Source organism: Botryllus schlosseri, chromosome 10 (genome assembly GCF_051294905.1).
Source record: "Botryllus schlosseri isolate E-star chromosome 10, Bs_hap1, whole genome shotgun sequence".
Lineage (NCBI taxonomy): Eukaryota > Metazoa > Chordata > Ascidiacea > Stolidobranchia > Styelidae > Botryllus > Botryllus schlosseri.
This window is the reverse complement of record NC_137245.1, coordinates 28,355,125-28,426,154: the sequence shown is the minus strand read 5'-3', so window position 1 is coordinate 28,426,154 and position 71,030 is coordinate 28,355,125. Positions and strand designations below refer to the sequence as shown.

The 71,030-nt window shown below is 40.4% G+C and overlaps 6 protein-coding genes and 3 long non-coding RNA genes across 11 annotated transcripts in view; 5 read left to right on the top strand and 4 right to left on the bottom strand.

Moving 5' to 3' along the window:
• Positions 1-3,286: 3,286 nt before the first annotated feature.
• LOC145447721 (uncharacterized) lies at positions 3,287-4,012 on the bottom strand. Its single transcript, XM_080325973.1, has one exon. The coding sequence runs from the start codon at positions 4,010-4,012 to the stop codon at positions 3,404-3,406; it is 609 nt and encodes a 202-aa protein (XP_080182099.1). The 3' UTR covers positions 3,287-3,403.
• Positions 4,013-12,121: 8,109 nt separating this feature from the next.
• Positions 12,122-24,085, top strand: LOC145448310 (folylpolyglutamate synthase, mitochondrial-like). Its single transcript, XM_080326688.1, has 6 exons — positions 12,122-12,313; positions 13,029-13,158; positions 17,495-18,153; positions 19,908-20,030; positions 21,155-21,346; positions 21,910-24,085. Exons 1-6 carry the CDS (start codon positions 12,188-12,190, stop codon positions 22,306-22,308), a joined length of 1,629 nt encoding a protein of 542 aa, XP_080182814.1. The 5' UTR covers positions 12,122-12,187; the 3' UTR covers positions 22,309-24,085.
• A 6,693-nt stretch (positions 24,086-30,778) lies between these two features.
• LOC145448099 (uncharacterized) lies at positions 30,779-34,305 on the bottom strand. The gene is made up of 5 exons (XR_013917810.1): positions 34,023-34,305; positions 32,612-32,825; positions 31,295-31,617; positions 31,001-31,124; positions 30,779-30,855 (listed from the first exon to the last, which is right to left on the bottom strand). It is a non-coding gene; the product is annotated as an uncharacterized LOC145448099 (long non-coding RNA).
• On the top strand, positions 31,694-33,734 carry LOC145448098 (uncharacterized). 2 transcript variants are annotated; one of them, XR_013917809.1, is made up of 3 exons: positions 31,859-32,211; positions 32,278-32,425; positions 32,480-33,734. It is a non-coding gene; the product is annotated as an uncharacterized LOC145448098 (long non-coding RNA). The 2 variants fall into 2 exon arrangements; XR_013917808.1 differs by having other exon boundaries at positions 31,694-32,211; positions 32,278-33,734.
• Positions 34,306-34,925: 620 nt separating the features above from the next.
• On the top strand, positions 34,926-40,810 carry LOC145448097 (uncharacterized). Its single transcript, XM_080326415.1, has 6 exons — positions 34,926-35,084; positions 35,759-35,891; positions 36,442-36,661; positions 39,983-40,023; positions 40,405-40,504; positions 40,587-40,810. Exons 1-6 carry the CDS (start codon positions 34,963-34,965, stop codon positions 40,694-40,696), a joined length of 726 nt encoding a protein of 241 aa, XP_080182541.1. The 5' UTR covers positions 34,926-34,962; the 3' UTR covers positions 40,697-40,810.
• On the bottom strand, positions 40,320-49,206 carry LOC145448096 (COP9 signalosome complex subunit 5-like). Its single transcript, XM_080326414.1, has 10 exons — positions 49,049-49,206; positions 47,055-47,130; positions 46,404-46,571; positions 44,846-44,995; positions 44,264-44,342; positions 44,085-44,200; positions 42,666-42,748; positions 42,109-42,223; positions 41,558-41,709; positions 40,320-40,938 (listed from the first exon to the last, which is right to left on the bottom strand). The coding sequence occupies exons 1-10, from the start codon at positions 49,084-49,086 to the stop codon at positions 40,845-40,847; spliced, it is 1,071 nt and encodes a 356-aa protein (XP_080182540.1). The 5' UTR covers positions 49,087-49,206; the 3' UTR covers positions 40,320-40,844.
• Positions 49,207-53,899: 4,693 nt separating this feature from the next.
• LOC145447680 (ras-related protein Rab-2A) lies at positions 53,900-55,464 on the top strand. The gene has a single exon (XM_080325939.1). The coding sequence runs from the start codon at positions 53,968-53,970 to the stop codon at positions 54,607-54,609; it is 642 nt and encodes a 213-aa protein (XP_080182065.1). The 5' UTR covers positions 53,900-53,967; the 3' UTR covers positions 54,610-55,464.
• A 1,097-nt stretch (positions 55,465-56,561) lies between these two features.
• The window catches only part of LOC145447666 (protein lev-9-like), a 21,449-nt gene continuing 6,980 nt past the window's right edge, over positions 56,562-71,030 (bottom strand). The window contains exons 3-13 of one of the 2 annotated variants that reach the window (XM_080325922.1): positions 69,990-70,178; positions 68,071-68,175; positions 67,326-67,511; positions 66,604-66,684; positions 65,780-65,965; positions 64,118-64,207; positions 63,419-63,548; positions 61,920-62,004; positions 59,901-59,973; positions 58,815-58,939; positions 56,562-58,760 (exon numbers count right to left, since the gene is read on the bottom strand). In XM_080325922.1, the coding sequence (XP_080182048.1) occupies positions 58,530-58,760; positions 58,815-58,939; positions 59,901-59,973; positions 61,920-62,004; positions 63,419-63,548; positions 64,118-64,207; positions 65,780-65,965; positions 66,604-66,684; positions 67,326-67,511; positions 68,071-68,175; positions 69,990-70,178 (1,481 nt within the window). In that variant the 3' untranslated portion in view covers positions 56,562-58,529. Of the gene's footprint in view, positions 58,940-59,900; positions 59,974-61,919; positions 62,005-63,418; positions 63,549-64,117; positions 64,208-65,779; positions 65,966-66,603; positions 66,685-67,325; positions 67,512-68,070; positions 68,176-69,989; positions 70,179-71,030 lie in introns of both variants that reach the window. The other variant, XM_080325921.1, reaches the window with a different exon arrangement.
• Positions 60,314-64,098, top strand: LOC145447690 (uncharacterized). The gene is made up of 2 exons (XR_013917684.1): positions 60,314-61,061; positions 61,746-64,098. It is a non-coding gene; the product is annotated as an uncharacterized LOC145447690 (long non-coding RNA).

Sequence of the window (71,030 nt, the reverse complement as noted above, 5' to 3'; positions counted from 1 at the left end):
TCACAGTGCAGAACCTACCAAGGTTCTGTTGTGAACGCGAACCTCTAAATTTCCGAGGTTCACACACAGAACGCGAACGTGATCCTCATGTTCACACCATCCCTATTAGATATGTCACATTATTATGATATCGATTGCCTTAGCCCGCTAGTTGCGTAGGGCTCCAGAGACGCGTGGCGCTGTTGATACTTTCTATAGGCGCTTCGCTAAAAGCGAGCACACATTACCAGCCTTTCCTTGATTTGTAAAGGTAGAACTGGGTCCACAGAATGTATTTGGTCCCTACCAATTTTCGCGCAATATCCCTCAGCTGATAGAGATATGTAGGCTACGTCTAAGTAGTCTACATTGGATATGTCAGATTATTATGATATGGATTACCGTATCCCGGTTGTTGCGTAGGGCTCCAGAGATGCGTGGCGCTGTTGATACTTTCTATAGGCGCTTCGCTAAAAGCGAGCACACATTACCAGCGTTTCCTTGATTTGTAAAGGTAGAACTGGGTCCACAGAATGTATTTGGTCCCTACCAATTTTCGCGCAATATCCTTCAGCTGATAGAGATATGTAGGCTATACGTCTAAGTAGTCTACATTGGATATGTCAGATTATTATGATATCAATTACCGTAGCCCGGTTGTTGCGTAGGGCTCCAGAGATGCGTGGCGCTGTTGATACTTTCTATAGGCGCTTCGCTAAAAGCGAGCACACATTACCAGCCTTTCCTTGATTTGTAAAGGTAGAACTGGGTCCACAGAATGTATTTGGGACCTACGAATTTTCCTGCAATATCCTTCAACTTTTGGAGATCCTTCCGTCTAAGTATAGCTAGGTTAGTTATCTATAATTGCACATAGCTATTGCCGCGACGTCAGCTGATCCCACTCTACGCCGCTCGGCCGCATCCTTGCTCTTGAGTTTCTCTCTCGTTTCGCCTGACAGCATTGTTGCGTCACACTGTCAATCTACTCAACAATGAATAATTTGGGGCTTATTGTGGGGGTTCCAGGGCCATGAGTGGAATAAAATTTATATTTTCGTAATCAGTGCAGAGTTGGCTTTCGATTGATACCCGATTCATCAAATTTATTGCTCGGCAAGCCGGTCAAAAATAACCATCAAATTGCCTGTAGCCAAATGGGAATTGTGACGTGATACAATTTCATTGAACCGTGAGATTTGCTTGTGTCGACACCATATAGGACACTATAGTGGCAGTTTCCAATCATTGTATATATATCAGACACATAAAGGACACTCGAAAAACATGGTCAGGACTTAACTCTCTCCTACATCGAAAAAAAGGCCATAAGTCTGTTTCGGAAATTGTGAATTCGGATACCGGAAACACTATGTCGAAACTATGCTGCCACGCTCCCTAACGCTGTAAGGTCTACTCCCGCCGAATTCAGCTTGTGCGCGGATAAGGTTGACTGGATACCCTTCATTAAGCTATGTTCCTTTGTGGAGTGCTACTATCACATTTGCTGAGAGATATATTTCGTGGATTTTTCGGTTGTTGGTTGATTGAAAATAAGGTTTACGAGCATGGTGAGACAGTACAGCATACTAAGGTCTTTTCAAACTTCCGTCAGTGCGCAATATTCAGGTACTGACTAGCTGCTTAGGTTGTTGCATCTGTGTACGAGCGGAAATAGCCTAGGAAATCAAGACAGCAATTAACGCCATCTGATATCTTGAAAGCGAAACTGATTAAGATCCTTGTGGGGGTTATCTTATTGCTAGTGGGTGGCCATCGTGAAAATTCGACGACACCCATTTAACTACTCGCCCAGACATTGCTTCATTGACCATTTGCTACAATCACTGCCGTTTGTTATGTATTTTGGTTGTATGAAAATGAAGACTCTCTCAGAAAGCAATTTTATTGACTATTCACAATTATAACTATTTTTCTTGAAGTTAATTGATAGATGAATAGTTGGTTGCGTCAGCATGGGCAGGCAGTGTTGCATACCAGGGTGTGCTAAAACCTCTGCCAATGCGCATTTGTTCAAAGTACCAGCAAAACGTTTTTGTACTGGCGCCAAATATGAATGGGCTGAAAACTTTGAGAAATTTATTAGAAGCATGCGTCATGGTCGGGTTCGTTGATCTTGGCGAGTCGAGACCTGTAGATGTTGGTGAACCAGCTACACATGCTCTTCAAGTTTATGCTAGAGGCCTGGTAACGTCTTTTTCCATGCCCTTGGCATACTATGCAACGAAGTCGGTGGCTTCATTCCAACTTTCAAGTATATTCTGGGAATGTGTCGGCATCTTGGAGGATTGTGGATTTCGGGTAGCTGCGTTTGTTGCTGATGGACTCAGTGCAAATCGCAAGATGTTCCAAGAGCTGAATAACTTGAACTTGAGGTTTCCTTACAAATGCCAAAATATATTCAACCCCCAGCATGAGATATTTTTGATTTTCGACCCTCCTCATTTGTTAAAAACCGTACGCAACAACCTCTACGCCAGCCGCACCGGTGGTACGAAACTTCTTAACAAGGATGGTAAATTTATTCGATGGCGGCATTTTACGGCTGTTCCCAAACTGTTTAAAACGACGGAATTGAGATGCTGCAAATTGACGGATGCACATTTTCGTATGCAAAGCTTTGCGAAGATGCGGGTGATTTTTGCTGCTCAGCTTCTCTCTAATAGTGTTGCGCGTATTATGCGAGCGAGGGGAGGTGAGGATATGGAAGCTTCTGCATGGTTTGCCGGTATCTTCAACAAGTGGTTCGACATTATGAATACGTCAACTAAGTTCACCTACAACGCTGACTTGAGGCCATATTGCAGTCCAGACGATTCACGCTTGGACTGGCTGGAAAATGATTTCTTGCCTCAAATGCGGAAATGGAAAGATTCTTGCGCTGGAGGAACAGCAACTGAGAAAGCCAAAAAATTCTTGAGCTGGCAAACGTATGAGGGTCTCGAGTTAACGACAATGGCAATCGTTAATTTGATTCGGACATTCCTGCCATTGCTTCCAACAGATTACTATATTATTACCAAGAGGTTGAATCAGGATCCGTTGGAAACGTTTTTTGGCCAGATCAGGAAGTCTGGCGGTACTTGTGAAAACCCGGACCTGGAGCGATATGGTCATTTGCAAAGAATTATTGGCGTCAGAAAAGACTTGAAAAATACCAGGGGTTCAAACGTCCTGTTTGATGCTTCAACACATTCTGATGCCAAGCGTCAAAAGCCTTCTGAGTAGAATCAAATGTCTACTCCCCACTGCCGTGTCATCAACTGAACAGAAATGCTCAAGTAAATTGCATTTGTGCATATTTATTGTAGTCGTGTGATGCAATTGTTCAATGAGTTACTATAGCACTGTTTTTCAGAATTCGAGAAAGAAAATTCATCACATTGTATTCACTGCGTACAAATCACTTCTTGGTGCAAATAGACTTCAACACCTTCCGTTGACTAATATTTTGGTCCTTATTATTCTGAAGTTCTGAGTTGATGACTCTTGCTTTTTGGTAGCAGCGAATTCTGATATAATAACGAAAGATTTTTTCAAGCAACTGATTTGTTATGGAGTTTTGAAGTGCTAGCGTGAACGTCGTCAAATCTATATCATGCATAACATTTTCAACAATATGATGGTGTTGGTATCCTGATCGAAATTTAGTCTCAATAACCATTAATGCATTCAATAACCCCTGGACAGGTACGGTCAATTGGCCAAAATCCTTATTCTGCAATACAGATATTAATGAATTTGGTGACACGTTGGCATCAGGCTCGTCTTCAATCAACTGGCATATCAAATCGAATTCGTATGTTTCTCGGCAACGTTTTTTCATCTTCTGAAGTATATAGCCGGCAATATACTGTATGATATACATTTCATCCTTGGTCAGGTCACAATTAACTTCCTTTTTACTAGGTTTCTTTCTGTGAAATTTGGATGACGCTATGTCAAATACTCTGCGCACACTTTGAAGTAGAAATACTCTTGGCTGACTTGGGAACTGTTCTGGAAGTGTCATACCATCACTATCACAGCTGAACATGTACATCAACTGGCTCCCACTACTGGCCTTCTCAATCGTGTTCTTCAAATACTTAAACAAGTTGTCTGGTAGTATTTGACCGTTGGTGCTCCTGGACCATGCACTTTTGATTTCTTCATCTTCATCTTCATCTTCATCTGTAACTGTTTAGGAAACTCAGGTTCATGAATGAACTAAAGCGACAAAATGCCTAAATCAGCCTGTATTGTGTATTTAGTTATGCTTAACTGAATATGCGGTCTTGTTTTAGCCTGCAATCTGTATACAAAGCATCTAAATAGTACTTCATATCTTGTAGTTGATTCTATCAAAGCATTAGTGACAAATACTACCTTAAGTGGCGCCTTACTTACATTGACACCCCTCTGATGAACTGCTGGTGACCATTTGATTTGACAAATAACTGCAAGGAAGCGGAATTGAATTGTTGAATTGGAAATTTATTACTTTTACGGTAGGATTACTTTCTTTCGTCCATAATAACTTCAACTGTTGGAATAGTTCCGTCACATAGATGGTGCTGGTCGAATCTGGGAGTGTGTTGAGGGTGAATAACTTGCGGCATGTGTCTTACATTGCATGCTAACCTGCTCTTTTCCGCTACTGCCTCAATTTCGTCTCCCATTGCATCTTCCATGTCAACTACGACAGTTAAAGTAGATGAGGAGGCCATCTTATAACGATGAAAAGTATAACCTATACAAAAAGTACATTGCACTTTGAATGGACAGTGGCAAGAGTATAAAAATTATCCTGAATGCCTTGACTCAATAAATTTTAAAATGAGTCTTCTGACCCATATTACATACTAGCCACCATTGTTAAATGCTTGATAACTTCGCAAAACAATATTGTACATCACGCAGGCTCATTGGGACATCGATTTTACCAACATATCAAGTCCATGTTAAATGTGGATATAATTAGCGTAATATGCACATGCAGAGATTTCGACTTGAATGATGGAGAAGAAACTGCTTCCACGGCTGCGGTCCGCTGGTCTAGTCAGGAATGAATACCAGACGCTAGAAAGAAATACGTCTCTAAAACTATATTCAGCACGTTAACGCTGGCTGCCAATGATGTAATAAAGCAAACTTTATCATATTATTGCTAGTACGTCAAAGGCGTATTGCCGAGGGAGGTTTTGTTTACAACGTAACTGTGTAAGCGATGAAGCGTGACTCGGAACACGCTGAAACGCAGAGCTCGCGGGAGTTTCCAATCATTGTATTTATATCATTGGTTGGATTAGAATCATAGCCTTTACAAACTAGCCTGGAAGCGGCAGACCGATTCAGTGCTTTTGTTGTTCCGTGCAGCGACACCGCGTGTAAGACTGCGACTTTCAATTTCTGCAGCCATTTGATACTTGGAGATGTGTGTATTCTGCATATCTACCCGATCGATCTGACTGAGGAAGAACTCAAAGAAATGTTTAAAGACGTAAGTAATAGCTATAAAACATCAAGGACAAAAATAAACTACGTCCTTTCTTGTGGTAACTGATGATAGACAAATTATTTCAATAGAGCAGTGAAATCAAACGGAATCAGGGAGTAGGCCTACTCTCCCCGTTGCTGTTCTGTTGATCCAAGCTTGTTGAAAAGATGGATGACGTGTTGCTCATATTATGTTTCAGAATGAAGAGGACGTAGTTGTAACGTCAAATGAAGAGGGATGTTTTGAGATTCAAACTGGAGATATTGATATCGGATGTTAACTGCCGTCACTTTCATCTTCACAACAAATATCTGTAAAGTACTGCTGGTGCTGGGGGTATAGATCCTCTCTACTGGGATCATAACTATTATTGGTGTGACATTGGATATGACTCTGCAACTCAACGGATACTCAACAATGTGAGTAATAATTATTTACCGCGTTTTTTTCGGACGATTTGTGCTTCTAAACTTGTCCCTGGAAACAGCAGAACCATACTATAAAATGACTGAAAAATTGCAAACTAACAGCATATCATTGCAAAGAACAGTATATTTAAAAAATATCGATCATACTGTTGCTATGTCCTACATAGTCATAACTTAACGTTGGAACTTGTTGGTGCTTCAATTGGTTGCTTGAACACAGCCAAGTTCAACATGTTGGTAGCAAACTGACATATTGTTGGATTATTTGTCCTTGCCCCACGTTCTCTTTGCATACCGAAGTATGCCTCCAAAGTGTCCTGATTTACTTTTCTTGTCATCACAAAGTCTGCTCCACTGCCCAGGGTATTTTTCACAATTTCGACCATTGATTTGGTGGCAATGCGCAAACCATTTCTGGTTGCATCACTCAAAATCATTTTTGATCGGTCAACCTCTCCTACCAATCTCAAATTTTGGGCATTAGTTTCCCAGCTGTCTAAGTATCCCAAAAATTCCGTCGACAGCCAGTTTAACCGTGGGTCGGTTACAGATTTGAATGGTTCTCTCGACTCCTTGAACTTTTTGCCTTGATAACCAGTATTCATATAATCAGACCATTTATCAATTGTCATCAAGAATTTTCCCAAAGCCTCATATCCTCTGCTTTGAACTACAGAGCCTATGAAAATGAGAAGGTGCTGGTTAGCAAATATCTGATTCGAGGTGCAAGCTTCATTAATTATAATGCTCACCCATAGTTGCAGACAGAGTTTGAGCGGCGATACGGACATTCATTTTTTGCCAGGCATTTGGTGATGCATGGGCCTCAGTCAGCTGGGGATAGATGCGAAGATCGCCTCTCGATATGTCTTCCTATTTTTCAAATATGGATATTGGATATATATGAAGTGTCAGTAATAAAAAATGGCTAGTCAATTATACCCGTATAATCTCAGTGATTGGCTCTTTGTAAATAGGACCCATGTTCCACAGACTCTTTTTACCGTTAAAGAGATTATTTCTGCAGGTTTTCAACAGATGTGGTGGATCGGGTATAAAATATATGTACCTGTGTTAGAAATACGGTAAGATTAGTCAATAGAATGTTGCCTGAAGTAGAAGATCATGTGCCTTTTTGTGTCAATGGGGTTTTTCATGCGATATGGAACTTGATCATCATTATAATCTCCAAGCAAAGCCATCACAGTTCGGTTCGCTGAAAGTCCATCAACTAAACAAAACTCACGTAGTCATCTTTATTAAAGAAGTGTACCATATTTCAAGAATTAACTATGATAATATACTTCTGATACCAAAGAGCAAATGAGGTAAGCCAATTAAGCATTGGCACATGATGTAATAGGACTTACAAACAATTCCTTCAATGATACAACTTGTCTGAAGTTGAACTTCGACCAGAAGATCCAGTAACAGAAAAAAGAGATCCGACGAATCTATCCCAGCTGTCGGGTAACATGCAATGACTCCATCTAGGTCTTTATTGGTTATTCCTGGATTTTAGTTTGTAAAGGCTATGTTAGAATGAACACGACTGCAGCAAAAATTGGGCTGTAATTCTTTTTTTTTTATAAAATGGTCCCCAAATAAAACTAGTTTTGGATAAGAAGGAGTTGTAATATCATAAAAATAAGGACATATTTGGAAAGAGCGTGAAATTTCCGTTCTAGATCGATGAAGAAAAAAAAAAACAAATAAATTATTTCTAAATAGAAGTGCCCCCTTAAGAGGGAATTTTCACTTTATAACCTGAAAAGATATATGTGGCACTTGGATATTGTTAAATTATTAAAAATCTAAAATGTCGTCGCTGGCCGCCCAAAATGCTCTGGCGGGCCGCATGCGGCCCGCGGGCCGCGTGTTTGAGACCTCTGATCTAGAGTCTGTTAGCCGTCAGTAACATCGGATGCAGCAACGAAGACATAGGTGCCACCGTTTCGGCTTGTGACGTCATAATGAATACTTGTGAATTGTCGATAACATCATAGTTGCACTAGAACGCACTTTACTCCGTGCCATTGCTGTGCACAGCATTTAAACTCCGGCCTGCTGTTAAATTATGTGAAATCAGCAGATATAGTTGTTGCATGTTGCATATGTAATAGCATCTTATGGAATACGTCGGAGCCGGAGCTACTCCTCAAATAACGGGCTCCAGCTCCCGCTCCGGCTTCGGCTGAATTTTATGTAGAGCTCCGGCTCCGGCTCCAGTTCCGGTGAAAATACACGGCTCCGGCTCCGGTTGTACTTGTGCGCTTTTGATTCCGACGTAAAAAAGTCATTGAAACATTAGGGGCAACGACCGCAGTGGAACTGATACATAAACTTGGCGATTTCTAGTTCCCGCATATCTTCTATGTTTAGGACACCGAATCTCTTCAGCAGCGACTTGTTGGATGGATGGACAGCCAGGCCCCTGCTGGGCTCTAGCTATGATATAAAGTACCTTATGTTGTACGATACTGTCCGAAGTTATCCAAAGCGGCATTCTTGTACTTTCAAAATTTGTTTCGGGTCGTTTGGGACGCGTCATACGGAGCTTATGAAGTTGGTTGCAGTTGCGCAGCAGTAGAGATGAGGGGTATGCTGATTGTTGACTGCATCTAGCTATTTATCATTTCAGGCGATATAGCGATCTGCGAATACAAGAAAATCGATAGTTTTCTGTCAACCTATCTCGGATCTCTGTTGCCAGCTACCGTCGATTTTTTTTCGACTATTGAAATTTCACGTCACTTGTCACAATGAGAATTAATTTATCAACGAGAATTATGGTTGCGAATGAACTCGAAATTAGTATCACTGACAATCTGGTGGTGCATCAATATTTGAGAACTTAATTCAACGTCGTGCACTAGTGTACAGTGTACAAGTCAGTAAGCAATTATACTACAAGCTCGCAAGTGACATTGTCGAGCGAGATAGTGTAATGGTTATGCGTCCGGCTTCTCGAGCGGTAGGTCGTGGGTTCGATCCCCGGCCGGGTCATACCAAAGACTCGAAAAATTGTATCCGCAGCTATCCTGCTAGGCGCTCAGCAGTCACGGATAGCATGGAGGAGAAAAAAAACGGGGGCGCAGACTAGATGACCTCATGGAGCCGTATCGCAACTCCGTCGCCAAAGCATCTCGATGGTGCAGGCGAGAAAGAATATCATATCTCTCTCTCTCTCTCTGTCCGGCAATTCAAGAATACGAGTGTATCAAGCAGAAAAGAATGAATACGCAAAAGTGAAGATCAGAAATTGGAAAGCGCTTATCCAATCACTAATTTCCCTATTATATTCAACACCGTATTGTCTAGCTTGCATCGCGTCAATCGTAGGCTAAAAATTTCGGTTAGTTAGAAAATGTGGTGCCAACGAGGAAAAATTCTCAATTTTTGAACGATTATCGTAAAATTATCCGAATTCGGCCATCAGTAAAAGCATATGAAATACATCAGAGCCGGAGATACTGTTCATAGAACCGGTTCCAGCTCCGGATCCTCTTGAATTCTATATTAAACTCCGGCTCTAGCTCCGGCTCCGCTGACAATTCACGGCTCCGGGGTTCCGGCTCCGGCTCCACAGCCCTGGCTTGGATCGCCAGGTCTTGAAATCTGTTCTGCACTCCTATCCAAAATACAGTTCGCGAGTGAAAAATACTTGCTGGCAGAAATCGTGCTGCGACACCTGATCCTATTGTGGTCGTATCGCAGAACCTAAAACATGCATGTAGCCTACGATTGTTGATATCCGATATTATTTCCAATTCTCTACTAGTTGCTGACGATTACCCCAGACGAGTGTCAGCCAAAAATAATTGTGTTTATTTCAATATGAAGACACTATTCAATTGAAGATCGATCCGTAGGCTAGTTATCTATAATTAGGCTCACCATACATACATGCACCACACGCAGATAAAAATATAATATATCCATTGATTGATTGATTGATTGATACGCCCTCCTTTAGGAGGCTTTGTCCTCCTTTTTCAGGAAATGGATAATGTCCTCTGGGGACGCCTACGTGTCCTCGATTTTGGCAATTCGTCCACCTTTACAGCTAGGGTTATGTACCGGGTCAACTGAAAATAGGCATAGATAACGTGAAATATGCAATATGGACGTTCGAGCAGGTCATTCGGCAGCTGAATGAAAGTGATGACATTTTTTCCAGTAAATTGATCAAAATCTGCTGCTTTCAATTTCGCTCTTCTAACTTTTATGTTTGGTAAAAGTGTCCTCCTTTCCCGATTCCAAAAAGACCCTTTCTATATTCTAATGTAAACATAAACTATCGAATAGGAATGTTTATTTAGCTCAGTGATGTGTACATGTGAACAAATGCGACTGATTATGGGGAAATGAAAAGTAGCGTATATCTCCTTTTGGACATTGACAACTACCATACACACGCATCACTCTATTAACTATGCAGGGCCTGCTGTGAGGAACAGCATCTCGCCGCTCATTCAGTGTGCAGTGCATATGCCTCCTTTTTTACATCGTTTAGGTCAGGTGGGTGTCCGATCTCAAAGACTAATCCACGTCGTTTCGGTTCCTTCCTATCTTTCATTGCATCGCAGTCTTGTGATTTTTGAAATGATGAAATTGTAGGAACAAACTTGAACTTGAGATCAGTCCAGTGGAGGTAAATTGTAATGCAGGAAGTATACGGTGGTGAAACTTTACTTACAAATGTAATTTTTGAAATTTATTTGATATAAAATATCTGGAAAGTTCCAAATATCGGTATCAATAATCGGCGAAGTCGATATAGTCGATCAAGTCACTACCTTCGAGTCACGAGTCATCTCGAGTCACGGCAGATTTTGACTCGAGTCAAGTCAATCGATTCTCAAAGGTGACTCGAGTCAAGTCAAGTCACTTGGAGGTGACTCGAGTCAAGTCAAGTCACGAGTCAATAAAGTCACAATTCAAGTCAAATTGAATTTTCGAAGTATGAGTGATGATTCAAAGTCATTACATTTTGTTAGCTGTGTGAAAAACAGATTGATTGATCATTTATCTTGAAACAAATAACGAATATCTAGTTATTAAATATACATGCAAAAAAGATGCTGTATCCATCACGCACTCGTAGAACTGCTAATGAAATACGCGAGTAACTATACAGCTACATGCTACAGTCAGTTATTATCAGCAGGCAAAATATAGGACCTAATACGAAGCTTGAGAAGTTGAAACAAATTGATATGGTACAGTAGCCTGCACTACTAGGGTTACCATACGTCCTCTTTTAAGCGGATTTGTCATCTTTTTTAACTTTTTTTAAAGTGTCCTCGGAGGACGCCCAAATGTCCTCTTTTTTGAGATTTTCTCCTCTTTTTTAAGAATTTTTGTTGAATATAAGGTAGAATTCGACTGAGATACATTAAATCAGCACTGTGGTAACGCTCTGGCGACTATTTTGATAGCTGAGACGGAGGGTTGAGTTTTATTTTACTCAACCGACCACGAAGTCTGGAAAAATTTACCACTTTTTCCTGATTTTACACCAGAATTGTAAGTCTGAAAATTTCGAAAAACTGTCCTCTTTTCACATTTCCAAAATATGGTAACCCTATACACTACCTATCAACACGTCCGGGAGAATATAAACTCACAAACTATATTTGTTCTATTTAAATCATACCAGAGAGTTGGTAAATGTGAGCACTGCGCGACGTAAGCCTTGAGCCATCTAAGAAACAGACACACATTGCTATTTAGATTAATCTACTATCTACTACTAATCTACTACTATACGACAACGTAAGCTGTGATCGTTTAGTTTGGGGTCAATTTATTTGTGTTCTAACAATAGATGGTCACTGGTCAGCGTAACGAGCAATCAGTGAATGACTGCTGGTTGCTCTCACAAGTGACTCCGGCGTAACTCGAACAATCCGAACATACAATGATTTATTCAACACCGTTTACTTGATGACTCGAAATTGACTCGTAAATTTTGCTCCGAGTCACGAGTCAATGCTCAGTTTTGAAGCTCCGAGTTAAGTAAAGTCGAGTTATTTTTCCACAGTGACTCGAGTCAAGTCAGGTCATACGAAAAAGTTGACTCGTGTCATCCCAACACTGATTTCTGTTAGATGTAAAATAAAGACTCCCTCCCTCTCTCTCTCTCTCTCTCTCTCCTCTCATACACCACCACGGTCACGCTCGGATTGGTGTCTCTGGTTTTTTTGCGGCGCAAACCACAGAGCCGCGATAACCGCTTTCTTATATAAAGTCATGCAGTTGTTTGCTTCGTCTGTTGATGGGTGCTCTGTGGCGTGCTGGTTTTCCGTACTGTTCAAGGCTCGCGACGCATGTTAGAGGCCTGCTGACCTCGGAAAAAGCTATGCAATATGAAGAAGCTGTTCGTACCCTGAATGTATTGCAAGTAAGTACTGGTTGAAGTGGCGGTGCGCCTTTATAGATGCCAGGCCAGAATTCGTAGCCCTGCTGGTATTTTGATCGTGTACGTGTACACTTTTTATTGGGAGACTTATTTCAAGTAATGCGGTTAGAAAATTTTCAGCTTTTCCAGATTAGAATTTAAATCAATCCTACACGTTTTTTTCGAAATTACACTAGAATTAGTATTTATAGCTACACATTTTTTCCAAATTAGACTAGAATTAGAACCAGAGCCAACACATTTAAGTGAAATAGACTAGAATTATCATTATAGCTTCACAGTACGTTTTCCAAATTAAACTAGAATTGAAAATATAACTACTGGTACACAGCTTTTTCCAGATTAAATTAGAATTAAAATTGACTGAAAATCTGAACAAGCTCAGCTCAGTTCTCTATCAGAGCTCATTCTCAGTTTCTCACGAGCATGAGAATGACAAACGTCCACAGTAAACTTGGCTCATTATGCACTTTATGTTACAGAGTTCTATAGCATTTTCAGTAAAACCAAACAGATTAGAATTGAAATCATTTCACATATTAGATTACTGGCGTTTCACTCTGATTCGACTAATTAGACACTAAATTTATCTACTTTTCCATGTCTGATTCTTAGAGGTACAGAACTTCACTCATGAATTTAATAATATAGCCTATTATTTTGTACATATAAATGATCGAATTCTTTTATTTACCAGACCAATGGTCAGAAGCCGTTATTTCGAGATGGCAGCTGCCTGGTGGCTATGCAAGAGTTGCTGAATCGTGTTGGAATCACCCAACAGAACTTGAAAGATCTCAGAATTGTGCATGTCAGCGGAACTAAAGGTAACAGTGACAATAAATGACTGTGGTGCAGATAGGGAATTTTTAGGGACAGAACTTGGTATACATTTTAATAATAAAATCATTCCATAAATAGGCCTATATTAAAAACCAAAGCTTCAGGTACGGTATTCATATATTTACGTAATCAATATATTGTTAACATGTAGGAATTTTGAGTCTATACTCAGCCTCTGGAACGCGTACCAATTGTTGGAATCCAAAGTAATTCCAATTAATTTAATCAATACAATGATTTGACCAGCTAATAAACTATACTGCAGGGAATTTATACCTGAAAATAATATTTATAAGTTAAACCTGGAAACTGTCTTATTAAAATTTTATTGTGCAAATGATGTACAGATAAATTTTATGTAAACACTCTACTCTACTCACCCTATGGCACATACCGATTTTTGAAATACACAATGTTTTTTTCATTTCAATAATAAAAGGATTTGACAAGCTGCTAACCTATACAATGAATGTAGACCTGAAAATAATATTTATAAGATAAACCTTTGCTAGAAAACAGTGTTATTAAAATTATATGCATATGCCTAAAAATTATACCGCACAAGTGAGTTTTCTGTCTATACTCAGCCTATCGCACATACCAATTGTTGTAATACAAAATAATTTTAATTCAATCAATTAATGCCATTATTGGACCAGATTTAATCCGGAAACAAATATTCATATGATAAACCTTTGCTTGAAACCTATGTTAATGAAATTATATTTAATATAAATTATGTACCATACTGTACAGATAAATTTTATGTCCATACTCAGTAGGGCTGTTCAAAAATAACCTTTTTTCCTGAATCTTGCTGGTTACTTGATTAAATCGTTAGGTTGCCTTAAAAACGACGCACACCAAATTTGAATTCATTCCAACCAATATTCGCGGATTTCGTAGAGTTTGAAAATTTTGAATTTGCCTAAAAACGCAAAAATTTTTTTTTTTCAAATTTTTCTGCCAACCCCATGAAATTTTTGCGCTGTTTTCAAAAACGATGCAAAACAAATTTGACTCAATTTGAAGCCGTAGAAGTGGAGTTATTTCAGTTTTTCTTTCATAAGTCTGGGATTATCCTTGATTGGTGGATCATCCCAGAATTATCATCTAAAAACTTGAATAACTCCGCTTCTGCAGCTTGGAATTGAGTCAAATTTGTTTTCCATCGTTTTTGAAGACAGCGCAACAATTTTATAAGGTTGGAAGGAAAATTTGAAGAAAAAAAAATTTTCGCATTTTTAGGCAAATTCAAAATTTTCAAACTCTGCGAAATCCGCGAATATTGGTTGGAATGAATTCAAATTTGGTGTGTGTCGTTTTTTAAGGCAACCTAACGATTTAATCAAGTAACCAGCAAGATTCCGGAAAAAAGGTTATTTTTGAACAGCCCTAATACTCAGCTTATATCACGTGGACCAATTGTTCGAATGCAAAATAGTTACAATTGAAGAGCTTCTTGGAGGTGAAGTGCAGTGAATTTAGTCCTGAAAAAAAATATTTATCAGATAAAACTTCGCTGGTAAGCATTAAGTTATTAGAATTATATGTAATAAAAAGATTTTGGAAAAATATCTTCCGCTGAATTTTGAATATCACCCGAGTTACAGTAGTTATTAAGTTTCTAGCGGGTGAGAAAAATTCATGTAGACCTCGAAACACTTGTCCTGCTTTACGTAATTTATTCATTTGTGAAATTTGTAAGAAATTTATAAATTGATGAAAGATGAAATGAGTTTGAACCGTATCTAGTCTGCGCTCGAGATTGCGGGACTTTGATCTGATAATATTTCTGATATTTCATGATATGTGATAAGTGGTAGAGATTTCAAAATGGCTCTGTATAAGAGTTTGGCAACTAGAAAATTTTCGTTTTTCCATGTTAGATTAGAATTTGAATTGCTGAAGTTGCAAAAACTTTGAAATTGCATCAAGTTCACTTCATATCAAATCAGAATTGATTCTCGTCAGCACGAGAATGGCAAATGTCTGTACAGCAAGCTTGGTTCGTTTCGCACGATACACTTCTGCTGTAGCATTTTCATGAAAAGTTGAAATTCGGGCAAAGAAGCGTCTCACAAATGAAATTAGTACTAGGCAAAAGCAGGGTTGTAATGTCTTGAGTCATGACTCGACTCGAGTCACGATTTTCTGATGACTCAACTTGACTCGAGTCATTTTCTCAAAATACGGAAATGACTCGACTCGAGTCAATCTGTGTATTGACTCGACTTGGACTCGAGTCATTGCGCATGACTCAAAACCAAGTCATATAACTCAAGACGGCTGAGACCTACATTTGATTGTGATTTCGAAGAATAGTAAAGTAACCACACTATTGGGACTTCGTCTGTTGGTACCGGTACTTGAAAAAGCGACCAGAAACTGCTAAAAGCATAGGCGCTGAACTTGGGTATGCTAGGTATGCCGCGGATACCTAGAAATTTTTTTGATATGCTGCATACTCGGAATTCGGTTAGGCCTGTAGGTGACTGGCTGGTGAATTGATCGATTTAGAAATAAGCAGTGTATTTCGTAGTGCTGCTGAGCACGTGAGCAAATCAGCAGCAATTTATTCAGGTGCGTAGCAAAACCCCTTCCTTTTGAAATCACCATTCTAACGCTAATATTCAGTTGCAATTCAGTTAGTCGTATTTTATCAGTGTTGCGCACGCCAATTAGCGAGAAGCGTGTTTCCAATTAGCGAGAAGCGTTTGTGCACAATATAACGCAACACGATCTCCCGCCGAGGTTATTGCAAAGTTGTCATTGATTACCGCGCGCTCGGCAATCGTCGCTGGTCTGATTAATCGCGTCTCCAACAAGCCTAGTTCCGATAGCTTGAAGAATCGCATCTGCAATAGGCCCGGTGCGCACCATGCCATTGCTGGTCAATACAATTGGGTATGCAATAGGCCTGGTACGAAATATATCATCGCTGGCCTAACTATCCCATTTCGGGCCTAGCACGCTTTAGCTTCAATATCTCGATTGCGATTAAAGATTGACATCGCAAAACTGAATGACATCGAATGTCCGCAAACATGCACGCGCAGGATTTCCGCATATACTTTAACATAACCATCAGAAGATGTGTGTCAAGGCTTGGGTTATAAAAGATGAGAATGGTTTGAACCACCTGAACTCGATGCCACTATAGAGCAGATTCCATAATAACTCGAACATTTTCACTTAAGCAAATCGTCCGTCGCCGAGGCCACGTAATAAGCATTGATAAGCGCATATTTAATTGTTCACCAGAGATCATAGACTCCCAAATTGTCAGCACTTCCGAACTCATTGACAAGCTTTTCATACGCGTAAGTTCATCAACATGAGGAGATTGTATAATGTATAATCGTTATTTATGCATTGATTTTGATACTATATTGGTAAATTCGAAAAAATACATTGATCTAACGCGAGTAATTAGAAGAGGGAACGCGAGGCAACTAGACCGCGACATTGATACTAAAGATGTCAATCTCTATAAGCGCAAAATGTGGCTATTGTCATCTCCTGCTGCGTAAGAATATGATATCTGATTCGTCGGCGGGAACTAACATCGCATTGGTGCGTGAACTTAACCAAAATAAACTAATGCTACCTTGGTAAATTTGAAATTAATTCAATCAATACAGCAAGCGGCCGGCTGGCTACGCGTTTGGTTAATAGTATTGTAATTTTGTCACCATATACAAGTGACAGAGGTGATATTGAACGCTTGCGAGTCGTTTCATTTGTCAATTCTGACGCACTATGACGTCAACCCTTTGTGATGTCATCGATCCCGCATACCTAGGGAAAATTAGAGGTCAGCGCCTATGGCTAAAAGTGAGCAAAATGAGTATATTATAAACGCGAACCATTCGATATCACCAAACAGAGTTATAAAAGGGAGTTTAGCAAGACTTCGATTTGAAATTGAGCAGTCAACACAATGACTTGGACTCGGATTTGATTCATAATACCATGACTCGGACTCGGGCCTCTGCTCGCTGACTTGGACTCGGTGGTGAATTGAAAATCACTCGAGTCAAAACTATAAAAGTGAGATTGACTTGTGACTCGGAGCCTTGTGACTTGGTTACAACCCTGGACAAAAGAGACATTTTACAAATTAGGTTAAAATTAGAGCATGGAATGGAAACATTCCATAAATTAGATTAGAATTAGAGCAAAGAAAATTACATAAATTGGATTAAAACTAGATTACCGGCATTTCGCTGTAATTAATCTAATTAGGCAACTAGAATTCTCCAGTCCAAGTCTTCTTCGTAGATCCTTTTGAAGTGCCATCTACATTGGTTATTACAGGAAAAGGCTCGACTTGCGCATTTGTAGAAAGCATTTTGCGTCGCCACGGATACAAAACTGGATTCTTCAGCTCGCCGCATTTGATCGAAGTCCGCGAAAGGATTCGCATCAACGGAGAACCCATTTCTCGGAAAGAATTTTCTGAATACTTCGAAGACGTTTACAATAAATTCACTGAAACTCGAGAAGGCAGCAGTCACGAATACCCGGCATATTTCTATTTTTTGACCATCATGGCTTTTTACGTTTTCGTTCAAAAACGCGTCGATGTCGCGATTATGGAGGTTGGAATCGGTGGCAGCTTCGACTGCACCAATGTTGCTCGACAAACAGCCGTTTGTGGGGTCACGTCGTTAGGATACGACCATGTAGCCCTTCTTGGACATACAATCGAATCAATAGCTTGGCACAAAGCAGGCATATTTAAACCGGGAATATCGGCGTTCACATCACCCCAACAGCATTCCGCGTTGCAAATTATGGCTCAGACTGCGTTTGATAATGACGCGAGGCTTGAAATATGTCCGGACCTGACCGCTTATCGGCTGCCCGCCGGCAGAAGGCTGAAGCTTGGGTTAAACGGAGAGCATCAGAGAATGAATGCTTCGTTGGCGCTGCAGATCGCCAACTTGTGGTTGAAAAAGAAACAACTCAAAGTGGTGAGATTTCATTTGTATTTAGACATTTCGTGGTATTAAAGGGGCACAGCGCTCAAAAAATGATGTTGTCTCATATTATGGAAAGAACAGGAGTTTATTGGATTTATTGAAAAAAAATCAAATTTCACTGTCAACCCCATGAAATTGTTCAGTTGCCTGAAAGAACAAAGCTCGCCAATTTTTGCTAACTTCCAAATGGTAGGAGCAAAGTTATTGCAGTTGAAAATGTTGGATTCACATAAATAGCCTAGACAATGGATGATTCCAGAATTATGAATGAAAAACTCAAAATAACTTCGCTTCGGATTGGAATTGTCAAATTTGTTTTCTATCGCTTTTGTTGTCAACTCCACAATTTCATGGGGTTGACAGTAAAATTTGATAGCTTTTTAAAAAATATTTCTATATCAAATTCAAAATTTTCAAACTCCTCTGCTGTACGTTCAATCTACAAGTTGGATCGAGCCAAATTGGGTGGATACCGTTTTTTATTTAGGCAACCTAACAATTTAGGGAAAAAAAGTTATTTTTGAACAACTTCAAGTCTCCAATGAATATATTATCCACTTGTATATTGAAGTTTAAGTTCTGCACATGCAAGAAGCTCTTAAACTTTCGCAAATCCTAGATGTTGAGTTGTCTGTGGTCTCACTGGTCTGTGAATCTAGATATTCCTTATACAAATTCTTGTGAGTTTTTTTGGAAAATATTGCCTTGGTGTGAAAATCCTGTCTGCTTGTAATTTACAAAATGCCATTTCAATACGAGATGATGAGGAAACATGAGCCATTCTCATTTTGGATATTATGTAATTTGGGAAGCAAAGCGGAAATGAAGGCTTCCAATGTGCTGTGATTCGTTCCCAGTAACCAGTAGTTCAGGGTTACAGTCTGTTTCTGTCATTGGCCGAATATTTATAGTTTTTGAAGACATGTAACGGTGTCCGAATAATTGCATTGTTTTTGCGGACAACATTGCTTATCATACTACGTTTCCCAATCTATTTGCTCAAGTACTGAACAAGTTGCTTTGAAATCTTTCCGAGTAAAAGTACAAGTAACATCGCAAACCTCTGCACAAGGGCAAGTGCGAGCGATTTCCGCTTTGTGTTAAAAATGCTTTATGCTATTTGCCATACATTCATCTCCAAACTAGACCAGAACTAGAATTATTGCTTTTCATTTTTTTGCCAAATTAGTTTAGAATTAGAATCACTGAATTCTCGAAAACTTGGACACGGACTGAATTCATATTCATGTTTACTAGTTACTTTTTTGCTTTTCCAAAATAAGATTTATATTATAATTACGGTATATAGGCTAAAGGCTACCTACACATTTTCTTCCATATTAGATTGGAATTACTGTTTGCAAAAAAGCTGGAGATTCAATTCCAAATAAAAAAGGAATACACGGAAAATCAACTTCAGTTTATATCAAATCAGAGATCATCCTCATAAGCACACGAGAAAGTAAAATGTTTGTACAGCACGCATGTACGTATGTAGGCACGTTTCGGATGATACAGTTCTCCTGTAGCATTTTCAGGAAAATCCGAGATTGAATTGGAATTAAAACGAGAGCTTAAAAACATTTCACAGATTACGTTACTGTCATTTTGCTCTAATTAGGCCAAGTCCCAAGTCTGCTCTTTGTGACTTGAATTACAAAACTGCTCGATACCCGTAAGGTATAAATATGAACTTTCTAGAATGCCATGTACGTAGTTGCATCGCCCCTGTCTTTTTGTTGCAGGATCACGAACTGATGGGTTACACTTCGGAAGTGGAAGCGTTTCCGACCCACGCTCGGCCGTTCCCGCTCACTGAGAAACATTTGAAGGCGTTGGAGGATTGCTCTTGGAAGGGAAGAGCTCAAGTGAGATTGGTTCATCAGTTCAGCTTCACCTACGATATACGATAATACTGGATTATTGGCTCAGTAGTTGTTGTAGTTTAAACCATCGTATACCGTATTTGTGTTTTGATCTAGATATAGTTATATCGATCACAAAATGCTGCTCTTACTTTGAAGTAGTCAACTGTATGATGGTAAATTGAGTATGATAGCTTCAGAGTATCCAATTTCTCCCAATAGCTATAGTAGACTGAATAATCACCAGATGACTTTGTCGCGGTTGCTGTGACTATATAATAATCATATTTACTACTCTTCATCGGGGCTGGACATATTGATTCGAGTACGGTGCTCTCATCTGAACATAGTATTAATTGAAATGAATCGAGTGGCGTAGTGCGAGATTATTTTTCTAGTGCTGAAATGATACGCTCCTTGTCATTACCAGTTCATCAACGAGAAGGGCAGTTTCGATACTATGAATGAATGGGTCCATGCCTTTGTGTTTTTCACTGGGATGCTTTATCATCGACCGCTCTGCAAAATAGTATTAAATGTTATATCACGGATCATACAGTCTCTATTTTAGCAACACTGTTATTCCCAAATGATGGAGATGACAAAATACGATGATTGGCCGATTGAATACACTTGAAAACTACTAAAACAATGGCTCTAACGGGGCTGGGGCCTTTGGGGTTAGAATGATATAAGCAGCAGTGCAACAAGAGATATTTGAATTCTATTATTAGTGTAGCTTATTCTCCATGTATTTTACATGCAGCGGTTTCGGATTGTCGTTTCCGCCTTTGTGAATAACTATTATTTGGTTCATTTTCCCAGAAAACTCTAAAGAGAATGTGCTATATTTTGCCTTCCCATAATGTAGTAGTGTCAATTTTACCACCTTTGCTCCTAATAGCTGCTCGAGTGAAAAGTCAACACTGTCGTCAGATGGTTTTAATGCGGCTGATGAACATGTTCGACAAATACTACTATTAAAATGTACTGCATAATACAATCATTTTTCAATTTACTCAGAATGACCTCGCAGGCCGGATGTTTGACACGCCTGGTGTACTACGTCCATCTTTTGGTGCCTTTTCAAATTTTGCCTCGCATGACAAACAAAGCGTTGTTTTCAGGTTGTAAAGTTCCGTAATCTCACGTTCTACTTGGACGGGGCGCACACGACGCGTAGCATGCGGTGCTGCGCCGATTGGTTCCGTTCTGCCGCTGACGAGGAAGAGAGATGTCTCGGGAAACGGTGTCTACGGATTCTAGCCTTCAACATAACGGGACAAAGGGACCCGACACCGCTCTTTGCTGAATTGAAGGTGAGTGACCAACAGAGATGAGCAAAAGTAGATAACTAGATAACAAATATGATTCTAGCCCAATTCTTGGAACGTTTCTAGGCTCTCACTTCAACTATAATCTAATTTTTGGCTTTCCTGAAAGTACTACAGGAGAACCTTATCGTGTGAAGCGAGCCAAGCTTGCAAGTGTGGACATTTGGACATTTGCTGTTCTCGTGCTAATTAGAATCAACTCTGGTTTGATATGGACTGAATTTAATTTCTTTAACGCAGAGCGAATGTTTGATGATGTTATAGTTGTGTAATCTGACTCCAGAAGGTTACTTGCAGCATTCGTTGCGTATATCTTCCCTCCTCATCGGTCAAATATTAAAATGGCGTTAACAACATATTTCGTTATGATTTCCAAGCTTTCGCGACTTCACTACCGTAATTCTAATTCTAATCTAATTTGGGAAGAAACTGAGTAGCAATCATCCTAATTGTCATCAAAGTTGGAAAAAACGGAAGCTGTCATTATAATAGTCATCTGATTTTGAAAAGGTGAAGATTTTGAAGTTAGCCACCTCTCATTACAACAGAGCTGCGGGATATTCTACGCGGTCTTCACCCCGAACATCGCAACTCTAGCTGTTGACAACGCGGACCAAAACAACTTGAAATCCAGCATAGAGGACAAGCTTTTGTGCGCCGTCAGAAACCACAACGAATGGCTCCGACACGCTTCTACCGACTCTGACATGAAATGCGACTTGCCCGTGGACGCGCCGATCTTCCCGACCATTGCAAATGCGGTCGCTTGGTTGTCAGAGGGTAGAGACAAGGAATTGTTCGCTTCTTCTTCTAAATTGTCGTCACACGAAAACTTGAATGTGCCCCTTTTACATGGTGTTCCGCACGTTCAGGTTTTGGTTACTGGGAGTGTTCATCTCGTTGGCGGTTTTTTGAAAATAGTAGAGCCTACCTGTCATGACAAATAGGATCACCAGAAGATATTCGACAATGGGCTCAATCATGTAGAACTCGAATCTGAATCAAGCATTGATTCCGCTGATTTGAGTCGAGTATTGGGAGATGACTCTTTCTGGTACTGAAATGATACGATCCTTGTCACTAAGAGTGAATTGGTCGTCTATAATTCTAGTTTCGATAGTATTTACCACTGTGGAAGGCCTGAAACCTCGATTGGTAAATGTCGCAACATACGAAAGCTACCCACGTTACTGGAAATGACATATCTGTGAAGAACTATATTCTACTGTGGGAGGCAGTAAGCCTAGATTGGTGGTATCGCAGCATACGAAACATGTACTACAAAACTAGCCATGTTACTGGAGAAGACACATCTGCAAGTCATGATCAACCCACAGCATTGTCACAAAGTGCAATGAAATAGGTGTGGATGATAAAATACCGAATCATCTTTAATGTATGGTTACCATACGTTCTCCTTTTTCAGGAAATTGAAAATGTCCTCCTTTTTGGCAATTCGTCCTCCTTTACAGCTTTTACAGCTAGGATAGTGAACCTAGTCAAGTGAAAATTGGCATAAATGACGTGAAATAGGTAATAGAGTCGAATGAAAGTGATGACCATTTTTTTTTCGGTAAATCAACTTTTATGATTTGGTAAAAGTGCCCTTTCATGATTCCAAAATATGACAGCCCTATGTTTAATGTGATGTAGAACTGTGTTCGAACTTTCCACATCATTCGTATTATTCTGCTGACGTAACGAGCAATACTCGACTGGAAGCCTAATACTCGATACACGATTGAATCACTCAGTTCTTGAGTTAGCCATGCCTTTGTGGTCAGTAATAAAGAACTTCTAATGTTCGAGTCTGCTTGCAGTACTTGCTCAAGTCAAAGAGTTTTTTTAAACTGCTTGAATAGCTCTTGAACATAAGTGGTAGGTAACAAGTTGTTCCGCTTATTCCAAATACTCGTTATTGGGCTACTTCTACTTTTCCAAAGTTCTACAAGCATGTTTTACCTACTTCCGATATTGCCTCAAATGAATATTATGGTTTAGACTTGTACTTATGAGTTTTCTAGGCAAAACTAGGCACGGGAAACTTACTTGAAAATCGTTACTTGTATTAAATACCAACGATGACTACTTCGACTACCTGCGGTCCAATCACGCAGTCTACGATGCGCGAGTTCAGTGCAGCATTCGTTTTGGAATTTTTTTAATACATGAGGTCATGCATCGATTTCATGATAATAAAGTTCTAAGAGCTTCTTGCAGTCACATAACTTCAGTACGCCATTGAATGATATTGATATTGAACCCGAATATCTTCGGTAGGGTAATCGTCAGCAACAAGTAGAGAATTAGAAAATACTTGGTATGTATGAACATGATACGATTGTTGATATACAATATTCTGTTCCATTCTCTACTACACGACCTGAAATATCTGGTTTATTTCCATATCAAAATATTATACAATGATGATCACTGTTATTACATTCCTAAATCCGACATCGCTAATTGTGTAATTCACTGGCGACCATGGATAGACGCTTCATTTGAAAGTGTGGCTCGATGCGTTTACAGCTACTGCTACTGGAAGGCTGATTCCAGACTTCGATTACTGCCCATTTAAAATGAGTATTGATGCCTTGCTATATGCGCGTGTTGTTGGAATAGTTATTAGTGCCTTGATAATAGATATTGAACATTCGCAGAAAGCGAAACTTATGCAAAGGATTGTGATTTGACCAATAATAAATATGCATTGTGAGACGACTCTGGCTTTTTGTGAATTTCCTTCAGTTTTTGATGTGTAATGATGCAGCACTTCAAGAATTTACACTTTACAGGTTCAGGCATAGATAGGCCTCTCACTTTGCTAACAGAATGTCTGTAAGGAACTGTCTTTGAGTAGTTGTAGCCGCGGATTTTGAAATAATACAGTTATTGAACCACTATAGAAAACACTTGCCGTGAGTCGTGATACCGATGTTCTTGCGACCATTGCTAGCTCAGAGTCATCACTATACTAACGGTGGCATAGCCAGGGGTCCGTTTTGGGAGTCCGAACCCCGCCCATTTCAAATTCGAAAACTCGTCGATTTTAAATGCCAATTGTAGCTCTAATATTTATTGGCTCATTAATAAGTGTAGTGGATTTTTGATGGGTCTAGTTAAAGTTGTTAGTTTTGAAAAAAAACGTAGTTGCTAAACATATAGAAAACACGTGTCGTTGTTTGGCGTGAATCGTGATGTCGGTGTCCTGTTGTGTGATGTTATTGCATGTACTGCTAGCTCAGAGCCAGCGCTACTAATACTAATGGTGGCGTGGCCAAGGGCGGATTTTCGAGGTTAACACCCCTCCCATTTCAAACTTCTGCTGTAGAAAGCCGATTCTACCTCCAATATTTCTTGGCTCATTCGCAATTCAGTTATTATAGTTCTATTTGGTTGTGGATTTTAAAGGTCTTTCGTTCTATGGTTGTAAGTTTTCAAAAGTACATCGTTCTAGTTCTAATTGCGTATTTAGAAAGGAAGTGTCTACTCGTCCGGTACCGGACGAATTAAGTTCCTCAGGCTATTCGTCCGGCGTAAGCATGCCGCAACTGCAGAATGGGTACCGGGATTTCCGGAACTGTGGGCCGTAACGGGCATCCCTAAAAGACGGAGAAGCGGAGGCAGCGGAGACAGCGGAGGCAGCGGAGAACGGACCCTAAAACGCGGAGACAGCGGAGACAGCGGAGAGAGCCAAAAATGCCGATTCCTAAAAGACGGAGATAGCGGAGGAAGCGGAGAGCGGAGCTTTCGGTCATTGACCTTTATAGACACGCGCAAACGCAACTCTAAAACGTGTAGACGGCGGAGAATAACGGAGAAGTCAGCCATGCGAGTTTCAGGCCAATTTGGTGACTGATTGCCCATCGATGAGACGACATTGCGGACGGTTATAATATACTGAAAGCGGAGTTCGGGGCGTAGCGAAATATATTTCGAAACAGCAGAGAATAACGGAGAATTCAGCCATGCGAGTTTCAGGCCAATTTGGTGACTGATTGCCCATCGATGAGATGACATTGCGGACGGTTAAAATATACTGAAAGCGGAGTTCGGGGCGTAGCGAAGTATATTTCGAAACAGCAGAGAATAACGGAGAATTCAGCCATGCGAGTTTCAGGCCAATTTGGTTACTGATTGCCCATCGATGAGACGACATAGCGGACGGTTATATAATATACTGAAAGCGGAGTTCGGGGCGTAGCGAAATATATTTCGAAACAGCAGAGAATAACGGAGAATTCAGCCATGCGAGTTTCAGGCCAATTTGGTGACTGATTGCCCATCGATGAGACGACATAGCGGACGGTTATATAATATACTGAAAGCGGAGTTCGGGGCGTAGCGAAATATATTTCGAAACAGCAGAGAATAACGGAGAATTCAGCCATGCGAGTTTCAGGCCAATTTGGTGACTGATTGCCCATCGATGAGATGACATTGCGGACGGTTATAATATACTGAAAGCGGAGTTCGGGGCGTAGCGAAGTATATTTCGAAACAGCAGAGAATAACGGAGAATTCAGCCATGCGAGTTTCAGGCCAATTTGGTTACTGATTGCCCATCGATGAGACGACATAGCGGACGGTTATATAATATACTGAAAGCGGAGTTCGGGGCGTAGCGAAATATATTTCGAAACAGCAGAGAATAACGGAGAATTCAGCCATGCGAGTTTCAGGCCAATTTGGTGACTGATTGCCCATCGATGAGACGACATAGCGGACGGTTATATAATATACTGAAAGCGGAGTTCGGGGCGTAGCGAAATATATTTCGAAACAGCAGAGAATAACGGAGAATTCAGCCATGCGAGTTTCAGGCCAATTTGGTGACTGATTGCCCATCGATGAGACGACATAGCGGACGGTTATATAATATACTGAAAGCGGAGTTCGGGGCGTAGCGAAATATATTTCGAAACAGCAGAGAATACCGGAGAATTCAGCCATGCGAGTTTCAGACCAATTTGGTGACTGATTGCCCATCGATGAGATGACATAGCGGACGGTTATAATATACTGAAAGCGGAGTTCGGGGCGTAGCGAAATATATATTTCGAAACAGCAGAGAATACCGGAGAATTCAGCCATGCGAGTTTCAGACCAATTTGGTGACTGATTGCCTATCGATAAGATGACATAGCGGACGGTTATAATATACTGAAAGCGGAGTTCGGGGAGTAGCGAAATATATTTCGAAACAGCAGAGAATAACGGAGAATTCAGCCATGCGAGTTTCAGACCAATTTGGTGACTGATTGCCCATCGATAAGATGACATTGCGGCCGCGTTTCGTATGACAATTTAACTGATGATAGTTGTGGAATATTATACTGAACTACTTTCTACTTTACAAAAACCTAATTGCAAATGTAATTAGTAGGGATGGTGTGAACCTCTGAAAGGTTCAGGTTCGTGTGAACGCGAACCTTTTTGAAAGGTTCTGTGTGAACGCGAACGTGAACCTCGTGACGTCACGTGACGTCATATTGCCAATTTCAACCCTTTATTTGAATTAAGTCATTGCCTAATGCCTATATTAATGTATTGTAGCCTACATGTACGTACACGATACCTAGCGACGACTCGGGCCGGATAATGGCACAGTGCTGAAGTACATATTCACGTTTTAAACATCGCCAAATGTATCAACTAGGCATTCAAATGATGTAATAATCCCATGAAATCAATATCTTCCGTCGCTTTGCCAACAATTTCGACGAGGACTTGCCAGGGAATATAAGCTTACGCCTTAACGGTCTCGGCCTGAGCGAACAACGTATTTGGCGTCTGAGTATTACTACATGGATATTGAGCAGAGTGTATAACGGGTTTCTTTACTTGCTACCAATATTAACCCACTAACAAGTTATACAACAGTAGCCAGCACCCCAATCGCACGGATTTGGTTTTTATGATGCAGTATACATATGAAGTCAAGATTGACCCCGACGCCCGCCAGATTTTTACATCAGAAAACGATATCAATCTCATTGATTGGTTGAATAAGCATCATTCGCTGACTATACATGCAGTGTATTTCGCTCTTGATGTTATGTCATTGCGGGTTAAGCACAAAGCAATGATAGTCACTAAATATTCAGGAACGAAAAGCTGGATATTTCGAGCAAACTTTTGTAACAACGCAAGTAAAATATTTGAGATTGTCAAGGTGCATGCTCGTTTCGTGTTGATTTTTTATGCTGCCTGTGCCATGCATAGAGTGGCCCGCAGTTGAAATGCAATAAATTTGAACCAAAGATGAAATTTGAACCAAAGATGAAGTGAAAATTGCAATATATGAAGAAGGTTCACAGTGCAGAACCTACCAAGGTTCTGTTGTGAACACGAACCTCAAAATTTCCGAGGTTCACACACAGAACGCGAACGTGAACCTCACGTTCACACCATCCCTAGTAATTAGTTCATCCAGAATACTGTTCAGGTAGATGTTGAAGTGATTGCGAAACATTACCACTTCAATAAGTACCGGAAATAGCCCAAATCTACTTGATTACCCCGAAAAAGTAGAAATATTCAACATATATAATATCTGAACAACTTGATGTGATAAAGCAAAAATAATAGGGATGGTGTGAACCTCTGAAAGGTTCGGGTTCGTGTGAACGCGAACCATTTTGAAAGGTTCTGTGTGAACACGAACGTGAACCTCGTGACGTCATATTGCTAATTCCAACCGTATCTTTCCTATATTAATGTACACGATACCTAGCGAAGACTCGGGCCACATAATGTCACATAATTGCTGAAGTACATATTGGCGTTTTAAACGTCGCTAAATGTATCAACCGCGATAATCAAAGGATATAATAATCTCATAAAATCAATACATTCCGTCGCTTTGCCAACAATTTCGACGAGGACTTACCAGGGAATATAAGCTTACGCCTTAACGGTCTTAGCCAGACTGGATAATGTGTTCGGAGTCTGAGTATTGCTACATTTATATTGAGCAGAGTGTAAAACGGGTTTCTATACTCGCTACCGATACCATAAACAACAAGTCAGCCAGCACCTTAATCGCACGGATTTGGTTTTAATGATACAGTAAAGATATGAAGTCAGGATTGACCCCGTACGCCGCTGAGCAGTTTCAGGTTTTTAGAAAAATTTTTGAGTGAATTTGAAGTTCTAAGATCGAAAAAATATGTGCCGGTTATATATTGTCGAATACTTCGAAATACACCAAATTGGCCAGGAACTCGCATCGTTGACTTTTCCGTTTTTCACCGCTGTTTCGAAACATCTTCCCCTACGCCCCGATCTCCGCTTTCAATATATTATGTAACCGTCCGATACGTCGTCTCATTGATCGGTTCCATCGTTCGGTTTATTAGCAATTTTCAGTATATTATAACCGTCCGCAATGTCATCTCATCGATGGGCAATCAGTCACCAAATTGGCCTGAAACTCGCATGGCTGAATTCTCCGTTATTCTCTGCTGTTTCGAAATATATATCGCTACGCCCCGAACTCCGTTTTCAATATATTATAGCAATATAACCGTCGGCTATGTCATCTCATCGATGGGCAATCAGTCACCAAATTGGCCTGAAACTCGCATGGCTGAATTCTCCGTTATTCTCTGCTGTTTCGATAGATATTTCGCTACGCCCCGAACTCCGCTTTTAGTATATTATTACCGTCCTCTATGTCATCTCATCGATGGGCAATCAGTCACCAAATTGGCCTGAAACTCGTATGGCTGACTTCTCCGTTATTCTCTGCTGTTTCGAAATATATATCGCTACGCCCCGAACTCCGCTTTCAATATATTATGGCAATATAACCGTCGGCTATGTCATCTCATCGATGGGCAATCAGTCACCAAATTGGCCTGAAACTCGCATGGCTGAATTCTCCGTTATTCTCTGCTGTTTCGAAATATATTTCGCTACGCCCCGAACTCCGCTTTCAGTATATTATATAACCGTCCGCTATGTCGTCTCATCGATGGGCAATCAGTCACCAAATTGGCCTGAAACTCGCATGGCTGAATTCTCCGTTATTCTCTGCTGTGTCGAAATACATTTCGCTACGCCCCGAACTCCGCTTTCAGTATATTATTACCGTCCGCTATGTCGTCTCATCGATGGGCAATCAGTCACCAAATTGGCCTGAAACTCGCATGGCTGAATTCTCCGTTATTCTCTGCTGTTTCGAAATATATTTCGCTACGCCCCGAACTCCGCTTTCAGTTAACCGTCCGCTATGTCGTCTCATCGATGGGCCATCAGTCACCAAATGGGCCTGAAACTCGCATGGCCGAATTCTCCGTTATTCTCTGCTGTTTCGAAATATATTTCGCTACGCCCCGAACTCCGCTTTCAGTATATTATATAACCGTCCGCTATGCCGTCTCATCGATAGGCAATCAGTCACCAAATTGGCCTGAAACTCGCATGGCTGAATTCTCCGTTATTCTCTGCTGTTTCGAAATATATTTCGCTACGCCCCGAACTCCGCTTTCAGTATATTATATAACCGTCCGCTATGTCGTCTCATCGATGGGCAATCAGTCACCAAATTGGCCTGAAACTCGCATGGCTGACTTCTCCGTTATTCTCCGCCGTCTACACCTTTTAGAGTTGCGTATGCGCGTGTCTATAAAGGTCAATGACTGAAAGCTCCGCTCTCCGCTTCCTCCGCTATCTCCGTGTTTTAGGAATCGGCATTTTGGCTCTCTCCGCTGTCTCCGCTGTCTCCGCGTTTTAGGGTCCGTTCTCCGCTGCCTCCGCTGTCTCCGCTGCCTCCGCTTCTCCGTCTTTTAGGGATGCCCGGCCGTAACTGCGGCATGGATTCCGAGAGTAAGTTCGCCTCTTACGAAGACTTAAAAAGTGCTTTGGAGAAATACCAGAAAGAAAATTACGTCCAGCTCTACAAGAGAGATTCACGTACGCTCGATGCAGTAAGAAAGCGAATCACTCGGCGAAATTTCAATGATGCGCTCAAGTATGGCCAGATATCTTTTCACTGCATCCACGGCGGCCGCAGATTTCAGAGCCAAGAATATAGGTCAAAAAGGCCAAAAATATAGATCAAATAAAAGGGTCTTCGACCTAACCAACGGTAAGTAAGCTTTACGTATGATACGGAATTTCCACCGGGTCCACAACCACATGAACATCAATAAGCAATGTTCCCCATGAGCATTTTGTAGTCTTGGCATCGTGAAATTAGGGTTGGATTAGCCTCAGCCTAAACCCCAACCCATTCCTATGACACCCCACCACCTCATCTTACGACACCCTAATCCTAACCCCACGCGTGCCGACACCCCAATCCTAACCCCACACATGCAACCGCAACCCTGCCACCCCTATCCTAACCCCGCACATGCAGCTGCAACTGCAACCCCACCACCTCACCCCACACATCCAACTGTAACCCCACCACCTCATCTTACGACACCCTAATCCTAACCCCACGCGTGCCGACACCCCAATCCTAACCCCACACATGCAACCTCATCTTACGACACCCTAATCCTAACCCCACGCGTGCTGACACCCCAATTCTAACCCCACACATGCAACCCTGCCACCCCTATCCTAACCCCGCACATGCAACCCCACCACCTCACCCCACACATGCAGCTGTAACCCCACCACCTCATCTTACGACACCCTAATCCTAACCCCACGCGTGCCGACACCCCAATTCTAACCCCACACATGCAACCGCAACCCTGCCACCCCTATCCTAACCCCGCACATGCAACTGCAACCCCACCACCTCATCTTACGCATACACAACCCCACACATGCAACCCCACCACCTCATCTTGAGCATACGCAACCCCACACATGCAACTGCAACCCCACCACCTCATCTTACGCATACACAACCCCACCACCTCATCTTACGCATACGCAACCCCACACACGCAACTGCAACCCCACCACCTCATCTTACGACACCCTAATCCTAACCCCATGCGTGCTGACACCCCAATCCTAACCCCACGCGTGCCGACACCCCAATCCTAACCCCACACATGCAACCGCAACCCCGCCACCCCAATCCTAACCCACCCGACCCTAATATCCCCCACCCCACATGTTCATGGGAAGCATTGGTTTCATGGGGATCACTTCTCGATGTGTGGAGAATAACGAAGAAGTGCCCCCTTTTTAGCTCGCTACTGGACTACGAGCAGCGGCACTGCCACACATGCTGTGCATTACGCTTGAAACACAGGGTAACGTATCACGATTTCATTGCAGCACTTTCCGTAAAGAGTGCCAAGCTCATATCAGGTTTGGTACATCAGAGAATGGGCAGTATCTCATAGTGAAGAGTAAATAAATGACAACTAATGCATAATCACCGTTATATTTTTTCATTTTGATCTGATGATTCAATAAATGACAACTAATGCATAATCACCGTTATATTATTGGAATTTATTGTAGGTTGCCTACGAATTTCTACTATTCATGATTGAATCGGTCAATATGATTGAGAATTGCATAAATATTGCTGTCTAGTTTTTATCCTCTCTCTGCTCATGTATTCAGATTTACCGGTAAAGCTGAGTGAGGTGTCTTGGAAAATGTAGGGCCCGTAAATAATAATTGAACATATTCGGGCGGACCCGTGGGTATAATGACTTCGTTACGTAATGACATTTCGTGGCCTCTCTGCTATGTCAAAAGATATTCAAATCGCCCATACGTACTAAACTAAAAGACGCACACGATTTCAAATTGGTTGGTCAATTGCACTATAGCAGTGCCCGAAGTCTGTGATGCAGAAAATAGCACCCCAGCAGTGTCCGTATGCTGTAGCAAAATCACCATGACACCAGACAAGTTCACGGGTTGGTGTCAAATTAATCCAAACTTTATCTCGCTACACTATAATAAAACTGATCTTGCTGTTTCAGATCTTTCCAACATTCATCTGCCATCAAAACTGAAAAAAAGAGGACGCCCAAAAGGCTTGGAACAAACTGTGGTTGGCCTTCCGAAGAAGAAGAAATGTGACGCTCCAGTTCCATTTAAAAAAAAGACATCCTAAATACAGAGACCGATGTAAGTTTATTTCATGCAGAACCTCAGCAAATTTCACTTCTGCCTCATTCACAGTGATGCTGTCATGGTTTGTATCACCATCGGACACTAATGAAGCAGTGTATGGAAAGAAATTGGGCAGTAAGTCTGTCACGTCTGACACTCGTCTCATCCCGAACAGCTGCCTTGATGAGACTGTGAATATACTCCGCATCAAGAATTACTTCGCATATGATGGATGGGCTGCTGTGATGAAGGCATTCCAAAGTAAATATAGTCAGAAGGACTGGTACTGTGGAGTATGCGACCTTCAACTTACAAAGAGCAATTCAATTCGTTGTGACTCCTGTCTCAACCGGGATCATCTCCTATGTGCTGGACTAAACACTTCCCCGAAACAAAACAAATGGTTCTGTGGCCGCTGCAAAAAATAAGATGCCTCTGTTAGAAAAATATGTAGCGGCAACTTTGACATTGAAAGTACTTCAATGTTAGTTTTCATGATTGATGTTCCCAGTGAAAACACGCTATCAATGCTTAAATATCTTGGAAGCAGCAAATTGTATGCACAGCATTTACTGTTACTTGCAATATGGAATGTGCGGAAATGCCAGCATGCATACCAGATTAACACCCAATGATCATATATACATTGAAAGTTATACACAAATATTTTTCTAACAGTTTGTCGTATGTGTTCGATTACTTTTTCATACCTGCTTAAGTTGTTCACTCCCTTAATACAAGACCCTCGTCGAAGGTAAATATCTACTTGGGCCCATTTAATAGCTACCTAACCAAGAGATCTATCGACTGACCTATCATTTTGAATGGATTACCATCTGTGAATTGCTGTATGGCAGATTATAAAAAAATACCTCATTACCTCTTGTCGCCGTAATAACGCTCTTGCCATGCCTGATTACCTCTGATAGTCCTATTAACACTCTTGACCTATCTGATTACCTCTGATAGTCGTATTAACACGGTTGCCATACTTCGACAAAACATTGCTTCGTTCATTCATTTGCTATCATTTAATTTTTCTTCACCCAGACATTGCTTCATTCATTCGTTTGCTATCATTTAATTTTTCTTCATCTTTTCAACTACAATTCGTTACAGACGGATGATGCAGAGACAATGTAGCCATATACTTGTTTCATGCGGGTTTTATCAGACCACTTGACTTCCAAGGCTGTATCGATCTCTCCTATCCGACAACCGACACCAAATACTGTGCATGCACATGTTTTCTGTATGATCATTGCTGCTGTCCATTTGTTCTGTATTTCTGTTGTATGAAAATAAAGACGCACAGTCTCTCTCAGTTGGTATTCCAATCATTACTGCGCAGCAACATCAAGTATGAGTACTCGTAGTACAGCAGAGGTGACAATTCCGTCTTAGCTGTACAAGTTCACGTACAATTGGTTAGGTCAACGACGCTTGCATGAGTTCAGAAATAGGTGGAGGCAGCAAGAATTTCAGCGAATCGTTCGTGTTCTGACTGCATCCGGTTATTTATCGATAGCACTTTGGAACTCTTCGTATGGCGCAAACATTCCCTCGGAGCTCCAATTATGAGCATACAAATCAGTATCCTACTTGTTCTTACTTCATTAAGCGTAGGTGAACATATCTTGTAAAGGTGGGCGTCAAGTTCTGGTACTTTCATGACAGCAATTTGCAATTATTAGTATGGCGTAAACTTTCCCTCGGACCTATAATTATGAGCATACAAATCAGTAACCAGAAATGCGAATAAATAATATACAAAACCGAAGCCTGTTAAAAACGCATACAGTCTCCATAGTAACGGACCTACGTCACACGGTGCCGGACGAATAGCCTGAGAAAATTATTCGTCCGGTACCGGACGAGTAGCCACTGCCATTTAGAAAATCCAGTATTTTGTACAAGTCTGATGCATGTCGTAATTTTGTAGTAGACCTAGTATAGACTTACCGTAGTACCATACGTTCAGACCTCAAAAAGTGGCCATGTTCTGCCGGCAAGCAAAAAGAAAATAGAATTGTTATGTTTGAGTTCGATGATGTTTTACATTTCCTTGGTATAGTTGACGCCAAAAGTTACAAAAACAACAAGTCAATTTATTTTATGGAGCCCATGATTAGCCTGTTTTGCTGTTCGCTCAACTTTGCCAGTAAGGAATTATCATTTTAAACGAAATCGTGATATTCTTGAAACGAAATATCGTTGAGATTATCTAGGCTCACAACCGTTAGGATTCTCGAAACTTATCCAACTAATAGGTTGCCTACAGTAATTATTTGGAACTAAATACGTCGTGCCTAAAAGTCTTGTTAAAAATATAAACAACAAACTCGAAATAAAAAAGGAGGACATTTGGGCGTCCTCGGTGGACCATTTTTCACTGTTCTTGAAAAAAGAGGACAAATCCTCTGGTGCGTGTAACAAAATAAGCTAGTATTGATTCTGACGACGCCATTGTGGCGTAACAATGAGCATATTCGATATCAGAGGTATGTCTTCAAAAAAAGGAGAACGATCTGCCGGCCGATCGTTCTGCAGTGATGGCGACTCACATCGATTTTCGGCTGTTCCCCCACACCATTGGCCACAATCAGACCGTCAAAAACGCCAAGACCATCGCCCGAAAACAGAGGCCGTACGCTTACCCATTCGCGGAGAAGCCGTGAGTTATGCTTTGAGCCAGACTTGGGCAACTAGATTATTCTAGTCGACTATTATTTCGGGCATAACGGTGATCTAATTTGTGAAATCTTTCTTCGCTCTCATTTTAATTCTATTCTAACATCCGGTTGTCCTGAAAATGCTACAGCAGAACTGTATCGTGCGAAACGAGCCATCTTGCCGTACAGACATTTGCTATTCTTGTGCTTATGTGCTTTGATATAAACTGAGCATGATTTTATTGTATTTCTTTCATATTCAGAATTGAATTCGAAGTTTTTGCGAATGCAATAATTCTAATCTAGTATCGAAAAAGAACTATGTTGGTATAGCTATAATTCCAATCTAATTTGGGAAAAACTGTGGCGACAATTATCTAATGTAAAATATGTAGCTATCATTCTAATTGTAGTCTAATTTGGTTTAGAAAAATTCGTAGCTATATAGGCCTATCCTCCCGATTCTAATCAAATTTGGAAAAACTATTTAGATCATTCAACTTTTAATTCTAGCTATCAAATTTTGAATAATTTTGTGTAGATTACAATGCAATTTGGAGAAAAACTTTGTAGCTATAACAATAATTGTCATCTAATTCGGAAAAGCCGATAATTTTCTAGTTGTCCAATCCTGCTTTGAACGGCAAGTCGTCAAGAGCCACGAAGCATTTTTTAGCCTCGCCGCCAAGATCGACGCGCAGCCTCGCATATCCATGTACTCAGACCAGTTCGGCGCGAAGGTCGCGGTCAAAGTCCTAAGGCGAAGGCCAGCGTCTCCTACCAGACGCCACAATCCGCAGTCGAAAAAAGTAAGAAGTATTATGGCAGGACGGTTGTATATAATTTCGAAGATATTAAAACTTCTTAAAAACAATCATTCGTCATTTCGGCAAAAGTGAAGGGAATCGCAACGTATTCATGAACTTAATCTGAAAATTATATATTTTATTTGTTGTTTTTAAATCTGTTTTTACAATTCTTGCTTTGGTTTTGTAACTGTTGCCTCCAACTATCAAGGAAGTTTAAGACATCATCAAACTCGTAACGATTGTCCTTCGTTTACTTGCCGGCGAAATGTCCTCTTTTTGGGTGCTGAAAATATGGTAGGGCTACAATACGACTCCAGAATTCATACTTAATTGTTGCAGGTTTATCTAGGCTCCTCCTCGCCATGTGATCCGCGCAAGCGGTCTTTAAAAAGTCTAGAAGTGGGCCTTGCTACTAGTCGGCAGCTACGAAATAAAATGATGAAAATTGGCGTAGTGTAAATGACCATTAGTAGTCGACAAACACCATGAATAGTTCAATAGTTCAAACAACAACAACTTACAAAAATATTGTGCTGTGTTCTACACGCAGGCTGTTTATCTACGTATCGGAGAGAAGCCTGTGTGTTACGTGAGCAACACGCACCCGCCCACAACCGCATCTTATATACCCAAGTTGACGCCAATTTCCACGTGCCAATCAGCGTTTAGAATGTGGCAGCACACCGAGCCTATCCCGGTAACTCAGAGAATGTTCTTGCCGGAAGACGCAAAAAAATGTGCGGAAGGGATTGTGCCTTGCGGGAATACTGGTGAGTATGAAGTAGGCTAATCGTTGAGGCTTGTGGAAACTGCTAAACGAGTTTGTTGATGGTCACGGTCAACTAACCACCAAGGTTGTGGAGTCAGACAATTTTATCGCTGCAACACAAATGGGTTGCGTACGAGCAGGGCCGTAACTGCCGCACCCCAAACCCCCGAGTTTGGGGGCGAGATCGAAGGGGGCCCAAAATGATTTCGTGAATTAGTATAAATCGTAGAATATTTTTTGAAACTTTATGCAACTTTTTCAAAAAATTTTCGTGCTGTGCGCGATTTCAAGTCGCCAAATATCTTGATTATTGGGTACTCTTCCCTCAAGAAAAAATACACAAGATTTATAGAAATGGGCATATCAGCGTTGACTATTACCGCGCCACGACGCACCAAGACATTTAAAATTTTAGGCCATGTAACATGCGACTCCAAGAAGTGCATGTGCCAGAACGATCGACAGCGAGAAAACCTTGGCCGTAACCCGTAAGTACTGCCCTTATGCTGACCGAAAACTTCGTTATATATACGAAATACATATAGGCTTACTTGTCCATATAGGTGCCTAAATGACTGGCGCCGAATGTTCCTGTCTTGGCAATCTGAACCTCACAAAGCAAATGCGATTCGGCAGGGACAAATTATATGCCAGTGATGAAATACCAATCTGAAATCGTGTGATCTTCCAGTTTAGTGCGTTTGGACGATTCTGTGTTTTTGATATAGCAGACAGGAGGTGACGAAATAACATCATGTAACGAAGTCATACCAACGGGTCCGCCCGCCCGAAGATGTTCAATTATTATTTACGGGCTCTACGGTTTCAAAGACACCTCACTCAGCTCTACCGGTAAATATGATTACGTGAGCACAGCACCGTAACTGCCGCACCCCAAATCTCCAATTTGGGGGGCGAGCTCAAAGGGGGTCCAAAATTATTTAGTGAATTATTAGCATGAATCATAAAGTATTTTTTGAAAATTTATGCCAATTTTTCAAAATTTTTTCGCGCGAATTGAAGAAGCCATTTAGCTTTGTTATTGGGTATTAGGCCATTACCGCGCTACGACCCACCAAGACCTACAATCAAGTTTTAGGCCATATAACATGCGACTCCAAGAAGTGTGCCAGAACGATCGGCAGCGAGAAAACCTTGGCCGAAAAGGTCTATGCCCTTATGCTGACCGAAAACTGCGTTCTATATATAAAATACACATAGGTTTCATTGCACATAGGCGCCTAAATGACTGACGCCGAATGCTCCTGTCTTTGCAATCTGAACCTCACAAGACAACCATCCCGCTGGGAAAAAATTTATGCCAGTGAAGAAATACCAATTTGAAATCGTGTGCGTCTCTTAGTTTAGAAGCCTACGTTTGGGCGATTCTATATGTTTTGATATAGCAGACTGAAAGTCACGAAATAACATCATGTAACGAAGTCATATCAAGGGGTCCGCCCGCCAGATGATGTTTAATTATTATTTACGGGCCATCCCGTTTTCAAGACACTTCACTCAGCTCTACTGGTAAATCTAATTAGCCTACGTGAGTAGAGAGAAAAATAAATTGATAGCGTAATATATATGCAATCGCCGATCTGATTGACCGATTTCATCATAAATTATCGAAACTTTTCGCGCTTCGCGCTGGCTCACAATACAGTACAGATGATTTCGTGACAAACGCGAACAACGTGATGGGGGGTCGTTTTATCACCCTATGGGAGCCCAAGACCCACGTTTTGGGAGCCTGACGAGGTGCTGTTTCGTTCCTGCCAACGGGTATACGCCTGAAGATGTTTAATTAGTAATGGAGTGGTCCTACCTTTTCAAACACACCTCACTCAGCTCTACCGGCAAATCTGATTACGTGAGCATGCAGAGAGAAGATAAAAATTGATAACAATATAGGCAATTCCCGATCATACTGACCGATTCAATCCTGAATTCTAGAAATTTTTCTGCGCCTAGCGCGCTTAGGCGACAAAGTCTGATTCACTAAACAAACTCCCAATGAATATGATAAATAGCGGTAAACAGTGTATCGCCGGAGGGGGGTCTGGGGGGAGAAGCCCCCCAGAAGTTAGATCTATAACCCTATGGGGGACCCAAGACCAAAGCTTTGGGGGGGCTGACGAAGTGCTGTTACGGCCCTGCGTGAGCAGAGAGGACAAGAAATTGATAGCAATATATATGCAATTCCCGGTCTCAATTATTGACCGATTTCGTCATGAATTATTGAAAATTTCCGCGCATCGCGCTGGCTCACTAAACGGCACGACTATAGTTTCGTTGCAAAACCGAACAACGTGATGGGGGGGTCAGTTTATCACCTTATGGGAGCCCAAGACTCTATTTTTGTTTGGAGGGGGGGCTGAGGAAGTGCTGTTTCGTTCCTGCCAACTTGTATACACTCGGGGATGTTTAATTATTACTGAGGAGTTCTACCTTTTCAAACACACCTCACTCAGCTCTACCGGTAAATCAGATTACGTGATCAGAGAGAGGATAAAAATTGATAGCAATGTAATTTCCGATCATATTTACCGATTCAGTCGTGACTTATAGAAATTTCTCGCGCTGCGCGCGCTTAGGCGAGAAAACCTAACTCACTAAACGTCTAAACGGACACCCAATGTAGCAGATAAGTAGCGTTTAACGGCGTATACCCTGAGGAGGGTCTGGTGGGGCGAAGCCCCCCATAAGTTCGAGTTATCAGCATATGGGGAGCCCCAGACCAACATTCGGGAGGCTGACGAAGTGCTGTTACGGCCCTGCGTACGAGTCCGACCAAGGTTGACTCCAGGATTCCTACGTAAGTGTTGGAGGTTTAAATAGGCTCCGACTCCACGGCCTGCTAAACAGTTTTAGACTCCGACTCCATGAAGGGAAATATGTGTGAAATTCTGACTCCACAGCCCTGCAACTAACTACTCTTTTTGAGTAGTTTTAGTTCTAGTTCTGGATTTTGAAAATTGAGTAGTTCTGGTAGGCTACTATAGTTACCTTTTAAAAAAGTAAGTAGCTCTAGTTGCAAGTTTTGAAAAGTGAGTAGGCCTAGTTCTTGTTATAGTTGAAAATTTTAAAAAGTGAGTAGGCCTGATTCTAGTCTAGTTGCTAGTTTCGAAAAATGAGTAATTCTAGCTCTAGCTGCAAGTCTTGAAAAGTGCGTATAGTTTTAGCTCTAGTTGCGAGTATTGAAAGGTGAGTACTTCGAATGAAAGTGAGTAGTTCTAGTTGCGCATTCCGAAAATCCAACACTTGGCGCAAGTCTTATTTGTTTGCTTCGCCATATAATTGAATCTTTGCATATTCCCAGGTCGCCCGATTGATTCGTATATACTGCTGCCTTCCACGAAGGTAAGAAATTCCGGCGTTAGATAAGTTCAGTTATCTAATCAGACTCATTAGAACGTAATGTCTGTAGTCATTCGTCAAATGTTTTCATCCTCTAATTTTATTTCCTCCTGCAATGCTGAGAACTGTATGGTGTGAAACGAGCCTAGCTTGCCGTACGCTGTACAGACCCTAGTAATCCTCGTGCTTACGAGCAACTCTTTATTCGATTTGAACTGGATGTTATTGCTTTTCTTTTCAATTAGGAATTGAATTCCATTTCTTCCTATTCCTAATACAATCTGATCGCCACACCCATGACTCGAATCACATTTTATTGAATGGTAGCAGAAAAGTCGCGTGCGATAGATCAGAATATATTGAACACCATGCATTGCCTAACAGAAGAAAGGCGTCCATTTCATGACTTCAGAGGCGTGGAAAATGAACCCTAGACGACGCAGGTTCCCCCTGACCACGACTCATAACTGGAGATATTCAGGAGGTAAGGCATGGGCCGCTTCAGTCCTTAACAGTCAAGCACTAGATAACAAAGTCATACATTTAGTTGACATATTCTTTTGTAGCATCTGACCCTATGACGACCACGACGAAGTCGACCTTCACGAAAAAGACACTGCCGCCAAAAGCCTCGAGTTTAAGCAAAACTCCCCGAATGAATCTCGTTCTCGTGTGAAACACATTTCAGTTTGAGATGTTCGAGATAAATATATACGGTAGTCCAACGACGCATGAGATCGGTTGGTCTACGCTTTCGTGCTTGTGACAAAATAAAGCACAAGGCCGCGAATATTGTCATGATTCCATTGCATTTCGAGCTATTTTCACGAAGACAATTCCGGTTTAGGCTGATTAAAAAGTTGATGCTTGATCACTTGCGACATCAGTCCGTGAATCGCTTCCACCGTCAACTTTTTGCTGAAACAAGAGAACGTAACCTCATTACGACACTTCGCATGGGATTTGTCTGAAAAGTAGTTTCAAAAGTAGATCTGATCGAGCTTTCATTGAAGGTCGGCCAATTTGAAAATTTCAGAGAGTGGTTTTGGCAAAAAAATTTCGAGGTAAAATTAGTAATAACCAACAAACATAGTCAATTGTGTGATGCAAGCAGGCGAAATATGCTTGGAGACTCCGAAAAGTCACAATTTCAAAAAACAAAAAGTACCATTTCACTCGTGAAATTGATACAAACTCGACCGAAAACAAATTCCTACTTTACAACATCCATTGTGTAAAAAAGAGAGTCGTTTTTCCTAAAAAGTATCGTCACGGTGGAATCAGAGTAGCTTTTATGTCCATTTTTAGAAATTTGGAGATCCAATTTTCAAACTGATAGATTATCAATTTTTTGTGAATTTTAATATTTTTTCGGCCATATTTCTGTTTGTCATTATCATATTGTTTCAACGTTAACCATGGTCAAGATACAGCCGAAAGAAGATGAAAACTCTACATAAATTAATTTTCACAAAATGTGTAAAATGAATGGACATTGGCTACTTTGATTCAACACCAACGATGTGTTGAGCCTGACCTGTCCTTTGCGGCCTTTGCCAATTTATCCTCGTATCGTTTGTCCTGTGCATCGTACGCGTACAGAGAAGTGGTCGCTCGTGAGAGCTGAGTCTCGGCTTGCTCCAGTTTCTCAGACAAGTCCGAAATCTGTCCGGTCATGTATTCGCGGTTCTAAAAGAGATTTTGTTATTTCACTGAAATCGGCAAACTTGTTTCGTGATTGACTTTCATTTTTAGAACCAACGCGCTAGAAAATTGGCAACGACCTACGTCAGATAGGCAACTTGAAAATCTGCAGCTTTCCGAATTAGATTAAAATGATAGCTGCACTGAATTCGCGAACACTTGGGAGTTTAATTCAGTTCTGAATCAGACAGAAATACACAAAAATCAAGTTCAGCTGATACCAATCAGGGTTGAATCTCGAGAGCATGCGAATGGCAAATGTCGGTACATCCAGCTTGACTCGTTTCGCCCGATACATTTGTCCTGTCGCATTTTCAGGAAAATCAGGAATTAGATTAGATTAAAAAGAAACATTTACATCACATAGCTACTGTATGTACTGACCGTGATCAAGCTCGAGCTGCTGAGAGTGGAAACCCAGTATTTGTTCCATAAACTTTCCAGAAGCCTCTTGTCTAATGCAGATTTGAAATAGGTGATATCCAACGAATAGTACTGTCTGGAATTAAAAATTGTGCGAAATTTCACTCAAGATCAAGCTCTGTGTACATAACATAGTGGCTATGGCTGAATAGAGTATCATTCAGTACAAATACGTACCTTTTATTCGAATACAAAGAATATATTGTCATTTCCAACCTCCTATTCAAGATTATATGGTATTTGTGTGATCATACCTGTGCGACAGTGCTTCACGACTTGACAGAAATGTCATCACATGTTTCGTATGCTGCGACACGACCAATCAAGGTTTACAAGCTTCCAGGGTGGAATTTATTGTAATAATGATAGTACCAAAACTTCAATTCTTTGATTCATTCTTAGTGGCAAGAAAAGTACCATTTCAGTACTCGAAAAAACAATCTCTCACGACTCGAATGATTATGCCAGCCCTGTTGCTTGTGAGATCTTTCATTCCAACAAGAATTTTTCAACTATACCTGCAATGGACTCCGAAATCTTCAATTTTATTGAGAGGAATCGTCTGATATTCGTTAGGCCCTTCGTCCGGAGGCTTGTAACCCTGAAGAAACGAGGAATAATCACATCATAAATGCGACTAGCATGTTGTAGTTAGGCCTACCGCCTACCCTATTTTCAGCACCCAAACAGAGGACATATTTTGCGAAACGAAAGTGGAATTCTAACGTTTGAGTAATGGGAGATGTTTTACATTTCCTTTGTAGATGCTGGCAAAAGTTACAAAAACGAAGTAAACAGGCACAAAGATTTATTTTTAAATTCAGGCCATGAATACTGTGCGGTTTCTTTACTTTTTCCCATTAGGAGTGATTAGGAGTGATCATTTTCAGCGAGCTCGTAAAATGTTTACACGAAACATCATTGAAATTATATACAACCGTCAACAAGATGCTCGAAACTAAGTTCGAACTTGAACCAGAAAAATTGAGACAGATCCTTGCATGTAAAAATGGTGCAAATGTTAAAGAGAACGTCAATGTTTGCAATAATGAGCAAGAATTTGTTGGAAAACCTTTTTTAAACCAGCAATTCGACCTGGTTCTTGGTTACCGTATTTTTCTGGAAATAAGTACATCATCTTGTGCAAAGTCTTGTTGAAAGTATAATCAATTCGAATTGAAATGCGAAAAAAGATGGCATTTGGGCATTTTGAACGTCCATTGAGGACCATCCACATTTCTTGACAAAAAATGACATATGGTAAGCCAGGTTTGTAACAGGGTTGTCTCACTTTTATAGTTTGAACTCGAGTCAAGTCGAGTCATTTCAATTCACCAATGAGTCAAGGTCAGTGAGTAGAGGGTCGAGTCCGAGTCATAGTACTAGTTCAGTATTGAGTTCCAAGTCAAGTTCAATTGACTGTTGTGAAACAAGTGGGTGGGATCGAAGGCCTCGAATCCATAATACACTCATTTTTCTCACTCTAAACATGCTTGTTCATACAGATTCGAAATTTCATGCTGGTGACGTCATATTTTTCTGCTAGTTGCTGACGATTACCCCTGACGAGTGGGAGCAGAAAATATGCGGGCTCAGTTCAATATCAATATACTATTCGATTGCATAATAAAGTTCTGCGCCTCCAAGAAGCTGTCCAAACAGATAAGACAGTTTCTGGGCCTATTTTTCAATCATCCCCCCCGATATATGTGACTTCAATTTATAAGTCATATAGAATGCCTGGAGTCTTAGTGCTTTGGTCGGGTCATGCGCAATCACTCGAGTACAAATCGAGTCAATACACACATTGACTCGAGTCGAGTCATTTCTCATTTTTAAGAAAATGACTCAAGTCAACAATAAATTGAGTTCCGAGTCAAATCATGACTCGAGTGATTACAATTTACAACTCTGTGGTAAATGTTGTTAATAAAAACCTTTGGATAAGTGCGAAAAGCTCCGATGTTGACTTTTCCAGCGCTGATTGTCCTGGTCGGATCGATCACGATGGCCACGAAGGGTTCTTGATACTGTTGGTTCAACATCTGTGTGTCTAGAAATTTGCAGTTGCGGCATATGTCCATTAGCTATGACCATGAAAGTCTTGTTATCTCACCGACATCTATTCCGGACAGCCAACAACCATACCCAGGATGGCTGTGATACCAACCGATCGCGTTTTCCAAACGGCCGACCTGAAACAATACAATTTCTTGCAGACTTGCACAAACTACTAGCTGACGATCAACTAACTAGGCCTACTTGTTTTTTGAGTAGTTCTAGCTGCCAGTTTTCAAAATCGAGTAGTTCTAGTTGTGTGTTTTGAAAAGCGAGTAGTTTTAGTTGTAGTTGCAAGTTTTGAAATGTGAGTAGTCCTAGTTCTGTTTGCAACATTTTGAAAAGTGATTTCTAGTTCTGAGTTTTGAAGTGATTAGCTCTACTTGTAGTTGCGCTTTTCGAGAGACTAGTTCTAGTCGCATACTTTGAAAAAGGAGCACTGTACCATAGTTCTAGTTCTAGTGCGCATTTTGAAAAGCTAATAGTTGCGCATTTAAAAGTAAGTTATTCTAGTTCTAGTTACGAGTTTTGAAAAGTGACTAGTTTTAGTTGTGCATTTAGAAAGTCCATTGGTTTGTGTAAGCTGTCTGGTTTCTTATCTTGTGCACTAAAATTGCTTGAAATTGGTACAGTCTATCACCTGCTTGGCACTGTCGATGTACGCCGTCATGTATTCGTACGCAGCTGCTTGTGCGTTAACACGAGTTTCAGTGCCTTCCACTGGTAGCGCAAAACAATCCATAACAATCATATTCGGCCCGTCGATCTTCCCCAACATCAGACCCATAATCTGTGAATATGCAATTGAATGGTACATTGAGATAGAAATAAACCAGAATATTTTCGGCTGACGCTCGTCAGGGGTAATCGTCAGCAACTAGTAGAGAATGGGAAAGAACATTGGATATCAACAATCGTATCACAAAATACGACGCCTTATCGGTAAAAATGAATCGGACTATTATTAAATACAGTGTATAAGCGGATAAAAATGACAGAACCAAAAGTTAATTAATTTTAAAAAAGCGAACAATTTCACTACTAATCGTTAGAGTTATTCAAAAATAACATTTTTCTTCTAAATTTACTGGCCATCCGATGAAAATTTTATGTTGGCGAAAAAACATTGCACACAAGATTTGACTCAAATACAGCTAACCGAATTGAGTCAAAATCTTTTAAATGTATTGAAAAATAATTTTAAAAAATATATTCCACATGACATTGTTAAAAAATGGTCCATAGCAAATGTGACACAACTCCAATCAGTAGAAGCCAAGTTATTGGTGTTAAAAATTTGGGATTTCATAAGAATAGTATTTACGATGGGAAATTCGTCTATTTCAGGGGTGGCCAACCTTTTCAGCCAAAGGGCCACATTCGGTTGACGAAATACTGCGCAGGCCACTAGCCACGCCAAGCGCGAAAATCATTCGAAGTTCATAGGTCAATAATATTGTCACTTGACGGCATTGCGGGCCTGCTGTGTATCGCTGCGCTCAGGTTGTAAGGATTGGACTATTGGGCGCCTGAACATATCGATATCGAAAGCTTCGACCAACACGCGTCAATCATTTTGTGCCTGGGTTTCATAGTCGACGGTCTTTCTGCAAGCGCAAGCGCAAGGTCGCATATCCAGAACGACACTTTGTCTGGTAATCGCGAATATAGCTAGACTCAATCTGCTACATTAGGAGTTCTTTCATTTTCACAAAGGGGTAACAATATTAAAAGCAAGAAATCAAGTGACAACATGTTGCGCGAAGCGTGTAGAAAATTTTTACTTTTGATAAACCTATCGCAAATTATTCTGCTTTATTGTAGTGTACGAAGATCTACCAAAATGTGACTGGTTCATGGATCTGTCAATGCGTAGGAACTGATATTTTAGTCATCACATCTCAAGTATTTCGGCAGACTAATCAAATTTGTGGTTGGCCTTGCCCGTTCACAATCTGTGCAATCCATTTTTGATAATAATTCTAATTTCGGAAATGACCTCGCGGGCCACTCAAAACCTTCTCGCGGGCCACGGGTTGGCCGGCCCTGGTCTATTTTGTCGAAAAACCAGTAAAATTTGACAAAAAAGTTATTTTTGTATAACCCTAGTGATCATGATACATATCCTTGCGCGTGACTCCAAGTTCGCGAACCTCAATCATAAAGGCACCAAATTGCCGAATGCAATAACATCATACCTCAAGATTCTTTCCAGACCTGGCATGCATTACCATCTTAAGCAGAGCGAGGGCGGATATTTTGCAGGTCTTGAAATAATGCGGGTCCTTGGTCCAAGGTTTTGCGATCGACATTTCCACTTGCCGAGCGTGATCGTACTTGTAAATCTCGTCCACAGACTGAACAACCTTTCAACACAGAGAAGACAAATAGAAACTTTTTAGCTTACAATTAGAATGATAGATACACCGTTTTCCCATATTAGATTGGAATTAGAATGAGTGAATTCAGACAAAAACTTGAAAATTAAATTAGAGTCCAAATTAGACCGAAATACAACAGCAAGTTCACCTCATATCAGATCAGAGTTCATCCTCATAAGCACAAGAATGGCAAATGTCTGTACACTGAGCTTCCGATCTATAATTTTTAATAAATTATCCTGATGTCCAAGACTGACCCAAAGATTGGTCAAGTCAACTTATAGATTCTTTTTTTGTTGAAGAATTTGGTAAAGCTATTAATCATTGACTCTTCCAGAAAATAATTCATTATGCTACTTGAGTACCATCAATGCTAGCCACAATCATGACTCTGCCAGGATATATATCAATAGGCTTTAATGGTGACATTGACAAAATAGATACACACGATAAAAATGGTCTTCAAACCTCCATTACATTTTGGAGCTCCCACGTTTTCAGTGCAGACGATGCTTGCGGTCCGAGAGAATTGTCCGGCACAGAGCTGATTGAAAAATCAGAGGAAAATAAGGAAAAGAAGCTTGACTTCACACAGTGTGGCTGTGCTGTATGCTGTGTACCAGAGGTCTCAAGCACGCGGCCCGCCAGAGCATTTGGTGCGGCCCGCGACGACATTTTAGATTTTTAATAATTTGAAAATATTTTAGTGCCATATATATCTTTTCAGGTTATTAAGTTAAAATCCCCTCTTAAATTGCCCCGAAAGCCTGAAACTATTCATCTAACTTTACTATCATAGGCCTATCTATTGCAAACGCTACCATGCAGTGGAAGATTCACTATTTCGCCACATTTCCAATTCATGATGAAAAAACCTGACCCTTAGAAGATTCGTGACTAAAATTTGTGGGTAGGACCTGGACGCGACCTTTTTTAGAATTACTCAGACTCGGGCTAACTCGATTGCAAAACGAAAATGACTCGAGGGGACTCGGAGTGACTCGGAATGCCGTGAATTTGTTAGAATCATGGATGTAACAAACTAATCGCGTATCAGGGGAATAGTAATAGATCAGAAGCTCGCAGCTTGGTATTTCGCTAACTAAGCAAGTAGTTATGGCAGCCATTGGCAATGTGTCAGTTACATCTTTGGTCGCTAAACCATGTTATTTTGGCCACTTACAGGTACCGAGTACCGTAGTGGTACGCTCCAACGATGTAACAACAATGGGCCGTTCGGCGTTCCGACATTTCAATCACTAGGACACATTCATTAATATATTTATATTATATTTATATTTATTTCTGATCCTATATTTGAAGATATTTAGCCATGAGATTAATAACCTACTTATCAGAAGTATACCCGAATCCTTGATTGGAATTACAATAGTCAACCTAAAAATGTTTTGATATTGGATAAGTCTCTATTATCAATCTGTTAAATTCAAAATATTAATAGTAGCTGAAAAATTATAACCCGATAGCTTTTATGATGGCATCTTACATTTGTCAGCCCATATGGTTTCTATATGTTGTAATTAATATATATAAAGTACAACAACAATTCTATTCAAATAGTTATAAATGTAATGATTCTTTTCTTGCCCGGCCTAAATTTATAGAACAGTAAATCACATTTTGACTATGTGTGTTTACTGATAGCCTGCTGTATCGGCTCACTTTCAATAGGACAATTCATTCCTGCCAAATAAGGCATACTTGGAAAGACATAGAATACCCCTATAAATGTTGCGGCCCGCGGCGTCGTCAAAACTGGAAATCCAGCCCGCAAGCACATTTGAGTTTGAGACCTCTGCTGTATACAATATATGAAGAAAAAGATTGAAAATCACAATTTTGATACTACAAAAACATGTCTCCTAGACTATTTATAGAAAGTTCAGCTGCCATTGTTAAACCAGAGTGGAATTAGTGGCAACGTCACGCACAATTTTTCGCCTTCTATGCAAGAAACCCGTCTGCCACTTGCAACTTATTGCCGAAAACAACCACTGTTTCCAGTCTGGCTTTTAAACCTTGCAGATCATCTTACAATTCTATGATTGAACTTTGAACATTTAGGAGGCATATGCCATTTGCATTTTACGGTAAATATTTAGGACTATTTATTCAATGTTGAGCATTGATAAAACTAAATCGTCTTTCAGCTTTGATCATATCTCATTTCATACACGGCATGCCTTACTTTAAAAAGGCAGTATACAGTCTGCATTGGGCAGTATAGCCTACATTGCCTAGGCCAAAGTCTGTGTCTGATTCCCAAGACTACTCCAAGTCGTTTCAGCACTTTCCTTTCTTTGCATTGTATCGCAGTCTTGTAGTGTTTTGATCTGATGAAAATATTATTAATAAACTGAACTATAGTCTTGGTCAACTAATCGTACACTTCTATGTTGTTTTTCTGAGCCCAAAGACTCTGGAATTGAAATCTGACATACTTGTCTTGACTTGAAGTTCCAGGCTTTTCATCCGACATGTTTCTTCCAGGATAGGTCCACAGGTTACAAATCAAGTATCCTATTAAATCGTTATATGCTGGAGAACTGAACCATCAATAACACAAAAGTTTACTTTGAGCACTAGTTCTACAACCGTTAGTGGGCGCGCAGACCTAATGAAGAGACAAATAGAGTCCGTTGTGCTGTTGTGTATTTATTGAAATAAAATCGAATATTTTCGACTGACACTTGTGAGGGGTCCAGCAATTAGTATAGCATCCAAGTGAGTACACGTCTTTATAGTATCGCAGTAGATCATACATAATAATACATGATATTGCAGTGATAGCGCTGTTTTATGTATTGTTGTGGACTTACTTCATCTTTTTTTCTTTTTCCTAATCTAAGCTTTAATGCAATATAAATTTAATATAATTAAAAGAGAGCTACTTAATGGGAGAAATTCACATCCATGGTCAAACCGCTAGTCGTCATACTAACGACTACTAACACTGCCCTACGTCGCCCATACATAGGCCTACATGAAGTGCTACCATATATTTTTTTTCTTTTTTTAATACCCTCTTTTAACCAACATTTGTTACAGCCAGGCTGTGTAGAGACAATTGTACCTGTATGATGCGGGTCTGATCAGACTAGTTAACCTTCAATGTCACATATATCATTCCTATCTGATACGAGCGAGATAGTGTAATGGTTATGCGTCCGGCTTCTCGAGCGGTAGGTCGTGGGTTCGATCCCCGGCCGGGTCATACCAAAGACTCGAAAAATGGTATCCGCAACTATCCTGCTAGGCGCTCAGCAATCACGGATAGCATGGAGGAGAAAAAAAACGGGGGCGCAGACTAGATGACCTCATGGGGCCGCATCGCAACTCCGTCGCCAAAGCATCTCGATGGTGCAGGCGAGAAAGAATATCATCTCTCTCTCTCTCTCATGCCTATTTCTGTACCACCAATGTTGCATTCTGTTTGTTATGTTTCTCGGGTGGATGAAAAGTAAAGAATCACTCTATCTTCTTTCTTCAAGCGAGGTTGGTAGTCTAGTATTCGATATTTGGTAGACTGCAGCAAAACACTACTCTAACGAAATATATATTACTTGTATAATACAAACTCAAAAATGCCTAAAATATTGATAGGGTTGAGAGTGTATAGGTAGCGAAGTATTGATTTTCTTTTCGAATATTCTGGAGAAATGTATCAAAGCTTTCGCGACGGCTATGAAAGATGAAAGAACGATGGCACGTATAATAATAGCCCATGCGTGACGTGACGCATACGCTCGGTTTCGTTGCAAGATCTCGATACAGCAGATGGTGATCGATTTTTCTCTTTCTGTGTTGTATATGGTTATTGAATAAGGGCCGCCGGATATGTTTGTGGACGTGCACATTTGGTGGAATTACATATCGATTACATGGATCGCGTAGATTGTGGCTTCGTAGATTGTGGCTTGTAAGTGCACAGTGTAAGTCCACAGTTTCGTCAGATTCCAAAATCGTTGAATATTACCGGATATATATGACTCAACTGAACCTTATGGATAACGACAAATGGTGATAACTCACTTTTGAATCAAGGATCATTGAATTTCTCGTTCTTATAGACAACAACACCCGTCCAATGAATATTAAAAAGGTTTTTACCCTGGGAACCATCCGTGCCCCACGTTTTATTGTTGAAAATATTTGTGGTTTTGTTGATTTAATACATTTTTCATTAATGTAGTAAAAGGTCTGAGTCTTCTTTAAGGTTGTAATTTCATATTATAAATTGAATAATATATTCATGTTGAAATAAACCCAAATATTTTTGGCTGACAGTCGTCAGGACTCAGGGGTAATCGTCAACAACTGGTATAGAATTGAATAAAGCACATCATATGTCAACACTCGTACAATGGTGCAAGTGATTATGACTTCTTACAAATGTTTATATACAGAAAGTTCTTTCCTATTCTCTACTTATAGCTGTAGATTACCCCACCCCTGTCGAGTGTCAGCCAAAATTATTCTGGCTTATTTCAATATTAATTTGTTGTTACTGAAGTTCTGCACCTCCCCCTGATTGGAATCTCCGTCCTTTTTTTGAAATAAATCCTGCGTGATAGAAGCTTTTTTCGTGTGACAGAGTCAACTTTGCGGCGTGACAAGCAAGGTTACTGACTTCAAATGACTGTGTTAAGCCAGTGACAGGAGATGAGATGCTAATGGTTAGTAACTGGCCTAGGCCAAGGTGGGTGTCAGATTCCATAGACTACTCCTTGTCGCTTCGACATCTTCCTGTCTTTTCATTGTATCGCATTTTTGTGGTGTATTGAACTGATAAAATTGCTAATAAACCAATGATGAACTGGCAAGGTGCAAGTACTTTACCAACAGACAGTAATCAACAGATCCTGGCTTGAGAATTAGGTCAAAACATTATATACCACATACTAACTGGAATATAGCATTTGGGGTGGCTGAGAACATTGACTTTTTTTCAATTTTTTTTTCTTCTTTTTAATGAAATCAACGACCCGTGACCGCGTGCAACTGGCGACCAAGTCGGCGTGATCCTGCGTGCCTTGGACACCGATTCCATACTGGCACCTCCCGCAGTCTCTATATATTGTATATCATATCAATGTTTTGTATAGTTTCCTATGCTGTTGCTATGAGTCAAATTTTGTTAACTTATGAATCACTTGCTCATTGGTCCAGTATATTGTAAGCAAATAGTACTCCAGTCTTCTATGTGCAGGAACATTAAACTAAAGCTGAAGACTATAGCCTGGCAAAATTGAGTGCTTGGGTGATGCGATTCTGAATCGAGTATTTGGCGTCGAGCATCACTCATGATGATGTCACAACAGTATAAATGATGTGAGAAGTTCAAATATCTAGACCTTCTATAATTCCACAAAGAATATAATGGAATAATGCCAGTTCTACATTACTCGTAGCCTACATTTAAGAATATATTTTGGCCATACCGATGTCATTGCACTTTGCAACAATGCTGTCGGTTGATCAAGACTTGGCAGATATTTCATTTCCAGTAACATGCATAGCTTTGTACTATACTGTACAAATGTATACATGTTTCGTATGCTGCGATACAACCAATCTAGGTTGGCAGCCTCCCGAAGTGGAAAATAGTATCGAAACTATATCGTTCTCGTTGATAAATTTACTCGGTTAGTGGCATGCCAGACTGGAATCGGTGGTTGTTTTCGACAACATGTTGTGCGTGACAGACGGATTTCTCGCGTGATTGGAAAATTTCATCCGCGTGACGGAAATATTTTTCGCTCTGATTCAATACTGAATTACCGTACTTATTAAACGACACAATGTGCTAAAATAGACCTGGTATATGCCGGACTAGGGTCACGCTGTATATTCGCTGTTGCGCAAATGCCACGCTGCTCGCGTTCATTGTAAAGTGCAAGCGCCTTATTCTGGATCTGGACTCTGGTTTCGCTTTGTGACGTCAGCATAATTCATCAATCGGCGTGATCAGATATAAATGGTCGGGTGACGTTGCACGTGCCGTTGCCACTGATTCCACTCTATGTGGCATGGAGCGTATCATTTCAGAACTAGGAAAGATCATCTCTCACTAGTCACTACTCGACTCGAATCATTGGAATTAGTATTTGTTACTTGATTATTTTGTGTTCTTGCATAGCTCATCACTTTTTCACCATTGCTCTTGTTTATGGTGATACCAAGATAAGCTTGATTAGTTTTACTATACTATTGTAACACTTTATATGGATATGTCTCTGTGAAGTATAACTCAGAAAGTAGCTGCCAATATTAGGTTCGTAAGCTGTCTGCTACTTAACTGAGAGACTGTCCTGGTGTCGTAGTCGTGATATTCTTCGTAACAGATATAATGTTCATACACACTTTATTCAACGTATTCAAGTAGGTTTGCATGAAGTCTCATCTCGAGTCAACTAAACATGCGCTTATATAGACTCGTGATCATTGCAATCGGAAGTCTTATTCGTATCCTAATATGGCGTGAAATACACAATATTGGATATTATCATACAGTCCCGCAAGCAGGTGTATCACATCTGTATCACAGCTGTATAAATTGCAACACTCTGCCACAGCTTGACAGCGGTTGCCTCTGATCGAATGAAAGCCAGATCGAATGAGATCTGCTTGCATTTAGTAGGTTCATGTAGGTTTGGAGGTTGTCAGTTACATATACTCCAACAGGATGTCTCTCGGTTACGAGATATACACATTCAATGGTTGGATGATAACAGGATTCTCCTATACTATCATGGAATTTTTGCACCCAGAAATGTAGTTTTTCGTTTCTAATTTTGAGGACGCGATCTGTTCATTCGTATTATAGCCAAGAGTATCATTTCACGTGCAATTTATCTGTAGTAGATACCCGTGGTTTTTGGTTGGAGACCCCGTATGCTGTGTAGGCATTTGTTAATCGATATCTTACAAAAGCAAGAAAAGTTTCCCGTGGGATGGACTAATCCAGATTTGGACAACTAGGAAATTCTCCATTTCTCCATATTAAATCACAATTACCGGTATTAAATTTTATTCCGAATGAGAAAGAAATCCAACAAAAATCCAGTCAATTCATATCAAATCCAAGTTGATCCTCATAAACAAGGGAACGGGAAATGTCTGTACACCGAACTTGGCTTGTTTCGCACGATACAGTTCGGTAGCATTTTCAGTGAAACCAGAAATTAGATTAATATTGAAGTGGAGCATGGAAACATTTCACAAATTAGATTACCGGGATTTTGCTCTGATCAGTCTGATTAGGCAACTAACATTACCGTATCTAGTTCGGTAGGCCTGAACCAATCATTCTTGAATTTCAGAGATTTCACACATATTTAAATAAGAAAATATTGCTAACATGTCTTACGCATACTTGTTTAAATACATTATCATCGGAGATACCGGCGTTGGCAAATCATGTCTGCTTCTTCAATTCACGGACAAAAGGTTCCAACCTGTCCATGACCTCACAATCGGTGTCGAGTTTGGTGCTCGTATGATCACAATCGACCAGAAACAGATTAAACTTCAAATTTGGGACACAGCCGGTCAAGAATCGTTCCGTTCCATAACAAGATCTTACTACCGGGGGGCAGCTGGTGCTTTGCTAGTCTATGATATCACAAGAAGAGACACGTTCAATCATCTGACTACATGGTTGGAGGACGCGAGACAACATTCGTCTTCGAACATGGTGATTATGTTGATCGGGAATAAAAGCGATTTAGAAGCTCGCAGAGAAGTGAAAAAAGAAGAGGGGGAAGCGTTTGCACGCGAGCACGGCCTCGTATTCATGGAGACTTCTGCGAAAACTGCAGCTAACGTCGAAGATGCTTTTATCGATACGGCTAAAGAAATTCATGAAAAAATCCAGGAAGGCGTATTTGATATCAACAATGAAGCTAACGGAATCAAAATCGGACCCCAGCATTCACCCTCGAGCTCTGGACTATCGGGTAATCGACCCCGCCAACAAAACGATGGTGGCGGATGTTGCTGAAATTTTATTGGTGTTGTACAGATTTGCGTTCTTGCACTATATGTATCGATGCCCTGTTATATGAAGCAGAAATCTATTTGTTGCTAGTACGCCTATTGTTACCATTCCAGATATTTACGCGGCAAAATGATGATTTCGGTGCTGAAAATTTGATGGATTTTCTGTGAATTCTAATATTTTTGATGTCTACGTTTATCTCGTCAGAGATGTTACGGAATCGCAGAAAAATTTTGATGGAGTTTCCATTCTACATCTAGATATTTTTATTCACTAGGTGTGTAGATTTGTCCATATGAGATTTATTGTAAACTATTGAATGTTACCGTGAAACAATTTGAATGGAGGTTTTTGGCTGACCATAGTTATTTTGTTTAAAGGTACATATTCTGATTATTTATAATTTGATCTTCGTAACTCCAATATTTGAATGTATTGTGACCGTCTGCGTTACACGTGTCGAATTTGTCCAGCCCTAGTAGTAAACATTGGTGTTTTTGAGGTATATTAAAAGCCTGAAATGTAGGTAGCTGTCAATTTGCTTCAACCGTGTAGTGTCGGAGTTGGTATTGACCATTTTCAACTTACCATAGTGATCACACTGGTCTTCTTCAATCGCATTCAACTGTCACTGCTTTGAAATTGGATGTACAATTGTTATGCCGAAGTTATGTCTTGCTCCGTGCTACTACATACGGCTTTTTAAATTGTACCACTGACTTCTGCATTCTGCCGCGAAAGCGCAAAGATTCTGTCGCCCATGAACGTGAATGTAGTGTATTTCAGAAGTAATAATTGGTTGTAGAATGTGCAATCCGTATGTGTAGTCATTGTACAAAATATATGTATTTGAATGCACAGATTGGAGGTTTTTTTGATGGTATATACTGCAGGTATAGAAATCAAAATATAGGCCAGTCTGTGGTTCCCAACCTTTTTGTCTTCACGGACCTCCAAGTTTTACTTCTAATTTGGCTCACTTATCATACAACTGCCAGCTTGTCTTGTGCTAATATTAACTGTAGGGTGTAGGCTAGCAGTGTTAAACAGCGACAAAATAACTTTCTTGAAAAGAGCAAAAATAACATCATGCTATATGTTAGGATTACCGTATTTTGGAATCGGGAGAGGAGGACACCTTTTCAAACTTGCAAAACCGGGGGAAAATCCTGAAAAATAGTAAATGTTTCCCACTTTGTGGTGGGTAAAAAAAGTTCCTAACTTTCTCGCTCAGGTCCCAAAATACAGTTTTTCTTTCACATCAGTTGATTGACTAAAAAAAATCAACTTTCCGGTTCAGCTCCCGAAATACCCGCCAGAGACTTCCTTCGGTGCTCATTTACTGTCTGTATCTCAGTCGGATTTTGCTCAATATTCTCAAATAAAAAGACAAAATCACAAACAGTAGAGCATTTAGGCGTCCTCAGAGGACATTTTCAATAACCCGAAAAAGGAGAACAAATCCTAAAGGAGGTCGTATGGTAACCCTACGATATGTAGATATTGAGTAGAAGACCAACAGTATTAGTGCAAAGCGAATTGTACAGCTGTATTTCTGTCTTGAAAATCTACGTCTTCGATTTGATACGAATGGGTACCGAAATCCATTTCCACAACGATAGGTGGTGTAATATTAATGTTTACGAAGACACGTTTTGGTGTCATTGCAAGATTTTACATGTAGCCGAAATTGAAACATATTTTGTATAGTAGTCTTGTGGTGTATTGAAATGACGAAAACTGTAGCATTGAATTGAACATATCATTCTGGAATAGTGGTTATGTATATCATAGGAGAAAACGGATTTCGTGGCAAGGTCTTACAATATTCATCGAGACTGTTTTAGCCGTTAAGAAGCCAAACTGCCTCATACTTTCCATAATTGGAAAAATTACAAATTAGGTTATCAATCACTACTAGGGCAAGTTTTTTCAACTTTTTTTACAGCTTCCGGCAGCTTCCTAAATACTCGTAAGATATGTAGAATGCTGTTTTAGGCTGTTTGAATGAATCTTATAGTGGAACTTCTGTCCATTTTCTTCATGCAACTTTTGCAACATTCTGCAACTTTTTCGATTTTTCATGAAAGTATTTTCGATCATGGTGAAATACACGGTCAAATTCCACTGAAACATTGTAAATCAGCACTGAAGTAACGCTTGTACGGGTGTCTCGAGAGCTGAGCCGGAAAATTGACTTTTTTTTTTAGTCAATCTGGGAAGTTGACCTTTTTCTGTTCAACCGAGCAAAATGGAACTTCTGCAACTTTTTGTCAAAAATAAATGCAACTTTCCACGGATTTGACTGCAACAGAAACTTGCCCTTACACAAATTTAGAGGTTCCGCGGAGCCCCCGGTTGAGAACCACAGATATAGACATTAACACTCATAATTTACAAATTGCAGACTCTTGGAGATGCTGAACTTCAATAGATACAATTGGACAATCGGTTCATTTTGAATGAAATTGAAATTGATGTTGCAGTGAATATTGATCATATCAGCTATACCAGAACATAGTTAAGAATATAATATAAGCGGCAAAGACTGATCATATCAATCGAATATACAAAAAATGAAGTCGCAGCAGGAAATATATCGTAACCTTGGATAGGCTGTTTCATGTATCTGTGATTACCAGACTTGCACATACTACCAATCTAGTTAATTTGACGATTAACTAACTACTGTCTTTTTTACTAGCTCCAATTGCACATTTTCAAAAATCAGGTGTGGAACAACGACTAGAAAACATATCTTTTGTCATGAATCATGATACTGGTGTTCTGTTGATTGAAGTTCTTGCAGCCATTGCTAGCTCAAAGTCTTCAATACTAACAGTGGCGTAGCCAGGGGGTTTTAGAGGGTCGAAACCCCTCCTGAAATACCAATTCTATCTTCATTATTTCTTAGCTCATTTGTGTCAGTTATTAATTAGTTGGAAATTTGAAAAGGCCATTAGTTCTAGTTCTAGTTCAGTTTTGAAATGAGTTCCAGTTCTAATTGCGCATTTTGAAAACCCAGCAGTAGCTACAAGTCTGGTGATCACTGTCCACTTTGTGTATTGTTCGTAAAACTGACGTGAAATTTCAAAGCAGCAATGGAAACTAGGTTCGTGCGATGACTAAAAGTAGGAAAAGATGTAATAACAGACACTGATAAATGTGGCAATAATTTGAACGTCTCATATCACAGTTAAAACTTTCTTGCAGTTACCCATATCAGGAACAGTAAAATAGAATCACGGGGGGGGGGTGGGTGGGTGGGGGGAAATGAACGAGGGCAGCACTTTCCGAAACAGCATGGACAGCTTGTGCCCAACACATTTCCTTTGGTGGTCTGAGGACTCTTCTGGCTCCCGGATGGGGATAGGCAAAATTGAGTACTGCTCATTATTATGTCATTTCATGTGCGACCACACATTCATTTCCAAGCCAGTCAAGAATTAGAATGATAGCTACAGTTTTTTCTCCGGATTAGGCAAGAATTAGAATTGTAGGCAGCATTTTTTTCGAATTAGAATCAGAATTACTGAAGTCTCGAACTCGGAAATCGAATGAGATTCAGTCCATATTAAATCAAACTTCATTCTCATAAGCTTGAGAATGGCGAGCGTCTGTACAGCAAGCTGGGCTCGTTTTGCACGGTGCAGCTCTCATGTAGCATTTACAGGAAAACCAGAGATTAAAATGAGCATAGGAACATTTCACGAATTTCATCGCAATTAGATAACACCAATTTGCTCTAATTAGTCGAACTAGAAAACTGGAATTATCTAGTTTACCAAGTCCGGCTTCTATGTGAGCAGCATATACCGGCCACTTTGACCACCTTGTGTGCTAGAGTTGACACAGAACAGTGTGTATAGCATGCACGGCTATGATTGGAACATTGACAATATGAATAGTCTGCTTTAAACGAGTCACGCTTTCATCGGCTCTAACTCGGCCGGCTCCGGCTTCTCTGTTTTTCTACAAGAGCGCGACAACCGCTCTCTCCAATACCAAAGAGCCACCGCAGCCAATAAAACCACCAATATTGCCACACCCACTAACACATATGCCACAACGTTCGGACTCGATGATGCGGGATTTGTGGTTTCCGCATTGGTAGTCGTTGTAATGATTGTTGATGTTGTTGTTGTTGTTGATGTTGTTGTTGTTGATGTTGCTGTTGATGTTGTTGTCCCCTGGACTTGTGTTGATGTGCTTGTTGTGGCAGCCCGTACTGATGTGGATTCAGCAGGTTCTGAAGACAGGCCAGTTGTTGTTGTTGTTGACGATATTGTTGATGTCATGGTCGTAGTCAATAATCTTGGCACGATTTCGTTGTCTGTAAAAAAATGTGGAGTGAATCTTCAATACGGCATCATAAATTGTAGTGATTCGACTTGACTGAGGCAATTTGTGTAACCAAGTCACACGACTCAGGACTCAGAGGACCAAGACACACATTTCCTGGCAGCTTCAGAGTAAAGTTTACTGCATTATTCGTATTTTCATAAACGATGGAAAACAAATTTGACGCAATTCCAACCCGTAGAAGCTAAGGTAATACTGTTTTCACCCAAAATTTTAAGATTTTCCACCGTCAATGCTATTTTTGCAAATCCAAAACTTCGAACTGTAATCAGGGTTGCAATGACTCGACTCAAGTCGCCATTTTCTGATGACTCGAGTCAATCTGTGTATTCCAAATCAATGAATTTAACAACGATATACGTTAGCATATTGCTACGATGACTTTGTTTCAGTCGTAATCTGACAATAGTCAGGTCTGCGTATGCGATGGGAGGAATATCAGGGATTCAACTGTAAACACAAATGTTGAAATTTGGTTCCATATTATTATATCGCAATTCATTTTTTCTGGAAGCCGAGGAGCTGTTAAAACATTAGCGAAAATGAAGTGCAACCACAGCGAAAGCAACATATCGTTAATTTCTACTGAAGAACGGGGATGTTAAAGTACTCTAGGAAACATTCTAGTGCTGGTTTTTGAGACCTACTTTTGCCTAAAAAAGACAAGTTTACTGAGTGCATCCCACGATGCATGTAGTACAAAGCTACTAATGTTAGTGGAAATGGCATATATGTGAAGTTGTCGCCATCGCACGACATTGTCGCAAAGTGCAATGAAACAGGTATGGTCGAGAAAACGGCTAATTATATTTGAGTGTTATAAAACTGGATTATATACATTGTGGCCGCATAAAAGGTTCCACTTGATATAGCAAGCCGTAATTATCAACGTATCGCGGTTTATCTACGAAACGCGCATGCATTCGACTTACTGCAGTCTTTGTTTTCCAAGACTTTGACGTTGTCAATCCACGAGGACTGGCTGCTCGTAAACTGCAGTTCAACCTGAAGAACAGCCTTTTGGTGAGCAATGTTTTCACGCAGACTTGGATAACTAGATAGTTCTAGTTGTGTAATTAGACTAATTACCATAATTTTCCGAATATAGCGCGCCCCCATGTATAATACGCACCCTTTAAAATGGCGTGTAAATTCTGCGAAAAAAAGCCTGCACCCATGTACAGTACGCACCCTGCATTCGCAGTACATGAATAGTTGTTTTAGTACACGATGTTGTTCTGTTTTGCGATGTCGCTGTTGAACAATCATGATATAACCATCACTAATTATAATAAAATGAACGGCATTGTCTCTAAACGATAGTAGATAGCAGCCAAAGCGAGGCCTATTACAAATGCGATTGCTATGCCGTGCGCACCAGTCCTGTTGCAGATGCGACTGATTACGCAAGCAATTATATCTGGCTGGCGCACATGGCCTCTTGTGCAGGCTATTGTTAAGGCCTGTCGCGATCAATGAGCAAGGATTGCCGCCGCACTGGCAGCAATCAACGACCTAATTTCGCTCGCGTACAAACGGCAAACTAACTCAGCAGGAGATCGCGTGCAGAGTAGAGGACTCTCGTTAATTGGCAACACGCTTCTTGCTAATTGGCAGCGCGTTACGCTCTATAATACGAATTACTGGGCACGGTGGCTGGACGTGATGTGCGATTGCAAACAAACATGAAGAAAGATGCGATTTCAGGTTTTTTTTCGAGGAGATGTTTTTCAAGGCTTGTCGTTCCCATGTATAATACGCACCCCCCTATTTTAGGGCAAAAAATCGGTAAAAGTTTACGCATTATACATGGAAAATGACGGTACTAATTAGGCCTGTAATTTAATTTGTGAAATCTTTCCACGTTCTCATTTTGATTGTAATCTATTGTCCGCTTTTCCTGAAAATGCTGCAGAAGTGTAACGTGCGCAACGAGCCAAGCTTGCTGTACAGACATTTGCTATTGGCATGCTTATAGGTAGGGAGATTTTTTTGACACATCAAAATAAGTCAAAATTTTGTCAAAGTCGCGTTTTTTAATATCACAAAATGTCTCAATTTTCATTTTTAGGTCAAAATCTTCTTTTTATTAGGTAAAAAAAGTTGCCCTACTTTAGGGTTGCCGTACGTCCGGATTTTCCCGGACGTGTCCTGAATTTCACAATTAAAGCTGCGTCCAGAAGGAATTTCTAAAATATGCTTAAATGTCCGGAATTTTGAAGGCTTTGAAGTAAGCTCATACTTTTTTGTAACTCAACCTAAACAAGATTATTTTTGGGCCGATTAATGCTACATGAAATTTTTCTTCGCACTGCGCGCGATTTAGGAACACGAATACTGGTTTTAATATGGGAACTACCACTCTCGCAAAAACTGTAATCATAAGAAATACAAATAACATTAATTCGCAAAATTAAGTCTAATTGTAATCGCAATTATAAAATAACGGTATATTCATAGGTTTAGGCCGTTTGAATGCTTTTTCAAAGATGGTGGTTCTAAACCTGTTGGGTAGTTTGCCTTTATAAAATTATATAGTAATATATCGAAGAACCAATATTATTGAGATAATTCGTTCAAATCATTTAACGACCAGATGCATATAGTAAGCCCCAGAAGCATCGATTACCCTCCGGTGGGCCCAAGATCAGTGTTTATTGGGACGGGAGGGGGCTGAAAAATGCCCTGGTTAAAACTTACAAAATGTCAAAATCTAGTTTTTCAAGGTCACAAATGACTAAATTTTCATTTTTAGGCCAAAATCTTCTGTTTATTAGGTAAAAAGAGTCGCCCTACTTATAAGAATGAACCATAATTTGATTTGAAGTGAGCCTGATTATGTTGCACGTCTTTCCGACTCGGAATTGAATTCAATTACAAAGTTTTCGTGAAATCCGTAATTCCGATCTTGTCCTATTTGGAAAAGCTGAATATTTTCCTACTTCACTCACTTGACTCGGACCAGAAATCGGTGACAAAAACCAGAACAGGTGTGATTTCCACTCCGAGCCGGCCCGTATCTTGCGCAGGTCGAGTCTAAAACAGAGCGTGTCAAGTTTGAGGTAAGGAAACGCAGTAATTAGGGGAGAGGAGGCCAAGATGAGACACTTTTCTGATGGTTCAAAGCCACTGAAAGAGTACTGCCTTCTGAGGATTAATTTTGGTACCAATGGAAAGCCTGTGATCTGTACTATTTATGACCATGGCTCGAGTTATATTGAACACCATACTGACGGATTTCTTGGCCCTCTAAAATCCCTGCTCAAATGTCTCAACTTACCCCCAGGTGAGGGTAAGATGAGACACGCCGTGTTCAAGATGGGACACCGAGCAATTCTTGCTCATTACGCCATTAATTCATCCCAAACGACGAATCAACTAGCAACATCGTGAATGAAATATAATCATCATAAAATGAGTCACATTAAAAAAAAAATTGTACATCATAAACAAATTCAAATGACATCGAAAACCAATTATCCATGCGATCCAGCAACAATAAGAGTTCCGTTATTATTTTGTCTTGTAATGTCACATCTGGTAAACCACTAGATAAATCATACATTTTGTGTGCCTTCAACAGCAAATTTTGAATCTTGCGAGGCCTTCAATAGAAAAGCCCTCTGACACCCATGTCTCAACTTACCCCCACGGATTTGTCTCATCCTACCCCCCACATTGTATAAACTTGGATAAAAAAAATTCTGTCTATTACTTTTCAGAGGTAAGTGCATGATTACACTGTTAATATTGCACTCAACCAGCTCCAGTAATGTTGTTTCATAATCTGAAGTACTATGATAGGTATGCCATTACAAAAATGAATTTATATCACTGACATAGACTATGAAAATATAGTTTTTCGCATTTTTCTGCCCAACCTCAAATCTGTTTGCCTTATTAATATGGTAGGACTATAGAATGACGTTATGGGAACAACATAGTTGAAGGAATCTGTCCATCAGAAATTTTTTTGCAATCGAGTAGAAGTATTACTTGTTCTCAAGTTTTAACGACGGCATCAGTTTTACTCCTACTTGAATAGCAACAAAGACTACTTCATAGGGTTACCACATTTTGAGATAACAAAAGAAATATTTGGGGACGAAAAAAATGGATACTTTGAAAAAAGGGCATTTTATGACTTGAATCCCAGAAGGCCGGCTCCAACGTTAAACGAGTTGGCATTGAGCTTTTTAATTTTATTTTTTAGTCGACCAGATGTTTCGTGTGCAGCATAACTGACAACCAGCCGAAACGCGGCATATTTGTGACATGTTCATGGGTAACATATATTTGAGGTGTCATGGGGAACACTGCTATCATCTCGGCCGTATATTGAAGAAGCGCCAAAATTTTTAGTATGAAATACTTTCATCAAACAAGACAGAAAATGACGAGCATGTTCATAGGTAACATCTCTGACGCAATCTCGTAATCAACATCTCACATTTTAGCGCCGCTCCGAGCCTGAGCTGTCAACGGCCCGTCCTTCGCGTCCACTTGTAGACAGAGTCTCTCCCCAGACGACAACGGGTATGGGACGGAACGGACAACGCCGCTGCCCTGCAGTCCGAAACCTGTCACAGTTGGCCAACTAGCTCATTTTCAAACTTTACAAATCGAATTACAATTACAGCTAGTTTTTCCAAAATAAATTACAATTAGAATGATAGCTACACTGTTTTTCTCAAAAAAATAAATTAGAATGACAGATAAATAGTTTTTTACACATTACATTGGAATGATATGTAGTTGTTTACAAATTATAGTAGAATTAGAATGATAGATACACAGTATTTTCAAAATTAGATTACACTCACAATGAAAGCTACAATTCTATACAAAGTCTGATAGCAATTAGAATCACTGAATTCCGGAAAAACTAGGAAATTTAATTCAATTCCGGAAAAAACACAACAAAAATCGAGCTCACTCCATGTCAAATTAGAGTTCACTCCCACAAGTATTCTCACAACTGACTGTACGATACACTCGACACAATTCTACTATAGCATTTTCAGGAAAATTAAATGTAACATTAGAATTAAAATGCAAAAGAATCATTTCAAAAACTAGATTACAGCCATTCTGCTCGTAACTAGTCCAGACAACTATTATCTGGTCATCCAGACCCCTTTAAACTGACCTGGTAAGCCGGACGGTGGCGAATAATAGACCCGGCTGTAGCTCCCAGAGTAGCCTTCCATATCGGTGTCAAAATCAGCGTTCAGGTCGGCTTAAAACAAAATGAATCTCGTCAGACAATTCCTATTTCATATGCTGGTACCAGACTAGCGAGGTCATAATATCAGTCACCCAATCGAAGTATTGACAGTTTTTTTTATAATTAATTCAACGTCTACCAGTTGGAACCGTTTTTTTAGGCAGCCTAACATAGGGTTACTGTATTTCGGTAACCTGAAGAGGTCACTTTTTTTTCTAATTTTTAGACTTGCAAAACCGGAGGAAAATTCTGAAAAAATGACCAATTTTTCCCGCTTCGTGGTCGGTAGACTAAAAAAAAGGTAAACTTTCCGGGTCAGGTCCCAAAATACAGTTTTTCTTTCACATTATCGGTTGGTTGACTAAAAAAAGGGTCAACTTCCCAGCCCAAATCCCAAAATACCCGTCGCAGAGTTACTTCAGTGCTGATTTACTGCATCTCGCTCCAATTATACCCTATATTTAAAGGGGCACTGCACTCAAAAAATGATGCGGTCTCGAATTGAAGGGCAAAACGAAAAGAAATTTTGGGCCGCAGCCGTTTTCTTCAAAACGCCACCGTAATGGAGCTGCAATTTATTGAAATTTGCACAAGAACTTCACGCTCCAGCAGTCACGTAGAGATCAAGCTTTATATTGTTGTCAGCGGATGTCATGAAGGGAATATGTCGTGCACGCCAAGGTTGTTTAGATACCGCGGTCAACGGAAGATGTCCAGTCAGGAGATTTATGTCAAAATCGGGCCTAGTGTATTCTATTTCCTTAGGACAGAAATAGATCATGCCTAACAACGTTTTATACATAAACAAATGTTTTTATACATAAGAATAGGACATGATCTATGACATGACCGAGAGTGTTATTTCAGTTCAGTTTCAACGGAAAACACCAAAATTGACCTGATAACGAGAGTGGTCTTGTGATTGCGAAGGCGTCACTTCCTATACAGCAAGCTTACTCATATCAAGTCATACCATTTCCAAACCAATTATGTCACATGTTCGATTTCAAACGCGCTCCATGTATGGAACAGGGGCCATGAATCATTGACAAAACCTAGAAGACACTTCCATGTACAAGTCATGAGTGGACTGTGCTGAATGACAGGCCTATCTATACAGTTGGAAAACTGGGAAATGTTCAGCTTTCCAAAATTTAATTAGGATTACAACTTTCGCAACATGTTTTTGTTCCAAATTAAATTATAAATATAGCTTCACGTTTTTGTCAAATTCGATTACAATTAGAATTACTGAATTCACAAACACTTGGAAATTGAACTCAATTCCGAATCAGAAAAAAATACAACAGAAATCAAGTTCAGTCCATGCCAAATCAGAGCGGATTCTCAAAAGCACAAGAACGAAAAATGTCTCTACAGCAAGCCTGGCTCGTTTCGAACAATTCAGTTCACTTGTAGCATTTGCAGGAAAACCAGAAACGAGATTAAAACGAATATGAGAGCGTAGAAACATTTCACAAATTAGATCACCGGCTCTTCTCTCTAATCAGTCAAATTATACAATAGAATTATCTAGTTGTCGAAGTCCTATCAATAGCAATGAATATGCCTGAAGAAATTCACCTTCACAAGAAGGCTGAACAGACCACGTGCTGTTTTCTATGCAAGTGCTGATGACTTTGGACTTGGATTTGTCGATCAAGTATCCTTTGTTGCACCGGTATGTGACGGAATCCTCAAATACGAAGGAATTGCCGCTGCTTTCGAGCTCACCGTTTGAGACGTCCAGAGGAGGCGGACATGCAACTCCTAAAAGGTTTCCAAGTGGATCATATTGCGTGCAGCCTTGCACAAGCTACTGGAGATTCAAAACACAAAACTAGAGGTAAAATTACCCACTTATCAAACGTTGCAACTAGAACTACTCACTTATCAACTAGAAGTAGAATTACCCACTTTTCAAAACTAGCAACTAGAATTAGAACCATTCACTTTTCAAAACTCGCAACTTTAAACGAAACTATTCAACTTTCAAAACTTGTAACTAGAACTAGAACTAGAAATACTCGCTTTTTAAAACTTGCAACTCGAACTAGAACTACTCACAATTCAAAATCTGCAACTTATTAATTAATGGGCCAGGAAATAGTTTCAGGTTCAAAGTGGGAGAGGTTTCGACGCCCATAATCCACCCCCTGACTACGGCACTGGGAGTAGTGATGACTCTGAGCTAGCAATGGCTGCAAGAACATCACCCAACAGAACACAGGCGTCACGATTCACGCCGAACGACGACACACGTTTTCTAGTTGTTCGGCAACTATTTTTATGTAAGGGTGCAGTTAGAACTAGAACAACTGAAAAAAGCCGTTGACCGTCAACTAACGAGATTGGTAATTTGTACAAGTGTAATGTGTGTCATAGCCAGAAATGAAGCAGAAACCTACGTTGGCAGTCCGGGGCTGACCTGAACCAGTCTCCTGAAGCACTGCAATATGTCGTGGTGGACGGCGACATGGTATAGAAACCTAAACAGAATCATTGCATCACACATATTCTCTTGAACATTGTTATCATTAGGGCTGAGCAAGATCGAGTATACAAATATCGCTCATTATGACGTCACAGCACTACGGAATATATGGAAAGTTCAAATATGTACCTTTAATGCGACCACAAATGACATAACGCCTGTTCTATGCCACAAACGTAATTTGCAGGCCTATCTTTGTAATGCATGTTTTCTTTGCCATGATTAGACCAATGAGGTTTTCGAGGCTACTACAACAAACTATAATTTTCATCCTCTTAGTGACACAGAACATATACCTTCCCAAAAAATTCCTTTCTTACTACTAGACTCGAATCATTGTGCACAGAGCAAGTTATCATTACGCACGGTGGTCAATGCTGAAAAAGTACTCGCTCTGTCCCTTGCTACTCAATTACAAGCAGTAGTGAGCTTGCCTATCAACTGGTAAGCACAAGTGAAACTAGCCGAAAAACGTGCCAACTTGAAACAGTAATGCAAGGAAGCAAAAGAAAGTAAATACTCGAGAAATAATACAATACCAGCAAAAAGGTCAAGTGGAAATAGTCTCAAACGCAAGTGCTTTAAGTACCAGCGTAGGTAAGCGAATCAACTCGAGTACTCGATAACGCATATCACCGATATTGCACTTGTAAGTGATTATTGTCCCAAAGGTCGTGACCCCGACAGCTTTATTGGAATGGTAGAGCCCGTTCAAGATGGGGGGTGGGGCCCCGCAGTTGACGATATTGCATTGCATCTTCAGGGTGGTCCATGTGTAGGACGGCAGGCAGGTGATGGTGTCGTTCCCATTCCGGGTGAATCCTACACACAGAGTCAGACAAATAGAATTAGAATGATAGCTGCACAATTTACAAAATTTGATTACAATTCGAATGATAGCGACACATTTTTTCAAATTAGATTAAAATTAGAATTGTAAGCAGTTTTTTCTTCGAAAATTGGTTACAATAAGAATTATAGCTAGTAGCTACACACTTGTTTCCAAATCAAACAAGTATTAGAGTGACAGCTACAGTTTTTTTACCAAATTAAATTTGAATTAGAAGTAGAATGACAGGTGCACATTTTTTTTAAATTAGATTAGAACCAGAATCATGGCTACGGCGCTACAGTTTTATAGGTTTCATATATAGACTAGGATTAGAATTATTGAAATTAATTTTGAAGTAGAAAGAATTGCAACAAAAGTCAAGTTCATTCAGTTCACATCAAATCAGAGTTGACGACAATGGCAAATGTCTTTACAGCAAGCTAGGGTTAGAATAATAATGCTGGCACTTCACTCAAATTAGTCTAATTGGACAACTACAATTACTTGATGAAAGTTGGAAACATCTTTTTGAAAAAAGTGAATATTTACCCGATCGGCATTTGTAGACAACAGTTTCTCCAGGAAGATAACCTCTCTTGTTATAGGTAGAGACAGGATACGACACGTCGATTCTCCCCGGCACAGAGCAACCCCCTGATTGTGGAAAATAATCATGATCTGTATTCTAGATATGTGCGGATTTCGTATTTTCAAATCCGAATCCCGAATTGACTTTGCATCTCATCTGAATCCAAGTACGATATAACAGCTGAAATTTGATTTAGAAGTCATGCAAAAATGGAAAGTCAAGAAAAAGTTCAAGACAAAATCCAGATTAGGCTAATCCCCTTGCGCAGACTATCGGATTTTCAAAATACGCTACGATAACTAAAATACCGGTGCTCGCTTTTTGCAATCCGCAACAAGAACTAGAAATACTCGCTTTTCAGAACACGGAACATGAAGTAGAACTACAATTACCAATTTCTCAAAATCTGCAACTAGAACTAAAACTACATCTACTCCCTTTTCTAAATATGCAACTAGCTAAAACTACAACCACAGCTACTGGATTTTCACTACGACTACTCGCCTTTCAAAATACGCCAACTAGAACTGAAACTTGCCACTTATCAAATTCCACAGCTAGAGCTAGAACTATTCACTCTTCAAAACTGGCAAACAGAACCAGAACTAACAACTTAATCGAGTTACGTGCCGACTTGTAGAAATTACTGGATATTCAGAACTAGAACCAGAACCAGAACTACACACTTGCCAAAACTTGCAACTAGAACTAGAACTATCGACTTTCCAAAATACGCAACTAGAAAAAAAAACGACATCTTGTCACTTTTCAAATTCGGCAACTATAACTAGAACTACCCAAAAAGCCGTATTTAGTTGACTAAATTGGTAATTTGCACAAGTCAGAACGGTTGCCAGTGAACCCGTCCCTCGGTGAACCCGTCCCGTGAACCCGTCCCTCGGTGAACCCGTCCCTCGGTGAACCCGTCCCTCGATGAACCCGTCCCTCGGGAAATTTTGAAATTAAGTGTATTAACAAGCATTAATATGAATTATTAAACTAATAATGTCATTATCAACTGATTTGTCGATCTTGTAAGGTGGTCAGGGCATGCGTAGATCACGCAGTCACGGAGTGATCAGATCACGTGATCACGATTGCGCGGTCGGCTCATTGTTGAATTGACTTGGCGAGGGGCGGACGTGCGACGTTCGACATCCTCGTATCTGTTCATGACATCGCATTGGGTCTTATCGCATTGTATATTGTGTGTGACTTGTTCAGATGAAAAATATATCCCAACGATTGTTATTGCTCACATATGAACCACGCGTGGTCTGCTCGTTATTGCAACTGTAGGTTGAGGTGGGGTGTTAGGGTTGGGTAGGGTAGGGGGGAGGGAGACATTAGGGTTCGGGTAGGATACTAGGGTTGGGGGAGGTGGGATATTAGGGTTAGGGTTAGGATATTAGGGTTGCCGGAGGTGGGATATTAGGGTTGGGGGAGGGGGATATTAGGGATGGGGGAGGGGGATATTAGGGTTAGGGTTAGGATATTAGGGTTGCCGGAGGTGGGATATTAGGGTTGGGGGAGGGGGGATATTAGGGTTGGGGAGGGAGGATATTAAGGTTGGGGTAGGATATTAGGGTTAGGGTTAGGGTTAGGATATTAGGGTTGCCGGAGGTGGGATATTAGGGTTGCCAGAGGTGGGATATTAGGGTTGCCGGAGGCGGGATATTAGGGTTGGGGGTTGGGGGACATTAGGGTTGGGGTAGGATATTAGGGTTGCCGGAGGTGGGATATTAGGGTTGCCGGTGAATACAAAATTTCCCGAGGGCCGGGTTCACCGGGGGACGGGTTCACCGAGAGACGGGTTCACGGGACGGGTTCACCGAGGGACGGGTTCACTGGTAATCGTCAGAACAATATAGCAACTCACGGACACACTGGCTAGGATTCGAGCTCCACTTCTTGTCAGAGCGACATATTCTCGCTTCGTCTCCTTGCAGAAACCAGCCTTCATTACACTGATGCAGCGCTTTCGATCCATATTTGAGTGGGTCTTGCTTTTTCTGATAAAATATTGTTCCGTTCCCCAGAGTCCCGGTGATGTTACTGCACTGACTGTCTGGAAATAAGCAAAATAGAATGTGATATGAATTAACAAAATAATATATCAGAGTCCTGTCGCGGTCAGAAGTAAGTTACAACCATTGGATGTTATCAAATGCTCAACTAACACTAGAACTAGAACAAGTCCTATTTCAAAATACGCAACTAGAACCAGAACCCACAACTAGAACTAAAGCTAACAACTTTTAAAAACCTGCAACTAATCAAGTAAAACACAAATAACTAATAACTAGGGCAGGTTTTTGTTGCACTAAAAATGCGAGAAAGTTGCATTTAATTTTGAAAGAAGTTGCAGTAAAAAGTTGCATTTATAATTTTTGTTGTATTAGTAGGGTATGGGATACCCGAAAGTTTCCGTTGTTAAACCTAGTTTCTGCAGAGCTGTCAAATTTGTCACTTTGCCATATCACGGACATTCTGGCGGGACCGCTTAAAAATAACATTTTTTTCCAGTACACAGCAAGAAAATTACACAATGCAGGAATAATTTCACCACCTAAAAGCCAAACAGCATAGCGATAACCCCCTCCTACTAAAATAAGTCAAGTAACGCACCGCAAACGCCCTAGGTCTGCAAACTTGACCCAGGGCGTTCCAGAAAAACTCACACTTGGCGACTATAAAAAAATCAATAGTCTTAGAAAGGTGACCCAGTGAAAATGTTATTTGCGGTGGTCTCGCCAGGGCATCCGTGAAATGGGAAACCATCTCCAATTTAAACAGTAGAATTAATAACGCGATCTATTTACATATTGTTTGGGCACGGTCGTGCTTGGCAGCATAGGCGCCGAACCTGGGCATGCAAGGCATGCCAGGCATACCTAGACATTTTTTAGGTATGCGGCAT

Bases quoted from the DNA above. Each gene is read 5' to 3' on its own strand.
- LOC145448310 (XM_080326688.1), top strand. From the start codon at position 12,188: ATGGGTGCTCTGTGGCGTGCTGGTTTTCCGTACTGTTCAAGGCTCGCG. The intron at 12,314-13,028 runs GTAAGTACTGGT...TTTATTTACCAG, and splicing joins GTACCCTGAATGTATTGCAA to ACCAATGGTCAGAAGCCGTT. The intron at 21,347-21,909 runs GTGAGTGACCAA...TCATTACAACAG, and splicing joins CGCTCTTTGCTGAATTGAAG to AGCTGCGGGATATTCTACGC.
- LOC145448097 (XM_080326415.1), top strand. From the start codon at position 34,963: ATGGCGACTCACATCGATTTTCGGCTGTTCCCCCACACCATTGGCCAC. The intron at 40,024-40,404 runs GTAAGAAATTCC...ATTGCCTAACAG, and splicing joins TACTGCTGCCTTCCACGAAG to AAGAAAGGCGTCCATTTCAT. The intron at 40,505-40,586 runs GTAAGGCATGGG...ATTCTTTTGTAG, and splicing joins TAACTGGAGATATTCAGGAG to CATCTGACCCTATGACGACC.
- LOC145447721 (XM_080325973.1), bottom strand. From the start codon at position 4,012: ATGACACTTCCAGAACAGTTCCCAAGTCAGCCAAGAGTATTTCTACTT.
- LOC145447680 (XM_080325939.1), top strand. From the start codon at position 53,968: ATGTCTTACGCATACTTGTTTAAATACATTATCATCGGAGATACCGGC.
- LOC145448096 (XM_080326414.1), bottom strand. From the start codon at position 49,086: ATGTCGGATGAAAAGCCTGGAACTTCAAGTCAAGACAA. The intron at 44,343-44,845 runs GTGATAGACTGT...GTATTGTTTCAG, and splicing joins ACATCGACAGTGCCAAGCAG to GTCGGCCGTTTGGAAAACGC. The intron at 44,201-44,263 runs GTGAGATAACAA...GCAAATTTCTAG, and splicing joins GCTGTCCGGAATAGATGTCG to ACACACAGATGTTGAACCAA.